General features: G+C 43.0%; 6 protein-coding genes across 16 annotated transcripts in view; 3 read left to right on the forward strand and 3 right to left on the reverse strand.

The window, feature by feature from the left end:
• LOC146976948 (uncharacterized) overlaps nt 1-2893 on the reverse strand; it is a 16189-nt gene extending 13296 nt beyond the window's left edge. The window contains exons 1-4 of the mRNA XM_085792718.1: nt 2739-2893; nt 2102-2245; nt 1346-1996; nt 1-87 (exon numbers count right to left, since the gene is read on the reverse strand). The exon at nt 1-87 is cut by the window's left edge and continues 451 nt beyond it. Of these exons, the coding sequence (XP_085648844.1) occupies nt 1-87; nt 1346-1996; nt 2102-2237 (874 nt within the window). The 5' untranslated portion in view covers nt 2238-2245; nt 2739-2893. The remainder of the gene's footprint in view (nt 88-1345; nt 1997-2101; nt 2246-2738) is intronic.
• An 8251-nt stretch (nt 2894-11144) lies between these two features.
• On the forward strand, nt 11145-19512 carry LOC146976949 (UDP-glucuronosyltransferase 2A1-like). Its single transcript, XM_085792719.1, has 6 exons — nt 11145-11488; nt 11580-12069; nt 13121-13401; nt 17919-18006; nt 18182-18401; nt 19162-19512. The coding sequence occupies exons 1-6, from the start codon at nt 11231-11233 to the stop codon at nt 19442-19444; spliced, it is 1620 nt and encodes a 539-aa protein (XP_085648845.1). The 5' UTR covers nt 11145-11230; the 3' UTR covers nt 19445-19512.
• A 1033-nt stretch (nt 19513-20545) lies between these two features.
• On the reverse strand, nt 20546-38245 carry ythdc1 (YTH N6-methyladenosine RNA binding protein C1). 3 transcript variants are annotated; one of them, XM_085792721.1, is made up of 16 exons: nt 38034-38245; nt 36084-36185; nt 34856-35175; nt 33631-34036; nt 33396-33458; nt 33190-33284; nt 32990-33098; nt 32773-32890; nt 30073-30157; nt 27800-27954; nt 25058-25137; nt 24777-24813; nt 24542-24581; nt 24378-24443; nt 23404-23595; nt 20546-21523 (listed from the first exon to the last, which is right to left on the reverse strand). In XM_085792721.1, the coding sequence occupies exons 1-16, from the start codon at nt 38059-38061 to the stop codon at nt 21335-21337; spliced, it is 2085 nt and encodes a 694-aa protein (XP_085648847.1). In that variant the 5' UTR covers nt 38062-38245; the 3' UTR covers nt 20546-21334. The 3 variants fall into 3 exon arrangements, with proteins under 3 accessions (XP_085648847.1, XP_085648848.1, XP_085648846.1); XM_085792722.1 differs by having other exon boundaries at nt 33670-34039; XM_085792720.1 differs by having other exon boundaries at nt 33631-34039.
• A 2692-nt stretch (nt 38246-40937) lies between these two features.
• Nucleotides 40938-43477, forward strand: ufc1 (ubiquitin-fold modifier conjugating enzyme 1). Its single transcript, XM_085792727.1, has 2 exons — nt 40938-41351; nt 42980-43477. Exons 1-2 carry the CDS (start codon nt 41064-41066, stop codon nt 43205-43207), a joined length of 516 nt encoding a protein of 171 aa, XP_085648853.1. The 5' UTR covers nt 40938-41063; the 3' UTR covers nt 43208-43477.
• Nucleotides 43478-44341: 864 nt separating this feature from the next.
• Nucleotides 44342-50410, reverse strand: fktn (fukutin). 2 transcript variants are annotated; one of them, XM_085792726.1, is made up of 10 exons: nt 50142-50410; nt 49319-49375; nt 48496-48693; nt 48215-48361; nt 46505-46635; nt 46242-46374; nt 45405-45534; nt 45178-45311; nt 44730-44854; nt 44342-44604 (listed from the first exon to the last, which is right to left on the reverse strand). In XM_085792726.1, exons 1-10 carry the CDS (start codon nt 50241-50243, stop codon nt 44391-44393), a joined length of 1371 nt encoding a protein of 456 aa, XP_085648852.1. In that variant the 5' UTR covers nt 50244-50410; the 3' UTR covers nt 44342-44390. The 2 variants fall into 2 exon arrangements, with proteins under 2 accessions (XP_085648852.1, XP_085648851.1); XM_085792725.1 differs by having other exon boundaries at nt 48496-48696.
• Nucleotides 50411-51962: 1552 nt separating this feature from the next.
• Nucleotides 51963-69608, forward strand: part of apc (APC regulator of WNT signaling pathway) — a 34035-nt gene continuing 16389 nt past the window's right edge. For 4 of the 8 annotated variants that reach the window (XR_015037239.1, XR_015037240.1, XR_015037241.1 and 1 more), the window contains exons 1-9: nt 51963-52204; nt 62083-62238; nt 64540-64627; nt 64852-64890; nt 65747-65969; nt 67579-67687; nt 67812-67925; nt 68608-68724; nt 69150-69236. Coding sequence is in view for 5 of the 8 variants with exons in the window: in XM_085792729.1 (XP_085648855.1) it covers nt 62104-62238; nt 64540-64627; nt 64852-64890; nt 65747-65969; nt 67579-67687; nt 67812-67925; nt 68608-68724; nt 69150-69236 (912 nt within the window). In the remaining 3 variants the exon portion in view is untranslated. Of the gene's footprint in view, nt 52205-56243; nt 56340-62082; nt 62239-64058; nt 64226-64539; nt 64628-64851; nt 64891-65746; nt 65970-67578; nt 67688-67811; nt 67926-68607; nt 68725-69149; nt 69237-69608 lie in introns of those variants that run through there. The other 4 variants (XM_085792730.1, XM_085792731.1, XM_085792732.1 and 1 more) reach the window with 4 other exon arrangements.

Consider the following 69608-nt stretch of genomic DNA (forward strand, 5'->3'; position numbering starts at 1 on the left):
CTGATGCTGCTGATGAAGAGGAGGTCGTGACAAGAGGGAGGGGGGCGGGGCTACAGGTGGAGGTGGAGGAGGTGAAGACGGACGAGGCTGAAAAGAGAAACCGTTGTGTATATTATTAAAGGTATAATGTGTAGGAATTCCCCCCATCTAGCGGTGCGGTTGCATACGTAACGTATTCTTGATGTTGCATTCACGTGAAATCGGGCAGACGTCAGACAGACAACAGACACTGCATGTAACAGGATAAACAAGCGTCTATGTAAACAAGTGGTCCGCCAGCACGAGGCAAAACAATACAGGTGTGACAATATGTTGTCATGGTGATGTGGTATTGTTTTACCGTCTTTCTCTGGTGGAGTAAAATGACATCCGGTTGGTTTGCCGACGGCCGTCTGCCTGACTGCACCTGAATGCAACATTAGTGCCTCCGTCCTTCCTCACACTACACAGTGGTGACAGTTTTAACAGGCCGAGCCCACAGCTCCGCTGAGTTTCTATGGTTACCTACGGTCACGCTGCCACTGAACATAAAAAATGGCGATGCAACATGGCCGCCTCGGTTCGATGCGTCGCCCACTTATGTATTTGTAACGACTTGTAACAACTCATTAAAGGGATAGTTCAACATTTTGGCAAATTGGCCCATTGCCATAATCGCTATAGTCATAGCAGTAGGTTCGTTACCTTTAATTGTAGGTGTAAGCTATTTTTAGTACGGCGGAGCGCAGCAGCTGGCTGCTCAGAGCTACGCTATGGAGGCTAACGGAATTTCTTGGTTTCCCTCATTAAACTCATCAAATACAAAATCCCAAAACTCCACAGCGCTTTTGTAGACAAGTTGTGAGCTGCACAACCACCACGCTATGAGATAATGACGGAACGATACGAAATGGAGCCGTTTTCGAGGTAAATTCATACAAAACCGCTGATGCGCGTTGCGTTCAGGGACAGTTTTTCAGCAAGCAGTCTCCGTATTTACCCTGTATTTACCTCGAAAACGGCTCCGTTTCGTATCGTTCCGTCATTATCTCATAGCGTGGTGGTTGTGCAGCTCACAACTTGTCTACAAAAGCGCTGTGGAGTTTTGAGATTTTGTATTTGATGAGTTTAATGAGGGAAACCAAGAAATTCCGTTAGCCTCCATAGCGTAGCTCTGAGCAGCCAGCTGCTGCGCTCTGCCGTACTAAAAATAGCTTACACCTACAATTAAAGGTAATGAACCTACTGCTATGACTATAGCGATTATGGCAATGGGCCAATTTGCCAAAATGTTGAACTATCCCTTTAAGGTACGAGAAGCTTTCATTTGTATGTGGCTGTGATTCCACTTCAGAGCGGGACTCACCGGGAGAGCAGGCTCCTCCTCCTCCTCCTCTCTGGCCGCGGCCCGTCTTCTTCCTCCTCTTCCTCCTGCTCCTCCTCTCCAGGGAGTCGAGGCGACGGCCGAGCGACGCCACGGCTCCTCGCAGGAGGCGCCGCACCTCCGACCGGTGGGCCGAGAGGAGGCGGTGCAGGAGGGAGGCGCAGGGGCAGCAGGGGGCAGGAAGAGGAAGAGGAAGAGGAGGAGGAGGAGGAGGAGCAGAGGAGGAGGGCGGGGCTGGACAAAGAGGAGGAGGAGGAGGTGGAGGAGGAATGAGCGATGGATGGAGGTGAGCAGAAGAAGAAGAAGGAGGAGGAGGAGGAGAGACAGAAGATGCAGGAGGTGGAAGAGAAGGTGAAGAATGATGGAGATATAAAGCAACAGAGACAGGAGGAGCAGGAGGAGGTGAAGGATGGATGGATGGAGGGGCAGCAGGAGTGGGAGGTAAAGAAGGAGCTAAAGGAGGAGCAGATGACATGAAAGAGACAGACGGGCGAGGAAAAGGAGGATGAGGGATAGAAGACGATGGGAAGGAGAGAAAGGAAGAGGAGGAGGAGGAGGAGGAGGAGGAGGAGGAGCCACAGGGAGGAGGAGGAGGTGATGAGGGGGAGGAGCTCCAAGGAGGAGAGAAAAATCCTGCAGGAGGACAAACAGCAGTAAGTCTTTCTCTCTCTCTCTATCTCCACATGTAAACATCAGCTCTCTCGCCCCAAACCAATATATATAAGTAGCAAAACTCACCTGTTCGTGGTCCACTGTCATCGTCATCGTCGTCATCACCCTCGTTGACCAATGGGAGGACAGGGGGCGGGGCCACGGCCACCAGGCCACGGCCCCGGTCATCACTGTCACTCAGTGTCAATGGTCGAGAGAGCATGGTGGAGACTGGGCACAAAGGAAGAGAGAGAGAGAGAGAGAGAATAATGGCTTTAATCCATCACTGTGAAACAAACACGTTACATATCTCGGCTACCTCCTGACGTGAAAACAACAACATTTTTTTTAATGACATCAGCAGATTACGAACTGAGGACCTTTAAAAACATCGCAGCTTTCGCCAAATCTCGTGAGATTTCAACAACAGCTCGAGAGAAGGGGAGAAAAAAAAAATCTCTAAAATTATTTGTGTAAATCCGAGGATTTCACCGTCAGCTGGTGGACGGGGGGTCACATTGATGGTTTTATGGCGTCACAGCGGGATTCATGTGACGTAACACGAAGCTACAGGGGCGCTCGCGGACGCTGGGCTGATCGATAAGGTGATTTTGGGGGAAATAAAAGAAAACTGTGTCAGAGCTAGCTGCGGCTAGCTGCCTAGCCAAGCTGAGTGAATCCGTCCTACGGGGACAAACTGGGGCGTTTTAACGCTTCGTTTTACCTTGTTGAAGCCCGGCGGGTCCGTTAGTCTCCGTTAAATCCTTTTATTACTCATTTTCGGTGGTTTACCGGCAGAAAGGCGCCGAGTCCGGCCGGTGTTTCCCGAGGAATCAGTGCCGTTATCGCATTAGACCGGCGGCGTCAAGCTAACGGAAGCCACTTTGTCTGAACTTCCGGTGTGATGTCATGGACAGAGTACCTTTCAAATTAAAACGCAAAAGGACATTATATATTGTGTAAAACAAAACACAAAATCAACATTGAGGGGTAGAACGTTATCACTTATTTTGATTTCAAAGAAAAGAAACTATGTACTATAGTAAACCTTTATATTTTATTGGGGAAGTTCCATATTCATAAATGTACATTTCAGAATTCTTCACCATTAGTGTGAATGCTGGAAGCATTCACACTATTGTTATTCGGTTCGGCCATTTTCTGCCTTTCTTCGTCATGTAACTAGTCCTTCATACTTTGTGCTATTTCAACAATTCAAATATCAAAATGTTCAGCCTTTTCGGGACAGGTGTGCTATGTCTTTTCTCTTTTCAACTATTCATACTTTTTGCAATATTCAACTATTTCTGATTTTTTTTTCCCCATAGAGAATGCATTGGAACAGTCTTGAAACTCTTCAAATCTTCTTACTTCTTTCAGCCTTTAAAGTGTCCACATACTTTCAGCTAGAGACTTCATTCAAATTCTGAGCTGTAGACAAACTTTTTAAGTATTCCTCTATGACTCAGCTTATTGATATCTTCAACAGTTTCTGATATTTGGCCGCTTTAAAATCATTAAGTTTTTTGACAAAATCCAGCTTTATAATGGGTGTGTGTTGCGTCTAACGAACAGGGCTTAGAGTGAGTGACATCATCGCTAGAGTGAGAGGGATCGAAAAAACATTCAGGATTTTTTCTGGATAAATTGCCAGCACGGCCACAAATTAAACTCTAGACACATGATTTCCTCACTGGTTTGTAGCCACACTTGTCGTGTCTCATTTGATGTATTCAAAACAGCAGACAGACTTACAGAATTGTCTCTATGAGCCTAATTGTGCAGCTAGACCCGCTCCAGTGGCTCATCCACTTCAATATAAAAGTAGGAGCTGATTTTTTTTCTACCTTGCGACCCTGAGAAAAGTTTTTGCCCTACAAACATTTAATGCACATCAATGTGCTCAGGAAGGTCTCCTTGCCCCAGTAGTCATGGCCACATTCTGATAAGAGGTACGGTTCTCTTTTTCTGGGCTGTTTTCGGAAGCTGCTCAGAGCACAAATCTCTCTGCTCTGCTCTGCTCTGTGTGCAGTGGCCAGCTGTTGGGGCCAGCTCGTTATCAAAGTCTATAAATAGAACAGTGCAGGTGCAGCCTGGCCGCTCGTTAAAATCGCCTGTTTGGTTTTTGGTCATTTTCTCCAAAACCACCGGCCCGATTTCAACCAAACCTTCTGCGTTGGACTCCCCTCGGACCCCCAGATGATATATCCGAGTTTGGAGAAATTTGAAGAAATTTTAATTTTTGGTCAACAAAAAAAAAACGTAAGCCGCGCGCCTGTCGTCTTTTTAAAATCGCCTGTTTGGTTTTTGGTCATTTTCTCCAAAACCACCGGCCCGATTTCAACCAAACCTTCTGCGTTGGACTCCCCTCGGACCCCCAGATGATATATCCGAGTTTGGAGAAATTTGAAGAAATTTTAATTTTTGGTCAAAAAAAAAAAAATGTAAGCCGCGCACCTGTCGTCATTTTAAAATCGCCTGTTTGGTTTTTGGTCATTTTCTCCAAAACCACCGGCCCGATTTCAACCAAACCTTCTGCGTTGGACTCCCCTCGGACCCCCAGATGATATATCCGAGTTTGGAGAAATTTTAAATTTTGGTCAAAAAAAAAAAACCGTAAGCCGCGCGCCTGTCGTCTTTTTAAAATCGCCTGTTTGGTTTTTGGTCATTTTCTCCAAAACCACCGGCCCGATTTCAACCAAACCTTCTGCGTTGGACTCCCCTCGGACCCCCAGATGATATATCCGAGTTTGGAGAAATTTGAAGAAATTTTAATTTTTGGTCAACAAAAAAAAAACGTAAGCCGCGCGCCTGTCGTCTTTTTAAAATCGCCTGTTTGGTTTTTGGTCATTTTCTCCAAAACCACCGGCCCGATTTCAACCAAACCTTCTGCGTTGGACTCCCCTCGGACCCCCAGATGATATATCCGAGTTTGGAGAAATTTTAAATTTTGGTCAAAAAAAAAAAAACGTAAGCCGCGCGCCTGTCGTCTTTTTAAAATCGCCTGTTTGGTTTTTGGTCATTTTCTCCAAAACCACCGGCCCGATTTCAACCAAACCTTCTGCGTTGGACTCCCCTCGGACCCCCAGATGATATATCCGAGTTTGGAGAAATTTTAAATTTTGGTCAAAAAAAAAAAAACGTACGCCGCGCGCCTGTCGTCTTTTTAAAATCGCCTGTTTGGTTTTTGGTCATTTTCTCCAAAACCACCGGCCCGATTTCAACCAAACCTTCTGCGTTGGACTCCCCTCAGACCCCCAGATGATATATCCGAGTTTGGAGAAATTTGAAGAAATTTTGGTCCAAAAAAAAAAAAAACGTAAGCCGCGCGCCTGTCGTCTTTTTAAAATCGCCTGTTTGGTTTTTGGTCATTTTCTCCAAAACCACCGGCCCGATTTCAACCAAACCTTCTGCGTTGGACTCCCCTCGGACCCCCAGATGATATATCCGAGTTTGGAGAAATTTGAAGAAATTTAATTTCTTTTTTAAATATCTTTCCCTCCCTATCCATCCATCCATCTACCTCTTTCTATCTATCATCCCCCTCTCTCTTTTTCTTCTTTCTTTCTTTCTTTCTTTCTTTCTTTCTTTCTTTCTTTCACCCCATTTCTTTTTACTTCTTTGTTTCTTTCTACTCCTTTTCTCTTTCTATGTTTCTACCCCATTTCTTTCTTTCTTTCTACTGCTCTCTGTATATCTCTCTCTTTCATTTATCCACCCCAATATCTTTCCTTCTTTCTTACTACTCCTCTGTCTCTTTCATTCATTCTCTATTCTCTTTATGTTCTATTATTCTGTTTTTCTTACCTTTTTCTTTCTCTATCTACCCTTCTCCTGTGTCTTCTTTCTTTCTGCCCTTTTGTTCTTTCTTTCTTTCTCCATCTACCCTTCCCATTTTCTTTCTTTCCTTTTGTCCTTTTCTTCTTTCTTTCTTTCTTTCTTCAGCTCATTCAGCATTGTTTCAACAATTTCTTCAGCTCATTCAGCATTGCTTTCAGCATTCACACCATTTCCATTCTTGGAAATGTTTTTTCTAGTTTTAAGTCTCTTAATTTAATTACAAACAGGAAATGTATACCAATAATGAGCATACATTCAGAGATGTTTGGTGAATGATCTTGTCACAATGGCCATGATTGTGGTTTGCATGGGATACGAGGTCTGTCACTAATTTTTTTTTTTTTTTTTTTCTTTTACTTAACCTTTGTTATACTGTCATAATTGTAACTTTATTGTTACTGTTGTAACGAATGTGAGCTGGAAAGACTGAAATGTTGTTGTTACTACAACTTTAAATAAAGCTTTGGAAAAAAAAGACTGGTAAAAAATGTATAATAAAATCTCATGATTCTAATAGGAAAATTCCACATTCACAAGAAAAGATTTTCCAAGTCCCTTCCTAACTTTAATGTCTTCATAGAAGAGTTCAATGTTTATATAAAAACCTTGTCTCTGATGCTAAACAATTATACTTGAACTCACTTTCACTTGCCCCAGAATAAGAAGTGCCTTATCTATATATTTATTTTTGCTATTATTTAGGCTACTTATATAATACATATATTTCAGTACATGCATTACATTTACAGTTACATATATAGTTTTTTTTTTAGTTTTTTTTATTCCTTAACCCTGTTCCATTTCTGTCTATTTCCAAGAACATTCCGATGTTTTGAACACTCTGATTGTCTGTCTTTTTCAACTGTGAAATAAAGATTTTCATTGAAAAAAAAAAAAAAAAAACGCAATAAAAGAAAATAGTTGCACAGCTTCCGGAAGAACTTTTATTTTGTTTTGGACAATGTATTTTTAGGGCCATGGGTCAAACGCACCGAGGCATTATTGTTATCCTTCTGTACCAAATTTCGATTCGGAACTCAGCCTACAACACAAAGAGTTGTACAACAAATTATATATCAAAATGTGCACTTCGATCGGGATCTGTGTGCTATTAGTTTTCTCTACAGAATACATATTTTTTTCACGATGTAATGCTGCGTTCCAGGCAGGCTAGTTTGAACCCATAAGTCACAACTTCAAGTCACGACTTTATAGCGTTCCATGCATAGACTGTAAAAAATATGGACGTAGCATCCGTGACGTCACCCATTGGTTTTGGGGAGTCGTTTTTGTGACTCAAATATGGCGGCCTGAACAGTGCCATATTGGATTTACCGGCCGAGAACCCGCCCACTGGCCTCGAAGCAGCTGTCCACTCAGCTGCTCGGACCTGTCACTCAACGTTTCCGCGCCCTAATTGGCCAGAATTTTAACCTAATAACAGTAAAACTGTAGAGTTTTTTAAAAAATTCACCCCCCTCAGAGTGTGTGCGGGGGTAGAAACTATCGGTTGAGACCAAAAAACTTGATGACACCAGGCTTTGATCATGTTTATTGAGGATGTAAAGTCGGCGATTTTAACATGGGGATCTATGGAGAAATGCTGCCTTCTGACACCAGCCCCCAGAGGAAGCCGAGGGGATTTTTTTGAACACGGAAGTGAGCTTCACTTCTCAGACCAACAACTGCCCCCTTGGTTCCACGCAAACCCGTAACTCGTGTTTTTCCAACCTGTTACCCGTGAAAATGCACTAGAACGGCAGTCAAACCTGTAACTTTCCGACCCGTGAACTCGTACCAGAGGTCAGAAAAGGAACAAATTATTGGACGTTTTCAAACGTTTACTGCTCCGGCATATTTTCACCTAGAGACTCCATTCAAACTGTAAAATGTAAACACAAGTCTTGTCTATTGGTGTAATATTCCACGTTTCGATAGGTATTATGGTTTTCGATCAATCACTGTTCAATGACCATGATCATTTTTAAAGAAATTTTGAGATTATAATGGGTGTGTATTGCAAGGAATGTTCGAGCCAGTGGGTGACATCATCAGCTAGAGTGGGAGAAGTTGTCTCTATAATAATAAATAATAAATAAATAATACTAATAATAGTAAACCCCCCTCAGAGTGTCTGCGGGGGTAGAAACTATCGATTGAGACCAAAAAAATGAAATGTACCAGGCTGTAAATATGTTTTTTTAAGCTGTAAAGTCGGCTATTTTAACATGGGGCTCAATTGGAGTTGCTCCCTCCTGGAGCCAGCCCCCAGCGACAGCCGAGGGGATTGCAGTTTTTTGAACGCGGAAGTGAGCTTCACTTCTCAGACCGACAACTGCCCCCTTGGTCCTGATATGCAGCATGACGATTTTGTCGCGAGTATATTCTATTGGTTCAGAATCCAAACCAATCAAATTATCGAGGGACGTACACAAACTTGCGGCACTATTTTGAGATTCCTGGCATTTCCTGGTTGCCGTTTCTCACATCTTTGAGTGTTTTTTCCTCTCATATTCTCCTCTCTCTGCCAACTAGCTTGTCAACAGAAAGCAGCGTGTACTTTTCAACCAATAAGAAGTGTTTAATGTAGTGTATTATCCACCTGAACTTTTTGCTTTAACATCATGCATTATGTTCTTCTGTTCTTCTTGGAACTGAAGGAAAGTGTTTAGTAACAGTAATAGATGAGACATGAGTGACCCTTGTGAGATGCATCCTAGGTGAATGTGTTTTTGTTGTTCAGAGCCTTAAGCTGATGTTTAGCCTCGTCCGAAGCATGAACTCAAAGTCGTAAAATTATATATAGGTTAGATCCTGTCTTGTGTTTATGAACACAATACATGAACTGTGTATGTTAGACAGATACAGCTATTGTTTGGATTTACAGAATGCTTCCATTAATGTCGAACAGTTAATGCCTGATACGGAAAGTTATATCCTTATGTTGGGAGAAGGTGGAGTTTTGGAGTTAGAAAGCATATAAAGATTGTGGTTTTGAGCCATAGGGAGAGATCTCACATTGGCACCATGAGATGAATACTTTTTTAAATACAAGTGAAGACGTGTCGGCGGTGATCCCTTCTTTTCATCAACACATCAATATACCACAGGAGGGACACCACCGCGAAATGTCGTCCAGATAGAGACAACGCGAGCGATAAATTCAGGGTTGAGCGACATCGCTGGACGGCACGACGGCGCTCGCGGCACGTCAGGACAGGCTGATTGAAAAGTACGCATTCTAATCACTTTTCCTTGCTCGCGTCGCTGTCGCATCGCTGTATGTCAGGACCGGGTGCGACGCTGCTGTCCATTGGAACGATGCGTCAATGCGGCCACCATCTTGGGCAGGGCAAAGCCGTGTCTACTTACTTAATGGTCTACTTGCCAGCCCATAGGGCCCCATTGTGAACCCGGAAATGTTGAGTACCCCAAAGTTTTATGTTAGAAATATATAGTATGGGTCCCCAGTATTCAGAAACAGCCGGATGCTAACGTATATATATTGGGCAATTAGCATAACTGTCATAATTAGCATAAATTAGCATAATTGCCTATATGGGCAATATTTCAACAAAATTGACTTGGCTGATCTGGGCAATATTGGAGTGGTTTTAGGGGTTATTGATGATGCTGAATCAATTTCTGACATTTTCAAAATTCAAAATGGCTGTCTAAACCGGATGATGGATTTCAAAATCTGGTCACTTCCGGTTTAGACAGCCATTTTGAATTTTGAAAATGTCAGAAATTGATTCAGCATCATCAATAACCCCTAAAACCACTCCAATATTGCCCAGATCAGCCAAGTCAATTTTGTTGAGATATTGCCCATATAGGCAATTATGCTAATTTATGCTAATTATGACAGTTATGCTAATTGCCCAATATATATAAGTTAGCATCCGGCAGTTTCTGAATACTGGGGACCCATACTATCTATTTCTAACATAAAACTTTGGGGTACTCAACATTTCCGGGTACTCATTGTTGGCAAGTAGACTATAAGGGCCATTTATGCTCAACGTTAAATACGCATACGGATACAGACGGAGCCTTTTGTCCGTACTCTGCGTTCATTTCGTCCATTTTTCGTCCGTTTCCACAAAGCTTACGGATACAGACCAAACGGAGCGGTACCACCGGAAACCGTGGGGGCGGTGTTGCTGTCACTACCCGATACGGAGCCTAGATCCAGTGTGAGACAGAAGAAGAAGAAGAAGACACGATGGGTGAACAAGAGAAAAAAAATTCTCTGTCCTCCAGCTGTGATGAATTTAACGGCCTTACCGACCACCGCATCACCTAACGAGTCTGTTTTTTTCTTTTATTTATGATGTACATTAAGATCTCCTCCGTAGTCGCCATGTTTGTTGTCATAAACTTTTGACTCTGAGCTGCCCCCTGGTGGATGTATTGGTTAACATCCATGCCAACGTTAAGGACGCATGAAAGTATGTGGGCAGTGACGGTAACAACGTTTGAAACGGACGCATACAATTACGTCCGTAAGTGGAGCATAAATGAGCCTTTAGTCAACGGAGGCAGAGGTCTATCAACGATTAAAATCACCACAACTCACTGAATCTTCAACCGATTTTCAAGCTGTTTGGTTTATTATAAATGTCAGACATATATTTATGATGCAACATACATTGATCATTTTTTAAATGTATTTTTTAATTTACTTATATCATACATACACTTAACACATACGCTATCGTCGTGCCTCAGGCCAGAGCCCCTGTGGCCCTCTCAAAATGTCTGCCAGGAAATTTTCTAGTTTGTTGTTATAGTTTTTTACAAACTATGACAAAAAATTAGACAACACATTTTTTCTTTCTAATCTCATCATATTGCTGGCTTGTTTACTATCCATAAATGGAAGTGTATATGTCTATATGTTTTGCACCATTCTCATTACATTAGTATTTTGTCTACAATAACCCTGGCATTGTATATTTGCACTATTTTTATTTTTATTTTTTTACTATTATTATTATTATGTAGTTTTGTTTTGTTTTTGTTTTTTTGTGTTATTTCCCTTTCTAATGTTATCCTAACACATAACTAATGTCATCTCAGCACTTATATTTGTGTATGATGTGCAACAAATAAAGCAAAATAATAATAATAATAATAATTTAAAGGGGTTTTTCTTTCAAAGTAATATCACACAACTGAAATGTGGAAAGACGTCATCAGCTGTTCACAATGTGGATGGTCGTCGTCCAATCAGAGAGCAGCTCTTATCGAGCTCTGACCTCTGATCAGTTTGAACTTTGAACTTGTTGGTTTTTCTTTTCTCTTCAGGTTCATGACAGAGAAAAACGGAGAGACTTGTGTCTGTTATTCATTTGTTTTTGTTTTGACACGATGTCGCAGCTTTTCCCGCTTTTTCTCCTTCTTCCCTCTGTTCTCGTGTCCCTCTTCCTCCCTCTCTTCACGCCAGTCGACGGCGGCCATGTCCTGGTGTTGCCGGGCGAGTACAGCCACTGGTTGAACATGCGGAGCATCATGGAGGAGCTGGTGAGGAGGAACCACTCCGTCACCGTCCTAGTTGCTGACGCGTCGCCATCCATCGACTACAACAACCGCCGAGACGCCGCCAAGTTCAACTTCCTGGTTTTCAAAGTGACGTCCACACTGGTTTTCAAAGACCTTCAAAGACTTTTCCGTGTGTGTTTCCATGTTGATTTAATGGTTAATGATGCGTTTCCTCCAGGTTCCGTTCAACAGATCGGAGGTTCACGGCCTCACGCAAGATTTCATCCACTTCTCCATGCACGAGTCTCACACCTCAACGCTGCTACGCCGCTTCCTCTCGGTGCTGGAATTGATGCGGCGCGCCATCGACTTTGGGAAGCAACAGTGTGACTCCATGTTGAAGAACGAGCAGCTGATGGCGGCTCTGCGCGACGCCTCGTTCGACGCCGTCCTGTGGGATCCGATGGTGATGGGCGGCGACCTGATGGCCGACGTGCTCGGCCTGCCGCTGGTCGTCTCGCTGCGATTCTCGTTTGGCGGCGTCATGGAGCGGCACTGTGGTCACGCTCCGGCGCCGCCGTCGTACGTGCCGGTCGCTCCGCTGGCGTACAGCGACCGCATGACGTTCGTAGAGCGGCTGATCAACGTGCTGACGTACGCCGCCACGTCAGCGGCGACTGAGTGGATGTGGAAGTCGACGGTGGATCGGTACTACAGCGAGCTCAAAGGTCAGTGAGGCGGGGATGAACTTTTATTTTGAAATGGTGAATGTAGCGACATGTCCCTTCAGAATAAAAGCAAAGACGGTTTATCCACAAGTTTCCGAACGTCATCTATGGGCAAACCCGGAAGCCGGTTTTGCCGGTTTGGTGGAATTGTACGGTTACGTTTCCATGGTTTTCAGTCGTTGTCATAGTTGCGGTAAACGCATGGATCTATTAACGCTGGCTTTTAACACGGATGTCAATTTGTGTGATATCCACTGTTAAAAGCTGGTGTGATGATCCATGCGTTTTACAGATTTTCATTGAAAAAAAAAAAAATCCATGCATTTACCGCTACTGAAACCATGGAAACGTAAACATAAAATTCCACCGGAAGAGCAAAACCGGCAAAACAGGCTACGTTTTTGACATTCGGAAAAAGGTGGAAAAACCAAGACCTTCCATGACGAGTCAGCTTCCTGTATGATGTCACTAGGCTTCTGCACGGCCACGCCCCTTTAGAGAGACCAGAGGCAGTAGAGTGTATTGACTCCAATGGGAAAATTTAATGTGAACACCGATTATGGTCGATTCTTTCTCCCCACAGTCACTGAAGTAAATTTTGGACTCATTTTTCACAAGCCACATCTCTTCTGAAAAGTTTGACACGAAAATGGCAATTTTCAGACGGAGAGATCAGGAGAAAATCCACTTTGTTCCAGACCTGTCTCTGTCTCTACGACACACTCTCGCCAGATTTGGCACAGATCTCCTAGGCAACGTCAAACAAACGGCCTCAAACTCCCGTGAAAATGATTTAAATTATTTTTGTCATGCTAAATATTACTGTTAGTAGTGTAAATATGTAACGTTATCATAAGAAAATATAAATATCTCACTATCATCTACCTACAAATTGTATAAATCCACACACACGTTCACAGACGAGGTGGGGTGACGGTTGGCCACGCCCACTTAGAGAGACAGGAAGTGTAGCCATTTCTTGGGGTATCTTTCCATTTATTGAATATCTTTGATAAAAGCGTCACGCTGCTGTCGTTTCCCGTGTGGACAGGAAGTCCCAGCAGCGTCTGCGACTCCATGGGCCGCGCCGACGTTTGGCTCATCAGGACTTTCTGGGACCTGGAGACGCCGCGACCGTTGGCGCCCAACTTCAAACACGTGGGCGGGCTGCACTGCAAACCGGCCAATCAGCTGCCGGACGACACGGAGGCCTTCGTGCAGAGCTCAGGCGACGCCGGCGTGGTGGTGGTTTCCTTCGGCTCCATGGTAACCAACCTGACGACGGAGCGCGCTGATGTCATCGCCACTGCTTTAGGACGAATCCCGCAGAAGGTCAGGAGCTCTGCCTACTCACTGAGTGACTTAAAGGGATAGTTCACCCAAAATTGAAATTGCACTCATTATCTACTCACCCTCATGTCGACTAAGGGCTGGGAGAAGTTTCAGAGTCCTCCGTGGCTTCTCTGAGTTACAGGGGGTCTCGACGCAGCAGTGCATGTCCATGTAACGGTTGCAAATGGATACCAACTGTCTTCGTAACAAAAAGACACACCAAAAAACATCCAAATACCTCCATGCTGCTCGTATGTAATGTCCGTCTTGTATTGAAGCCCCGAAATGCGAAATTGTCCCGAAAAAAATTAAATAAGTCTATATTTCAAGCTTGTTTGTAGCAGAAGCTTCTCGAAGCTCCTCTTCCCAGTTCGTCCAAGACTTATTTAATTTTTTTCGGGACAATTTCGCATTTCGGGGTGTTACGACTGCCGTCGTTATCTGTTAAATGTGTGCAGGTGTGTGTGGTGTGTCTGTCTCTCCTCCCAGGTGGTGCTTGTTAGCCTCCGATTCCTCCCACTCCGAGCGATTGGTGCCTGGTCCTCAGCCTGGTCGGGGATTGGTGCGTGGGTCTGGGGGCTTGGCATAAGAACCCCGAGTGGCAGTCGGCAGCTGGGCCAGAGCGAGGCAGACCACGCGTTCCTCCCCCTCACCCAACCAGCCACCTTTAGTTTTTGTTGTGTTCTCCCGTAGGGGTGGACTGCCATTTGAGTTATCCAGTTTTCTCCTGTTTTTGGTTAAGTCAGGGAGGTCAGCCTGTGTTCTGTTGTTTTTGGTTTCCTTTGCAGGTCAGTTTGTCCCTCTGAGTTAGATCCTCTTTTGTTTGTTATTTTGGCCTAGGTCCACCCCGAAGTTACTGAGCACTGTCATTATTTAATTATCGTTTAATCTGTACCAATAAATATTGGTTTATTTACTTCTGGCTCTGTGGCTGCTTGAGTTTTGGGGAGAGAATGTCACATTTTCATGTTGCTCCTCAGATACCCCTAGCTGGGGCGTAACATGAATTGGGGGCTCGTCCGCTTTCTCCTCACGCGTCTGGTTCGTCGGTAAGTAGTTTAGTGGTGAGTATTCTGGTTGGCAGTTTTCTTTGTACGGGGGGGAGTCATGGAGTTTGTGAAGAGTCCTTCCTGGGAGGGATTAGAACAGTGTGGGAAGGCAGATTTGTTAATTATGGCCAATTTCTATGGGGTTGTTGTATCTTACGCGTCAGGGGAGGCAGAGTTGCAACGTGTGTTGGGTGAGAGGTTGGTGGAGATGAGGGTGTTACCTGCTCAAGCTGTTTCTGGTGCGGAGGAGACAAAGGCTGCTTTGGCGGCTGAGGCGGGGCTTGCTTCTCCGGGGGCGGAGACGAGGGCAGCGGAGGTTGCTGGCGTCCTCGCCGCCGATGCGGAGCGTGAGCGTGCCTCTGAGTTTCCTGTGGGCGGTGTGTCCACAGAGGAGCTCCGCCTAGCCCTCCGAATAAAGGAGGTTGAAACCAGAAACAAAGAGCTTGAGGTGCAGGCCATGCAGCTCCGTGTGAGAGCTCTGGAGCTAGAGCAAAGCACACCTGTGGTCTCCACCCCTCGAGCTAGTCACATATTCTCTGCTTCCGCTGGTAACGCTTTTGATATTAGCAAGCACATTGCATTGGTCCCCCCGTTTCGGGAGTCAGAGGTCGACTCCTATTTCAGCGCTTTCGAGCGGATCGCTGTGGCATTAAGTTGGCCAAAGGAGTTTTGGTCACTCTTGCTGCAGTGCAAACTTGTTGGGAAAGCCCAGGAAGTTTGCGCGAGTTTGACCATTGACCAGAGTTTAAATTACGAGTTGTTAAAAAAAACTGTGTTACAAGCGTATGAACTTGTGCCAGAAGCCTACAGGCAAAAATTCAGGAATAGTGAAAAAACTGCCAACCAGACTCATGTGGAGTTTGCGCGTGAGAAGAGTGTTTTGTTTGATAAGTGGTGTAATGCGTGTAAAATCACAACGTTGGCCGACATGAGAGAATTAATGTTACTGGAGGAATTTAAGAAGTGTCTCCCGGAACGAATTGTTGTGTATTTGAACGAGCAAAAGGTGGTGTCACTGTCGAACGGGGCGGGTTCTGGCGGATGAGTTTATTTTGACTCACAAAAGTGTCTTCACTGGGCCAGTCCGCAGTTTCAATTCTCCGCCAGATCAGCGAATGAGGTCCCCGACGTTTGCGCGTAGAAGTCCTACACCAGTCCCCGCCGCTGGGGAGAACCGCGAGTGCTATTATTGTCATGAGCCAGGTCATCTAATTGCTGGGTGTCCTGTGCTCAAACGTAAAAATGTTAACCCTCATGAGGGTCCTGTCGGTGTGGGTTTTTTGAACGCAGTGCCCGCATTTGGAAAACAATCTCACGCGGCGCGGGAGGCTGGAGCGCTTGGTGAGGTAGATCCCCGCTTCAGACCGTTCATTTCCCATGGCTTCGTTTCATTGCCTGGCGAGGAAAAAGAGAAAGTGCCGGTGAAAATTCTCCGTGACACCGCTGCCTGTCATTCGTTTATGCTCGACAGTGTTTTGCCTCTCTCGTCTAGAACCTCGTGTAAGTCTAATCTGTTGGTACGAGGCATTAGAATGAGTGTTGTAAAAGCGCCGCTGCACCGGGTGCAGTTGTCCTCGCCCCTAGTGACAGGGTGCGTAAAAGTCGCCGTTCGTCCGTCGTTCCCTATTAAAGGGGTTTCGTTTATCCTTGGAAATGATTTAGCTGGTGAGAATGTGTTTTCTTTCCCTGAACTCGTTTGTGCGCCCGACTCGGTTTGCTCTGCCTCTTCTGTGTCCAATGTGTACCCTGTGTGCGCCCCGACGCGCGCACCGGTTCGTAATGTGGGTGACAACAGGTTTCTGTGTGAGAGTGTGTGTTCTGCTTCACCCCGTGTAAAAAAAAATGTGAAGGTGTCGGAAGGTGTGAATATTTCTGAACCATGTGTTGCGTTTGAGCCGTTGAGCCCGGTTGAAGTAAAAGGTCTGTGTTCCGAGTGTCCCGGTAAAATGTCGAGTGAATCTGATGAATCTGGTCGAAATAGAAAGTCGTGTGTGTGTCCGCTTTACCTTTCCAGGGCCCGTTTCTCCTCTCCATCGCCTGCTGCACCGGTGGTCTCTGTGCGTCCTGGTGCCACTGCTGCTCCGCTGTTCCGACTGGCTGATGATGGGTTGGTACAACATAATTGTTCACTGCCAGTTGCTCGTCCCCCGAACTCTGAGGTTGTAAGTGACCAGGAGTCCAAATTCTGCTTATTTCCTGCCGCTCGGGCAGATGTTATTCAGCGGCTGGAAATTGATCCGTCGCTTTGTGTTAATCGTTGTCACTCTACTGTGTTACATCCCGACTTTGTCGGGAGGGGGCGCTGGTCCAGTAAGCAGCAGGCACCCAGTTTGGACCCGACGGAGCGGTCTCTGACGCAGCAGGAGGTGAGTTGCCGTTTTCCCACTGGAGGGGGACCCCAGTGTGCCTGGCGCTGGGGCCGTCCTCCTGAGGAGGTATGAGCTTGGTGGTGTGCATTATTTCGGCTATTTGTTCTTATAGTTACTCTTTCTGTCATTGTGTTTTGTAGGAATTAGACATCGCAGGGGGGGATGTCTAATTTTGGGTTGGGGGGTGTTACGACTGCCGTCGTTATCTGTTAAATGTGTGCAGGTGTGTGTGGTGTGTCTGTCTCTCCTCCCAGGTGGTGCTTGTTAGCCTCCGATTCCTCCCACTCCGAGCGATTGGTGCCTGGTCCTCAGCCTGGTCGGGGATTGGTGCGTGGGTCTGGGGGCTTGGCATAAGAACCCCGAGTGGCAGTCGGCAGCTGGGCCAGAGCGAGGCAGACCACGCGTTCCTCCCCCTCACCCAACCAGCCACCTTTAGTTTTTGTTGTGTTCTCCCGTAGGGGTGGACTGCCATTTGAGTTATCCAGTTTTCTCCTGTTTTTGGTTAAGTCAGGGAGGTCAGCCTGTGTTCTGTTGTTTTTGGTTTCCTTTGCAGGTCAGTTTGTCCCTCTGAGTTAGATCCTCTTTTGTTTGTTATTTTGGCCTAGGTCCACCCCGAAGTTACTGAGCACTGTCATTATTTAATTATCGTTTAATCTGTACCAATAAATATTGGTTTATTTACTTCTGGCTCTGTGGCTGCTTGAGTTTTGGGGAGAGAATGTCACATTTTCATGTTGCTCCTCAGATACCCCTAGCTGGGGCGTAACAGGGGCTTCAATAAAAGACGGACATTACATACGAGCAGCATGGAGGTATTTGGATGTTTTTTGGTGTGTCTTTTTGTTACGAAGACAGTTGGTATCCATTTGCAACCGTTACATGGACATGCACTGCTACGCCGAGACCCCCTGTAACTCAGAGAAGCCACGGAGGACTCTGAAACTTCTCCCAGCCCTTAGTCGACATGAGGGTGAGAAGATAATGAGTGAAATTTCAATTCTGAGTGAACTATCCCTTTAATTGTTTCAACGTCGTCATGGTGACAGATGTAACAAACAGTCACAGGAATGACTTCATCCCAGGTTGCTCCCTTGTTCAGGTGATCTGGAAGTTCCGCGGAGCTCCGCCCACAACGCTGGGCGCCAACACGAAGCTTTTTGATTGGATCCCTCAGAACGACCTGCTCGGTACCAACTCTCAACGAATCATCTGCTGACGTGATTGATCAGTACCTATGAATATTGATTGATTGATTGATTGATTGATTGATTGATTGATTGATTGATTGATTGATTTTCACTTGTACAAACACAACCAACGTCCTTTCACAATAAAAGCCTGGAACTGTGTCCGTCCTGTCAGGTCACCCAAAGACCAGAGCGTTCGTGACGCACGGCGGCACCAACGGTTTGTACGAGGCCGTGTACCACGCCGTGCCGCTGGTCGGAATCCCGCTGTTTGGCGATCAGCCCGATAACCTCGCCCGCTTGAGTCGCCGTGGCGCCGGCGTCGTCCTCGACTTCAACCGCATGACGGCCGATGAGCTGACGGAGGCGCTGCACGCCGTCATCAACCAGCCAGGGTGAGGTGATGTCATCATCACATTAGTGTTGACATCACGGTGGCGGCGATGAGGTCACCGACAGAATTTTCCTGCATTTCACAATAAAAGCACGCTAACAATCAGTGGTGGACAGTAACGGAGTAAATGTACTTGAGTACTGTACTTAAGTACATATCCAGAGGATTTGTACTTTACTTGAGTATTAGATTTCTTTGGTACTTATTACTCTTACTTGAATACATTTCCATAACAAATATTTTTACTTTTACTCGAGTTAATTCCTAGGAAGGCTGAAAAGTACTCGTTACTTTCAGGTCTGCAGTTTTTTTTTGTTTTTTTTCTAAAATCCTATTGAACACAAGCTGTTTGTCAAAGAAGGAAACCCTAACCCCTAAAAGCAGCACATCAGTGCAGCTGGTTTCAAAGAGTTAATTCTCAGAAACAAGAATAAAAGGTCCTTAAATTCATTTAGAAAAAAATATAGTAATTAATTGATGTGAAAAATAAGAAATTTACTCTTACTCTTATTTTTACTTAAAGTAAATTTAAAAGCATGTACTTTTGGATACTTAAGTACCTTTAAAAGCAAGTACTTTTTTACTCTTACTCGAGTAACATGTCGACTGAGCTACTTTTACTTGTAACGGAGTACATTTTGACCAGTAGTATTTGTACTCTTACTCAAGTACTGGGGTTGAGTACTCTGTCCATCTCTGCTAACAATAAAAAATAAAACAGCAGCGTAACCTCTCGTTTTTTTTCTTCCCATGATGCTCAGCTACAGATCGCGTGTCCAGCAGCTGTCGGCGCTGCACCGCGACCGGCCGGTGGCGCCGCTGAGCACCGCCGTGTTCTGGGTGGAGTTCGTGATGCGACACGGCGGAGCGCAGCACCTGCGGTTGGCGTCGCGTGACCTGAACTGGTTCCAGTACCACAGCTTGGACGTTGCTGCCGCCCTGCTGGTTGTCGTGGCGACCGCCAGCGCCCTCTGCTGGGCGGGAGTTTGCTGTTTCGTGCGAAACCTCAGGGGAAGAAGAAGAGGAAGAGAAAAGAAAGAGTGAAGTTTTTATCATCTGATGTTTTATCCTGTTTTAACCTCCATTAAAGTACAGATATAAGAAACTGATTGGCTGATTGATTATTCTGTGGTGAGCCGACTTGGAGAGTTGCCAGGGCTGAAGTTTAGCATCGCGCTGGTTGCTAAGCTAACCTTAGGCTTTAACGGACTACTACACTGTCACATGACTTTTGACATCACCACCACTAAGCTTTCCACTGATATCGCTTTATTTTTGCAGGGATAGTTCAACATTTTGTCAAATTGGTCCATTGCCATAATCCCTATAGTCATAGCAGTAGGTTCGTTACCTTTAATTGTCGGTGCAAGCTATTTTTAGAACGGCGGAGCAGAGCGGCGAACTGCTCAGAGCTACGCTACGGAGGCTAATGGGATTTCTTGGTTTCCCTCATCAAACTCATCAAATACACAATCCAACAACTCCACAACGCTCTGGTGGACAAGTTGTGACCTGCACATTCACCATGCTATGAGATAATAACAGAACGTTACCAGACAGAGTTGTTTTAGAGGCAAATACAGAGACTGCTTGATGAAAAACTGTCCTCGACGGGAACGCGCATCAGCGGTTTTGCATGAATTTACCTCTAAAACAACTCTGTCTGGTAACGTTCTGTTATTATCTCATAGCGTGGTGAATGTGCAGGTCACAACTTGTCCACCAGAGCGTTGTGGAGTTGTTGGATTGTGTATTTGATGAGTTTGATGAGGGAAACCAAGAAATCCCATGAGCCTCTGTAGCGTAGCTCTGAGCAGCTCACGGCTCTGCTCCGCCGTTCTAAAAATAGCTTGCACCGACAATTAAAGGTAACGAACCAACTGCTATGAATAGGGATTATGACAATGGGCCAATTTGCCCATAAATAAGATAAAATAACATCCATAAGATCACTCTGGCCTGACGCAGGCAAATTATGACCCCGTTGGCTGGCCTCCCGGTTTTCATGAGCACCACAGTAATCTGATTACTGTAGGATTTAGATTACACATCCAAGGGGAACATCATAACCCCATTGTTCCTTCTATAACACACACACACACACACACACGCACACACACACTTAATATCTGAGAAAAACTCAAGTCAAGTTTCAAACTTTGGGCTTTTATTTTGTACAAAAACAAGCACAGGCTCTGCCTCCTCCGTTCCCGAGCAGGAAACAAAATACAGTTTACATCTTCAAATGTCGTGTTAGCACTGAGCGCGGACGCAGGAGGTTTGGTCATCACACTAACAACCAATCAGAGAGAGAGGAAAACACAAGAGACTTTTACATTATAAAACAAAAACAGGAAGCAGATTTTCAATGAGCTGCAGAGGGAAATAAAAACTATAGATACGGTTGTTTATGTACAGTCACTGTTAATAACCATGAAAACAAAAATAAATAAACTACCTGGACCAAGCTCAGATTTAAACTTCAAAATAAAAGTGGCTAAAAAAAAATAAAAAAAAGAAGACTTGAAACTAATATGAAAGATTTACAGGAAACTGTCCATCCTTTCACAATAAAACAAGCAATGATTGGAGGAAGATCTTAAAATGGTTGTTATGACAACGACTCAGGGTCACAACCCTCGAGCTGACCTCTGGACTAAAACACTGAAACATCAAACACGTGTTTTCTTCACGTGTGGAGCAGAAACGTGTGACAGGCGTGTGTGTCTGTGGCGATGATGTCACAGCGTCGTCAAAGTAAGAGTTTGCAAACTCACCAGGTTTTTATTTTATCCACATAAAAACTGATGACGTCATCAAGTAGCTCATTTTTGTTTTCTTAATTTTCAACACAAACAGGAAGTCGGCCAAAACGGCTGCCGACCGTCGTCATAGAAACCTCCCTGCAGGCCGACAGGAAGTGACATCATCAGATCACCTGCGGTAACGGCCCCTCTCCTTGTCCCTCTCTCTCTCTCTGTCTCTGTCCCTCGCCCGCTCTCTGTCTCTCTCGCGCCGCGGTCCGCCGCGCTCGCGCTCCCGCTGCCGTTCGCGCTCGCGGCGGCTGCTCACCACCGCCTGCGTCCGCCGCAGGAAGTCGTCCACGCGCATGTCGTAGTCGTGCTGCATGATGGGGAAAAAAAACACACCAGAGAAGAAATCAGATCAACTGCTCATCTGTGCAACACTTTCACGTTCACACTGTTTATAATATTATTCTGTTATTGGAAATAACCCTTTATATTCCTGAAACATTTTGGGTCAGTGTATCTTTTGGTCATTGGATTTTCTTTTGATGAATGGGAATTAAAAAACAAAAAATGACTGGTTTATTGGATTTTCATTTTGAAATACACAAAATAAAATTGAAACACAAAGCATTCTTCTTTTTGAGTATCAAAGAACAATTAACTAAAATTTAAAAACAGTTTGATTTTCATGTTCTGTTTCATGTAACAAAAACGTCTAGTGATTTTATCCTCACGTCCGTACGTTGGGGACTCAGGCTTCTGCCATTTTCATCTTAAAATCTCCTTTCTGCCCCCACTTTCATCTGATATGCGTACAGATTTCTGTAGATGTCAGGCCTTGTTTTGCTGTCTGAAATCCTATCTAGAGTAGATTTTGGCCTACAGAACCACAGACACAGGTACCATAGTGCTTATTGGCGCTCTTGCTTTGAAGATGACAACATCTGGTGTCAAAATATGAAAAAAAGAAAGTGTTTTTGGTCTTAATTTGTTTCTGTTGACTGCTGATTTTATTTTTTGTTGTGACAAAGAACACGAAAATCAAACTGTTTTTAAAATTTAGTTAATTGCTCTTTGACACTCAAAAACAAGAACACTTTGTGTTTCAATTTAATTTTTTGTATTTCAAAACGAAAATAGAATAAACCGCTGATTTTTGTTTTTTAATTCCCATTCATCTAAAGAAAATCCAATGACCAAAAGATACACTGACCATTTTGGTACATAACGATTCATGTATCATCCGTTCTTTTGATTTTCACTTGGCATCAAAAATCAAAAAAAGAAGAAAGTGACTTGTCATTTTGGTATTTGTTCTTTAATCTAACACAAAAAGACGAAAAATGCCTGGTTTTTCATGTTTTCAAATTTAGGTTCAGATCAAAAACACGAAATGGAAAAACGGGCCAAAGGACTGAATTTGATTTTGATATTCGCAAAGTCCCGCCCCCCTTGGTTACTAAATATGGAGTTTTCAGCACTGATTTCAAAGGGAATATCAGCAAATGTCTGGAAAATGAAAGCTTGACAGACATAGGAACAGTAACCAAGGGGGCGGGGCTTAGCGAATGATCGATTAAATATCAAAATAAAATTCAGGCCTGTGGCTCATGTTTCCATTTTGTATTTTTTGATCTGAGCCTAAAATTGAAACATGAAAAACCAGGTATTTTTCGTTTTATTGTGTTACGACAGGAGTATTTAGGGCCACATTGAGAAAATCATAGACTTCAAGAATAAAGTCGTAAATTTACTCCAAATCAAATCAAATATACTTTATTTGTCCCGGTGGGGAAATTTGTCTTGGGCAAGTGGCGTCGTATCAGCTGCTTTGTACTTGTAATACATACATACACAATACATACAAGTTTCAAACAACTTTACAAGAATAAAGTTATTAAAATATTTTGACTTTATTCTTGTAAATTTATGACTTTATTTTCGAGGTCTGTGAACATTTTTCTTCTCAATGTGGCCCTAATACTCGAATACCTAACGAATACCAAAATAACCACTATTTTTTTCACTTTTTGACATTTGATCGCCGATTGAAAATGGAAAGAACGAATGATACACGGATTCATTACATGTTTGTCTCAAATCGATTTTATATCTCTATATTTACATATTCTTCTACTGTTTTTTTTTACCTTGTATGTTACAAATGCTGCTGTAATTAATAAACAGTCTTATGTCTCATCGCAAAGATCTGATCAGACCGGACTGATCCATAACAGAAGCAGTGGAACTGACCGGGCTGGAGGTGAAGGCGCGGTGCTGCGGCGCTCTCTGCTTGTCCCTGAAGCGCGGCGGCGGAGCCTCATGCGGCGGCAGCGGCGGGTGGTGGTGGTGGTGGTAGGCCTGGTGGGGGGGCGGGGGCGGGTGGCTGTGGTGGTAGTAGGGGGGGTGGTGCGGGGGCGGCTGCTCCACGCCGGGGTACGCCGCCTGAAAATGCACATTTTAATGTCAGATGGTATAAATCTAACAGACAAAAAAAAATGCACCAATAGACATAATATGAGGATAAATTACAACTCCAGCAGCTAAATTCAACATTTTAAAACATAAGGTGGAACATCAAGCAGTAGATACTGTGTCATAAACAAAATAAAGGAAGTTTCATTTGAGATTAAACATTTAATTTACCCTGTTAATCGGGTTATCTCCAAATTTAAAGATGTTTATGTGAACTGTACTTTCTGTAAAAGCAGGAGGTAGAAAATATTTGTCACCTTTTCATACGAATGTTGTAATATTAACTTGTTTTGGGTAGAAGTTGGACATTTGTTTGAAACTTTATTAAGAGGTATAAAGCTTAAACTTAGAAAAAGAAGATATAATTCTCCTATATGATAAAAGATAATATTTTCTTTCTTTTATTGTTGTTTTATCTCTCTTCTTTTTTTGTCATGTTCTTTTAATGATCGTTTTTTAATTGTGAAGCACTGCAATAATTCTATCAAATGTGGTATACAAATAAAGTTATTATCATTATTATTAAATGTAAATGGTCCCAAAAAATAAAAAAAATAAATCTCTGTATGAGTATTTGAAACGATAACCCCTATCCCTTTCAATATACTTTTACATTCAATTGTATAAATAAATGTATATAGCCTCTATGTATATATTTTGTTTGTTTTTTTGTGGTTCCTTTGTTGTGGATATAAAATAAATAAATAAAAAACTTGACCGATCAGGACAGAGGATCAATAACGGAGACGTACCAGCGTCTGCCAGGGAGCCGGAGGCCCCACGCTGTGGTGATAATCCCTCATGTAGTCGTTGTAGGACTGAAACACAACAGGTCGACGCAGGTGAACAAACCCGATGCCACCGAGTTATTATTATTATTATAGAAAATAACATTGTTAACACGTTCAGGACTCACCCCGTTGAGAAAAACATCTCGTCTGACGCTGGAGAACCGTCTGAAAACAGAAACATTAAACGTCGTCTATAAAATTACTCTCATGATGTTATCAATAAAGTTTTCCAAACCTAAAACTGAAAGAACAGGAAGTGTCTGACTGTGAAACTTTTATTGTGAAGTTTCAGATGCTGAACTCGTTATTAATTATTTTCCGCCCACTTCAGGTGAGTCATGCAGCGGCGGCGTGTCTCACCTGTCCACCGGCTGGTTCCGCAGGTCCTGGATGAAACCTAAAAACAAAATCAGATTTGTCCGTTAATTAGACGAATCGCCGACAAAATGAGAAACGTCCAGAATCCGGTCGACACAAAAACAATCGATAAATCAACCAACCAACCAATCACTGTGTGGAAACAAAAACCAACACAATTGTCAAATAAACATCAGTAAAAAAAAAATTATATAACAACAAAAAACCCCTGTTAATAAAGTTACATTCAAACTTTGTCTTTGTAAATAAAGTTTTAGTCCTGCCTGCTCGCTGGCTGAAGTCCGGGGGGCCGTCGGCGCGCGGCCGCTTCCTGCCGTGGAGGTCGTACTCTTCAGGTCGACGCCTACGTGAACAAGTCAACAAGTAAGACACACACATGCGCACAAATACACACACACGCGCACACACATACATACATACAAATACACACACACACACACACACTGAAACACACTCGGGTCAAAGGTCAATATACTCAGGCTCCGCCTTCCTGCTCATCTACCAATCAGATGCTCCGCTGTCCTCCAGTCAGGGGGTCGAGGCCGTTGGGGGTCTGTGTGTGTGTTTGAATATGTGTACATGTGTTTGTATGCGTGTGTATGTGTTTCTATATGTGCATATGTGTTTGTATGCGTGTGTATGTGTTTCTATATGTGCATATGTGTTTGTATTTTGTATGTGTATATGTGTTTGTATTTTGTATATGTGTTTCTATATGTGCATATGTGTTTGTATTTTGTATGTGTATATGTGTTTGTATTTTGTATATGTGTTTCTATATGTGCATATGTGTTTGTATTTTGTATGTGTGTATATGTGTTTGTATGCGTGTGTATGTGTTTCTATATGTGCATATGTGTTTGTATTTTGTATGTGTTTGTATGCATGTATATGTGTTTCTATATGTGCATATGTGTTTGTATTTTGTATGTGTGTATATGTGTTTGTATGCGTGTGTATGTGTTTCTATATGTGCATATGTGTTTGTATTTGGTATGTGTTTGTATGCATGTACCGGTATATGTGTTTCTATATGTGCATATGTGTTTGTATTTTGTATGCGTGTATGTGTTTCTATATGTACATATGTGTTTGTATTTTGTATGTGTATATGTGTTTGTATGCGTGTATATGCGTTTCTATATGTGCATATGTGTTTGTATTTTGTGTGTTTGTATATGTGCACATGTGTTTGTGTGCGTATGTGTTTGTATGTGTGCACATGTGTTTGTATATGTGCATATGTGTTTGTATGTGTGTATGTTTGCGTGTGTATGTGTGCACATGTGTGTACATGTGTTTGTATGTGTGCACATGTGTTTGTGTGTACATGTTTGTATATGCGTTTCTATATGTGCATATGTGTTTGTATGTGCGCACATATGCATTTGTGTGTATATGCCTTTGTTTGTGTTTGTATATGTGTGCACATGTGTTTGTATATGTGTGCACATGTGTTTGGATATGTGTGCACATGTGTTTGTATATGTGTGCACATGTGTTTGTGTATGTGTGCACATGTGTTTGTATATGTGTGCACATGTGTTTGTGGGTCTGAGTCGACCTGATGACGTCACCGTTTGACAGAAATTTCTTTGACAAACTTCAGTCCAGACACACAACAGTTGTAAAAAAACAACAAAAAAAAACAAAAAACAAAGAACCTCAAAGAACAACATACCGCTTCGTTGTAAATGTGGGAGGGGCTGTTTGTTTGTTTGTTTGTTTGTCAACAACACTTTATAAAAACAGTTTTTTCTCCTCAGTCCATGTTAAAGGCCTTTCTTTCTTTCTTTCTTTTTCTTTTTTGTTTTTTTAAACCCACGTATTTTGAAAGAAGGGTGGAGGGGGGTGATGATGATGATGATGATGGTGGTGCAGTCCTGTCAATCAAAAAAACACAAAGCCCCGCCCCCAACTCTCATCCCAAGCCCCGCCCCCTCCAGACCAGCCACAGTCCTCGAGACAGAGCGTGTCGCTGAGTCGACTCCTCCTCCTCCTCTTCTCCTCCACTCACACACACATCAGTTCATAAGAGCGACATATACACACACACACCTTAACACCCGCCCCTCAGTCCTGATTCAGCGTGTGTGTGTGTGTGTTTACTGTGGGGAGGGGGGAGGAGGAGGTGGGAGTGGGGTGGGTAACAACTGTCCTTCATTGGAGGGGGGGGGTCCTCGATTTTCAGTTCAAAAGGATTTTTCTTTCTTTCTTTTTTTTTTTTTTTTAATTAGTCCATCTTTGTACGTTTGTTTACCTTATTTAAAACCCAGTGAGGAAGCCCCGCCCCCTCAGACACATCACACCCTCTCATTGGATACAGTCCAGAGGCCCCGCCCCCCCCTCTGATCATCGACCAACCTGCATCATCACCTCGTCAAAAGAAACCAAGAACATAGTCCAGCCGGGAGCTCAGTCCCTCACCTCCTCTTTCTCTTTCTCTTTCTCTCTCTCTCCTGTTAAGTTCTACCTCGCTCGCTCGCCCCTCCCCCCTTCCGTCAGTCCAGCCAGTGACGCTCGTCCTCTCTGCTTTTATTCTGAAAGGTCAGCCACAGTCCAGCTAAAAGCCAAAACATTTAGTTTTACTCCCCACGAAGTACGAAACTCCTGCAAAGAGAAAAAGCTTAAGGAGTAAATTCAGCAACAACAAACTTCTTCTCTCTGCCGCCGCCGCCGCCGACTTCGTTACTAAACCGTTAATGAATCAATGAGCTGAAACTCGACCACAGACAAGAATTTAAGACTTAAACTTGGTTAACGACGTCGCCGCCTCGGGGCGTTAACTTCCTGCCTGACGTTTAAGACTTCGAGAGCGAGGTAGGTGTCGCTCCGCTGGAAAACGATTTAACCACAGAACCGGCAAACCGCTAGCTACGGATAGCTAGCCACCGGCTAAAGGCGGCGGCCGTCCCCGTTGTCCGGCAGCAGGTGGCGCCGTCATGGCCGCAGGAGGAGAAGAAGAAGAACAGGAAGCGGGAGGAGGAGCTTGGTGATTGGCTAACCTTCCCGGCTCGCGTTGTGGCGGTCGGCCTCGGGGCCGCGGCTCTGACGGCGTCCGGCGCTTGTGACGAACGCGGCGAGCCACTTGGTGGACGTCCACGCTCTCGTCCAATGGGAAGAGGGCGCAGAGCTGAGCGCCGACGTCCGGTTGGATCTCCTGAAACAGAGACGACGGAGGTTTAAACAAACTGGTTTGAACCAGCTGTTGCCCTGCTGGGTGAAGGAAGGAAGGAAGGAAGGAAGGAAGGAAGGAAGGAAGGAAGGAAAGAAAGAAAGATAGATTGAGGGAACAGATTCATTCAAGGAAGGAAGAAGGGAAATAAGGAAGGAAGGAAGGAAGGAAGAAAGGACAAAGGGAAAGGTGGGAGGAAACAAGGAAGAGGAAATGGAAAGAAAGATAGATGGAGGGAGGGAACAGATTCATTCAAGGAAGGAAGAAGGGAAAGAAGGAAGGAAGGAAAGGAAAAAGGAAGGAAGGAAGGAAGGATAGATGAGGAGGGAACAGATTCATTCAAGGAAGGAAGAAGGGAAATAAGGAAGGAAGGAAGGAAGGAAGGAAGAAAGGACAAAGGGAAAGGTGGGAGGAAACAAGGAAGAGGAAATGGAAAGAAAGATAGATGGAGGGAGGGAACAGATTCATTCAAGGAAGGAAGAAGGGAAAGAAGGAAGGAAGGAAAGGAAAAAGGAAGGAAGGAAGGAAGGATAGATGAGGAGGGAACAGATTAATTCAAGGAAGGAAGAAGGGAAGGAAGGAAGGAAGGACAAAGGGAATGGTGGGAGGAAAGAAGGAAAAGGAAGGAAAGATAGATGGAGGGAGGGAGGAACAGATTAATTCAAGGAAGGAAGAAGGGAAAGAAGGAAGGAAGGAAAGGAAAAAGGAAGGAAGGAAGGATAGATGGGGAGGGAACAGATTCATTCAAGGAAGGAAGAAGGGAAGGAGGGAAGGAAGGAAGGAAGGAAGGAAGGAAGGAAGAAAGGACAAAGGGAAAGGTGGGAGGAAACAAGGAAGAGGAAATGGAAAGAAAGATAGATGGAGGGAGGGAACAGATTCATTCAAGGAAGGAAGAAGGGAAGGAAGGAAGGAAGGAAGGAAAGGAAAAAGGAAGGAAGGAAAGATAGATGAGGGAGGGAACAGATTCATTCAAGGAAGGAAGAAGGGAAAGGAAAAAGGAAGGAAGGAAAGATAGATGAAGGGAGGGAACAGATTCATTCAAGGAAGGAACAAGGGAAGGAAGGAAGGAAGGAAGGAAGGAAGGAAGGAAGGAAGAAGGAAGGAAGGAAGGAAAAATAGATGGAGGGACAGAACAGATTCATTCAAGGAAGGAAGAAGGAAGGATGGAGGAAGGGAAAGAAGGAAGAAAGGACAAAGGGAAAGGTGGGAGGAAAGAAGGAAGAGGAAAAGGAAGGAAAGATAGATGGAGGGAGGGAGGGAGGAACAGATTCATTCAAGGAAGGAAGAAGGGAAAGAAGGAAGGAAGGAAAGGAAAAAGGAAGGAAGGAAAGATAGATGGAGATAGGGAACAGATTCATTCAAGGAAGGAAGAAGGAAGGATGGAAGAAGGGAAAGAAGGAAGAAAGGACAAAGGGAAAGGTGGGGGGAAAGAAGGAAGGGGAAAAGGAAGGAAAGATAGATGGAGGGAGGGAACAGATTCATTCAAGGAAGGAAGAAGGGAAAGAAGGAAGGAAGGAAGGAAGGATAGATGGGGAGGGAACAGATTCATTCAAGGAAGGAAGAAGGGAAAGAAGGAAGGAAAGGAAAAAGGAAGGAAGGAAGGAAGGAAAGATAGATTGAGGAACAGATTCATTCAAGGAAGGAAGAAGGGAAAGAAGAAAGGAAGGAAAGGAAAAAGGAAGGATAGATGGAGGGAGGAACAGATTCATTCAAAGGAAGGAAGGACAAAGGGAAAGGTGAGAGGAGAAGGAAGAATAGATGGAGGGAGGGAACAGATTCATTCAAGGAAGGAAGAAGGGAAGGAAGGAAAGATAGAGGGAGGGAGGAACAGATTCATTCAAGGAAGGAAGAAGGGAAAGAAGAAAGGAAGGAAGGAAAGGAAAAAGGAAGGAAAAATAGATGGGAGGGAACAGATTCATTCAAAGAAGGAAGAAGGGAAGGAAGGAAGGAAGGAAGGAAGGACAAAGGGAAAGGTGGGAGGAAAAGGAAGGAAAGATAGATGGAGGGAGGGAACAGATTCATTCAAGGAAGGAAGGAAGGAAGGAAGGAAGGATGGAGGAAGGGAACAGGAGGGTTGAACAGAAGAAGAGAAGCTGAGCTCACCTGTCCGTCTCGTCCGATCTTCACCGGCTTGTGTTCGTTCCAGGGGTTCGACAGATGAGCCGTCTTCGTGAAAGGAAGTTCCCTCCTGCCAACGACAAACAGCTGAGAGTCAGAACAGAAACCAGAGGACACGACGCTCTCGCTACAGACGAACGATCCTCTGGCCTCAACGCAGCCGGCTTCCCCAGCATGTGGTGATGGCGGCGGCCATCTTGCCTCGTCTGTTCAGGCGAGGATATCTGTCTCGCTTGTCACTACCCGATTTGCGACGCTACCCGATCTGTGACAAAACTCCGCCATCTTGGACAGCTGCCTACGGCAACTCCACTTGGACAAACTTCATTTGGGCGCTGCCCGATTTGCGTACATGCTTAAAGTTCTGTGAATTTAAAATACGGTACTGTGAAAATGATTAAAAAATAAAATAAAATAAAAACCGCGGAGGTCCGTCATAAGACAGCCGCGGCAGACTCGTTTATTCAGTGAGTGTTGTGGTAGTTGTGATTGTTTGTGGTTGTCATGGTGATGAGGCCGGCGAGAAAAGAGGACAGTAAACATTAAAAGTCCGCCTGTGTTCCTGTTTTCTGAGCATCAAGATCCAGACCACCACAACCAACCCTCAATTTACATTATTAATAAAGTATTTAAAAAAATAAATAAAAAATAAACCGTCTCTGGCGACGCACATAGGGCAGTGATCCTAAGTCAATTCAACTAAGTTTGTCCAAGTGGAGTTGCCGTACGTGGCTGTCACAAATCGGGTAGCGTTGCAAATCGGGTAGTGACATCGCTCTCTTTTCTCGATCCTCTTGTCTCGGGAGTGAATGGGAGTGGACGGATCTTAGGCTGTTCACATCCTTCAAAATCGCTTTTTTTTTTTTCCACAGACAACGTCAGATGTCTTCAAACAGAACACCAAGGGGTTTGTTCACCTCAAGCAAGCCGACGTGTTTGTAAACGGAGAGCTAATAGACCGAATCGCCTTGTTGTTTACATTCTACTTCCGGGTAGAAAACCAGCACGTAATTTGAATGAGATCAATAGTAACAAACGAGAGTTTAGCTATATATATCATATTTTTCACGCCCTATCACCGTTTAGACAAATCTGAAATTATTGAAGAAACATTACTATTTCTGTGTGTGTTTTGTGTTGCTATGTGTTGGATTTATTCAGTTTGGGGGAATCACGGTGTCTAGAAAGCATCAGTGGCTCAGCTGACAGGGACAGCTAACGGTAGCTAAGCAAACGGCGGTAGCTAAGCTAACATCTGGACGTCAGCTGTTAAAACCCTCCCGTTGTCGGACACGACATGAAACTACTCCAGTTAGCTCAATCATGTTGTAACTCAGATATCCGCTGGAGAAAATATTTTTTCATGGACCGTTTGAGTCACTGAGTTATTAAAGTTAAACAGGTAGCTAACGGTTAGCCCAGCTAATCTCTGATAACTATGACTAATTACAAAAATGTGCACACGTAAATAGTAATGTTTGTCCAATCATTGGTTTTATAAACTTTACAAACATCAGATTAGTCTAAACGGCGATATAGTGACATGAAAAAGTAGATATATATAGCAAAACTCTCGTCCGTCACTATTGTTCGAATGCTGGTCTTCTACCCGGAAGTAGTTGTAAACAACAAGGCAGATTCGTCCTATACGAAGTCGCGCGTGAGAGTCAAGTTGACCGTCTCACTATGTTAACAGGTCGTCTGAAGCTCCCGTTTGTTTGATCAACAAAGGACTCAGAACCACAACGTCTTCGTAGCGGTAACAGTAGGTCTGGATATTGTTTATTCTGACTGTAAATATAGTGAGCCGTCAACTTGACCCCCGTGCGAGACTTTGTAGTACAGCTCCGTTTACAAACATGTCGGTTTGCTGGAAGTGAACAAACCCCTCGGTGTGTGTCTGAAGCCATCTGATGCTGTCTGTGGAAAAAGGCGTTTTTGAGGGATATAAACAGCCTAAAATCTTCAGATTCCTTCATTTAGACCTAAAATATTAGGAAACTAGAGCCCGGGTTGAATTTGACCGGAATTGTCCTTTAAGAAGGAATTATGAAGTGCTCAGCTGTGATGGAAACGGCCTAAACCGAGTTGAGTCAAACTGTAACTGTAAAGTAAAAAGGCAGAAGGTTCAGGATCCTCCTGGTCCTCGTGTTACGATCCTGTTCGAAGCTTTACGAGACAAACTGTTGTTGTAGAAACGGACGAAATACAAAAACAAACGTGCAGGACGACCAGGAGGACGGAGGGGCTCTAAACACACCGTTACATCCCAAAAGACCTGAGGTGATCTGAGCTGCAACTGGATCCTCAACTAAACTGGGTAACGTAATCCTAGACGAATAACCAAGTCCAGTTGCGTTGGATTTAAATTTCTTTGGGGATTAACGATGACCTGGACAAATAAGAATATTCACAGGCTAATAAACTGGACAAAGTGGCTCCATAATGTTCAAAAAATCTTCAAACAAACAAAGGAGCGCTTCGTGGGCTCGTTGTTTAAAAAGAGGTGTTCTTTGGAAAGGGATCAATGATGTGAGAAAACAAAAGAAAAATTCCAAGGCACTCTCTTACCTAGTTTTTAATTGTCACGTTGACCATGCCATAATTTAATAAAGGCATTTTATAGGTAAGAGAGTGCCTTGGAATTTTTCTTTTGTTTTCTCACTGGCTCCATAATGTGTTTACCTGCACAGCCAGTCGATTTTAAAGACTCCACCCAGCATCTTGGCGTTCATGCCGGCCGGAAGAACCCAGTGGATCGGTGACCCGCCGTGATGAGACTCTGAAGCCAGTCGAGCAAAACCTGCAGACGAAGCAGACGCGACCAAAGATTTAAAAAACAAAAGAAAACAAAACATTTGGATTAAACTTCAAAAGTGAACGCCTGTTGAAGTTTTCCGACCTTGGAATTTCCCGCTCTCCCTCACGGAGAAGACGAGGACGACGCTTCTGGCCGAGCGGAAAGCTGCGTTCAGCTTCTTCTCGTTCACCGGCAGCGTCGACCACACGCCCTGAGGATCGACACAGAGAGAGGCGTTAGTTACGGCGTCGTCAAGAGGAAAACGACGTCACTACACCGATGACACACGTGAGTTAACGAACCTTGGCTTTGGCCAGCGAGACGTTTTCATGATTGTTGCTCTTGATGAGGAAGAAGCGAGCGTCTCTCAGGATGTAGCGCAGCTTACTGGTCGGATCTGCAGGGACACGAGGGGGGGAGGTGTAATCTGATTACTTCCAACATTCATAAAAAGACATATAAAATGGATTCTCAGATTAACAATGGGATGTGAACACAGCGTCCTTACTCTCCATTCCTTTGCGAACGGCGCGGACCGACGACGACAGCTTCTCCTGTTTCTTCTCTGAACCTTTCAAAATAAAAGCACAGAAAAACTTTATTTTTTACAAGTTTTCAGTAAAATATTTTTTTTTAAAAATACGCTTATTTGTCATTTTACGGCTGCAAATCGTTAATTTAAATGTAATTAAAAACGACTTTAACGGTATCTTTTGGTTTTATCTTTTTGTCGTCATGGTTACCTGAAGCCTCTGAGGCGGAGCCAGAGCGGGCTGACTCACCGTCGTCTGAAAAACTGACGGAGGAGGCGGAGCGCGAGTCGCCGGCCTCGCTCCGGGTGTCGTAGTCGTTACCCTCGGCGCCGCCGCGTCGCTCGTACTCCTCCTCTTCCTCCTCCTCTTCGTCTTTCTCTCCCTCCTCTTCTTCCTCCTCCTCCTCTTCCTCTTCTTCCTCCTCCATTCCCTCCTCCTCTTCCTCTTCCTCCTCCTCCTGATCCTCCTCTTCCTCCTCCTCGTCCTCTACATGGGAGCCGGCGGGGGAGGAGCTGCCCGACCCCTGGTCCGAGCCGTACTCTGCTCCCGCCTCGTCCTCTGATTGGTTGTCTTCTTGGTGCAGGGGGGGGGTCGGTCGCCGGTCGTCACGCCGCAACTTCTGAAGACAAACAGGAAATTAATGAATGAATGAATTTAAGGAGAATTTAAACCTCAAGACTTATTGATACTAAACGAAGCGTCACAACTTCTTATTTATTTATCTATCTATCTATCCATATTTAAAGGGATAGTTTAACATTTTGGCAAATTTGCCCATTGCCATAATCCCTATAGTCATAGCAGTAGGTTCGTTACCTTTATTTGTCGGTGCAAGCTATTTTTAGAACGGCGGAGCAGAGCCGTGAGCTGCTCAGAGCTACGCTACGGAGGCTCATGGGATTTCTTGGTTTCCCTCATCAAACTCATCAAATACACAATCCAACAACTCCAAAACGCTCTGGTGGACAAGTTGTCTGGTAACGTTCTGTTATTATCTCATAGCGTGGTGAATGTGCAGGTCACAACTTGTCCACCAGAGCGTTTTGGAGTTTTTGGATTGTGTATTTGATGAGTTTGATGAGGGGAAACCAAGAAATCCCATGAGCCTCCGTAGCGTAGCTCTGAGCAGCTCGCGGCTCTGCTCCGCCGTTCTAAAAACAGCTTGCACCGACAATTAAAGGTAACGAACCTACTGCTATGACTATAGGGATTATGGCAATGGGCCAATATGCCAAATTGTTGAACTATCCCTTTTAATTCTGCGCATATCCATTTGCATAATATTGATTTATTTTTCTCTGAGATTATTGTGATTTTATTGGAGCAACTATCTGATATTCTCTGAACATTCCTGTTCATAAACTTCATTGAAAAAAACAAAACAAATTAATGTGATTGGCTGATAACACAGACTATTGTAGGTATTGATCAATACCTGACTCAGAGGCTCCGGGCCTCTCTGCGATTCCCGGCGCCGGGCTTCTTCTCCTCCTCCTCCGCGGCTCCTGGTCGGCTCCCTGGTGCTTCGCCGTCCCTTTCTGTCGTCGTAGTACTCGTGTCTGTAGCTGGTGGGGGCGTGGCGGCCGCGGGGACTCGACACCGTCTTCTTCGATGATGAGGAGGAGGAGGACGGCGGCGGCGGACCGGGGGCTCTCTTATTGGAGGAGGATGACGATCTGGAGGGGGCGTGGCTCGACGAGGGGCGGAGCCTCTTCAGATCGTGGCTGTCGGATCGCTCGCTCTTCCTCTTTGTTCCTGACGGACGAGAGGGTTTAAGATGTGACACGGGGAACAGAAAGTTGTTCACATCATCCACTGGTGTCAGAGGAGGCGTGGACAGAATAAACGGTAGAGAAAATACACCAGTTTGGATTTTTCTGGCTGGACAAGTGTCATCACCAGTGTTATAACAAGCATCATAATCAGTTCTGTGATTAAAGGGATAGTTCACCCAAAATTCAAATTTCACTCATCTACTCAACCTCATGTCGACTAAGGGCTGGGAGAAGTTTCAGAGTCCTCCGTTCCTTCTCTGAGTTACGGGGGGGTCCGCGCAGCAGTATTTGTCCATATAATGGTTGTGAATGGATACCACTTTTCTTTGTCCAAAAAGACACACCAAAAAACATCCAAATACCTCCATACTGCTCGTATGTAATGTCCCTCTTGTATTGAAGCCCCAACATGAGAAACTGTTCCGCCGGTCAGAGCAAATCACGCGAGATTTGCACTGACACAGGAAGAGCAGTGAACCGAGACACTGGGAGCTTCCGCTACAAACAAGCTTGAAACATAGACTTATTTCATTTTTTTCTCAACAATTTCTCATGTCGGGGCTTCAATACAAGAGGGACATTACAGACGAGCAGTGTGGAGGTATTTGGATGTTTTTTGTTGTGTCTTTTAGGACGAAGAAAAGTGGTATCCATTCACAACCGTTATATGGACAAATACTGCTGCACGGAGCCCCGCTGTAACTCAGAGAAGCCACGGAGGACTCCCTCCTCCTTCTCCCAGCCCTTAGTCGACATGAGGGTGAGTAGATAATGAGTGAAATTTTAATTTTAGGTGAACTATATTACTATATTATATTATTATTATTATTATTATTAATATGTATATTACTATAATATACTATATTACTTTAGTGGTCACCGCCGTACCTTTCTTGTCGCTGACGTCCCGCTCGCTCTCAGGGTTGTAGAGCTCATCGTCCTGGTCGGGGGCTTCGGTCAGAAGATCTTCCAGCACGTTCAGTTCTCCATCTGAAACAACACAGAGAGGCGTTTCATTTCTCCGTGTGCTGGGTCAGAGGTCAAACTCTGACCCTTAACTCTTTGGTTTTTGTGTGTGGGGGGGGGGGGGGTGTGCCGTCTCTGGCAGTCGAGCAAGTAAAGGTTAAAGGTGTTGTTGTTGTTGTTGTGTTACTACAGATTGTGTCACATGATCCTCACATGCCTGTAACTGGCTGAATTATGTCACTTCCTGCGTCCAACCAACTAATTAAACCTCAAAAAACACAGTTTAATTTGCTGCTACTGATGCTGTTCTTTACTAGTGACTCTCAGAGATGGCAAAAGTACCCAGATTCTGTACTTGAGTGGAAGTAAAAGTACCTGTGTAAAAAATGACTTTGGTAAAAGTGAAAGTACTGATCCAAATATCTACTCAAGTAAAAGTAAAAAGTACAGGCTCTGAAATTTACTCAAAAGTATTATTAAAAGTAAAAAGTATTTCTATTGCACGATTCACTGCAAAGCTAATAACCACATGATAACTGATCTGGAATCCATTTCATCAATGTTATTGTTTGAACAAACATTAAGTTTACCTGCCAGACACAAGATGTATCCTAAAGTACTTCACTATGGTCAATGGTAGGCGTTTGTATTGTACAAATGAGAAAAGAGAGCGAGCTGACGACCCGGCAGCGTGATATGACATCCCCGACCCCGCTGAGGAGGAACTAAGGACTCAGCTTGAGTCGAGCTGTAATTTTATTTGCCGTAAAATTATTTTGCCGCGGAAACCCTGATAAAAAAAAGTAATGAGCCTTTTGGGGAAATGTAAGGAGTAGAAAGTACTGATATTTGCGTTAAAAATGTACTGCATAAAAGTAAAAAGTTGTCAGAAAAATAAATACTTCTAAAAGTACAAAGTACCTGAAAATTCTACTTAAGTACAGTAACAAAGTATTTATATATAAGATAAGATAAGATAAACCACGCTATGAAATAATAATGTAACATCATGTAACATTACTACACATGAAGCAAATACTCAGAACTACTTGAGCTTCTGAAATCCCTCCGCCCAGCAGCCGTGTCTGGGAAGTAGTTCCGGCTGAATTTCCCTCTAAAACAACTCTGTCTGGTAACGTTCTGTTATTATCTCATAGTGTGGTGAATGTGCAGGTCACAACTTGTCCACCAGAGCGTTGTGGAGTTGTTGGATTGTGTATTTGATGAGTTTGATGAGGGACAGACGAGGGACCTGTACCGTTCACCTCCATTGTGTTCGCTGAGCAGCTCACGTCTCTGCCCCGCCGATCTCAAAACAACATGCACCGATGATTAAAGGTAAATGAACCTACTGCTATGATTATAGGGGTTATGGTGAAAGAAGAATCTGACTAAATGTTGGACTATCCCTTTAATATAACCTATGTGGAAAAATTCATGGACGAATTTTCATTTAAACTAAAGTGTTGAAATGTTCAAGGCTCCAAATCCACATTTATAAGATTTTGTAAGATGGAATAAAACTATATCACACAACAAACCACTCTGTTGATTGATTGATTAATTAATTAATTAACTAATTAATCAAAACCAATCACAGCGCGGATCGATGAGCACAGCAGGAGGCGTTAGCCGCGGCTAACTAGCGTAATCAACGGGAGCGCACGCGCTAGCCGTCCTCTGACCGATGACGTCAACTAGTCGCCGATCAATAACTAACGTGTTGGGCCATAACTGATCAATGAGCCCATCGATTACCGTCCACCGTGTGTGAACGGGCCCGGTATCAACAGAACAAAAGATGCTAACAGCTAACGGCTAACTGCTAACTGCGGCTACAAAAAGAAGAAGCACGCTCGCGCCGCCCCTCACCTTTGTCCTCGCGCCGGTCGGCCGCCATCACCGCCGCTGTGACGTAGCTACCGATGTACCTGCGGGTGAAGCCGCTTTTAGTTCAGATCGAAGAAGAAACAACGACACAAAAGAGAAAAAAAGGGGGGAAAAATGTGGAGTTGCAGCAGCTGAAAGAGCAAATGGCGGCGACGGTCTGTTGCAGGTCTGTTGTTAAAGCTGCTGCTGCTTCTTCTAGTGTCCGAGCTCAACTTCCGGTCTAGTTGCCGCCACCTGCTGACCTGGGGTTTGTTTACAATCTTTTTCTTCTTTTTTTTTCGGTTTATTGAACATGTCAAGAATAAAACAAAAACAAAACAAAAATAAATAAAAACATAAAAGCAATACTAGAATAATTTAAAAATAATGAACCAAAATCTTCTGTAGCTATCATCAACACATGTTAAAGCAGAAGTAAGCGGAATTTTTGTGTTAATATAAGTCTTAAATAGTTATATCTTCCGACAACAATCACTTCTATAGAGTGTTTGGTCCGAAACACGGGTCTGTCGGTCACTCTGCTCTGCTGTAAGCCGAGGAGAAAACTTTCCTTGTATCCTACAACCTTTATCCAATGAGGAGAGAGAACGACATAAAGGGGCGGTCCTCTCTGTGTGTGCAGCCAAGGGATGCGCGTGAATGTGGTGACGTAGGGACGAGGGCGGGGACTGCTAACTCCATCGGCTGACAAGAAGTTAGCCAAAACCACCGGATCGCTTACTTCTGTTTTAATAATTGTCATCTCAAAAGAAGATACCTGTCAAGTTCAAAAGGTGTAAGAAGTTGAGAGCTTTTCTAGTCCTACCCCCTTGTAAATAGATAGATAGATAGATAGATAGATAGATAGATAGATAGATAGATAGATAGATAGATAGATAGATGTACAACAAAGTACGAGTGCAGTTAACAATAGATATACAATATACAATCAAACAGGAGCCAGGGGGAGTTTTCAAATAAAGATATTGAATAATGACAAATAGGCGTATAAAGTTTTAGCAGCTTTATTTGTTGTTAGAGTCAGATATATAGTACATTTGATGCACTGTTCAGTAAAAGCTATAAATGACAAAATGTGTGGTATTTCCCTAAAATGATCATCAAATTTATTACATATAACTCTATCTGTTTTTTCTTTTCTTTTTGTTGTCACAGAAACCAAACAGTAGCTTACATCTTTTCGAACACAGAGACAAATCAGAGCCAATCTTGGCTTTAGGACATTTCTGGACGGTGCTGCCAGAACAGGCGCATCATTGTTTGTTTCAGGGTCAGGCTCACACAAAGAGCAGATGTCTTTCTTAAACTTAAGTAGATAATGCCAGGCAGGGTAGTGTCTGTGAATTAGTTTATAAGACACCTTCCTCACTTTGTTTGTGAGGAGGTTTCTGTCCTGGAGTCTGTCTTCTTACGACTGAGATTCAGTTTTGTAACTAACCAGTGTGTGTTCTGTGAGGATATCGAAACTTCTGATCGATTGTTTTTCCTTTGCAAGTTCTCTGATGCTTTGTGGACTTCATACATCGACCCACCTGAATCCCATCTCTCGTGAAGACGTCATATACAAACTTGCTACAGACAATTTTTAAGATGACTTTCTCCTCCATTACTATATTGTCATCCTGTCTGTTCTCATTAATTTTCGTTGTTTACTTTGTGAGTAGTATACTTGAAAAAATTGCACAAAGATGCAAAGAGATTGGAAAGATTGATTGTGCACATGAAGGCAATGAAAGATGCTTTGCAATTAAGTACTATTAAAAAAAATGCAAAGTGCAAATTTCTAAGACTGATTCCTAGGTTTTACATGTTTCATAACAAATTTTGTCATTTCATAAAAGCCTTCAATCTTATGAAAATGAAAAATGCAATTAAACTGTTTGGTATTATTGATAAAAATTATGATATATGATAATAATAACTTTAATTTTTCTTTCCCTGGGTTCTCATATGCACCTGTTACTTTATTGAGCTGTTAAATAAACTTATGCCATGAGTTTATGTTTATGTTTATTGAGATCCCCATTAGCATCTGCATAGCATCCGCTATTCTTCCTGGGGTCCAAAACATATACATGGAGACAATAAAAGAATACACATTCACACTAAACAATATAGACACAGACATAAAACAACACAAACAATAAATACAAACAATATAGACCACATAGACAAATACAAAACAATATACAGTATACCTTAACAACATGACATACATTCACTACATGACCAACACAACAACAAAATAACAAGACAAGACAGCTCCAACCAGGTTTCCATAATATAATAATATAATAATACCCTCCACAAATAATTAATTGGCTCCACTATAACTACTATCTATATAATACTACCGGTATAATAATAATAATATATAATACACTAACCCATATATTTATAATACCCATATATTTATATCAAGTAGCCTACCTATGTAGTATGAGTGTTTGTACATATCTATTTATTCAATAAACGGATCCAGGGCGGAGAGAGACAGACCTTTCCGTCAAAATAAAAGCACCGAGCTAATAAAATGCGATAAAACTCTTTAATTTAAGGAATATAATTTACAAGAAAGTCCCCGATGCATTAAGTTAACATTTTGCTTTTATTGTATTACAAGTTAATGTTTATTTTATAAGTTTTATGTTGGTGAATACTGAATTTGGTGATTTCGGTATCCGCTACAGACAGGAACCAGAATGCAGACTAATTGGGAGGTAACAGACACCAGGCTCTTCGCTTGTCTGAAGAGCCTGGTGATGCGAGGCTAGCATCTGATATGAAGCAGGTTAATTATGACCCTGCTGAGTTGCCATACAAGATCGCTCGGAAAGTTTTATTCTGAAAATCCTGCACAGGAAGTGCTCTATGACGCGAAACAGACCGGAAGTCCACGTCAGTCCTGAGACCAGAAGCTCCACAGCGACAGAACCTGGGACCTGGTTTCCCTTCAGTTAAGGAGAAGGAGATAGATTTTATTTTATTTTATTATCTCGGTCGCGGCTGCAGATGGCGGACGAGGCCACGCGCAGGGCCGTGTCCCAGATCCCGCTGCTCAAGACGCACGTGGGGCCGCGGGACCGCGCGCTGTGGCCGCAGCGGCTGAAGGAGGAGTACCAGGCTCTGATCCGGTCCGTGGAGCAGAACAAGGAGGCCGACAACGACTGGTTCCGCCTCGAGTCCAACGCCGACGGCACGCGCTGGACCGGCACCTGCTGGTTCATCCACGAGCTGCTGCGCTACGAGTTCCGCGTGGAGTTTGACGTCCCGGTGACGTATCCCGACACGGCGCCCGAGGTTTGTTTTTGTTTTTGTTTTTTCCATCAACTTTATTATTGCTTTACAAAATACACAAACAGCGCATAAAACCATATGATGAGCATCACATTAAAGGGACATTGTGTAACTTCTCCTGTTGTCTATTCAGGAAAATCGATTATTTGGTTCAAAAGTCTGTTTTTCATTAAAGCAGAAGTAAGCGGAATATTTGTGTTAATATATAAGTCTTAAATAGTTATATCCTCAGACAGCAATCGCTTACATAGAGTGTTTGGTCTGAAACACGGGTCTGTCAGTCACTCTGCTCTGCTGTAAGCCGAGGAGAAAACTTTCCTTGTATCCTACAACCTTTATCCAATGAGGAGAGAGAACGGCATAAAGGGGCGGTCCTCTCTGTGTGTGCAGCCAAGGGATGCGCGTGAATGTGGTGACGTAGGGACGAGGGCGGGGACTGCTAACGCCATCTGCTGACGGGAAGTTAGCCAAAACATCCGGATCACTTACTTCTGCTTAAACCAGTAACCCCCCATCAACAAACTGAAGTGTTCCTTTCAGCTCTGAATTAGCCGTTCATATCATTCATATCTACATGGAGCGGGTAAGCTCGGTGCTGCTGCCATGTGGTGTCGCCATGTTTTTACATTCAGTGGCAGCGTGACGGTAGGAAACCACGGAAACTCAGCGGAGACACCAGACGGAGCTGTCTGCTCAGGTCGAGGTGGCGTCTGTGAAAAGTCACCGCGGTAACGCAGTGAGGAGGAATGGAGCGTTACACTGATGCTGCATTCACGTGCAGTCGACAACAAACCAGATGTCATTTTAGTCACAGAAGTTGAGAGAAAGCCGGTAAAACGTGGGTCAGGTAAACAATACGACATCGCCATGACAACATATTGTCACGTGTATTGTTTTGCCTCGTGCTGACGGACCACTTGTTTACATAGAGGCTTGTCTACGCCGTTACCTGCAGCCGCTGTCGTCCGTCTGCCATCTAACCGATTTCACGTGAATGCAGCATGAAGAATACAACTGAGTTGCTTGCGATATACAACCGCAACGCTAGACGGGAGTAATTCTTACACAATATACCTTTAACATGAGTGTAATAACTCATCTATCAGACGATGTAGGCCAAACTTTGTGCAAAATTCTATGTTTGAGTAAATCCGGGATGAAAGTGTGGTATTTTTTTTCGCATTGGATAATGCAGGCGCATGGATTATACGTCACGTTGCTCACGATTCACCAGCCACTGATATTGGATCCGTCATCCGTCAATCAAACATCTGAGACAACACACACACACGGAGCTCGGTCTTGCCCCAAACATTGAATATCCCGCCCGCTCGATAACGACCAATCAAATTCGTTTTCCTCACTTGGGTAAACTTGTGCAGCAACTCGTGACAACTCGGTACGACAAACAGGACAAACGGCCATTTCTGCACCTTTAAAGTGGGAGCACAGATTTATAGTTTTGATAGCTTTCTTGTTATTAGCAGAGGAAATTGACTTGAAAAATACACCTCCAGTTCTTCCATGAAAACACAAAAAATGGGTTTTACTTTGGCAAATTTACACTTGTGGATGTAAAACTTTGCAATAATTAAAATTTGATTAATTAAAAAATATATATTCTTTTTCAGGTGGCGATACCGGAGCTGGACGGGAAGACGGCCAAGATGTACCGCGGGGGGAAGATCTGCCTCACCGAGCACTTTGCGCCGCTGTGGGCCCGCAACGCGCCGCGCTTCGGCCTGGCGCACCTGATGGCGCTGGGACTCGGACCGTGGCTCGCTGTGGAGATCCCGGACCTGATCAGCAAAGGACTGGTGGTCCACAAGGAGGGACAGGGCGAGGTGGCGGCGGAGTGACGTCACAGGACCAATGCTGTTGAAGACTTGAAACTTGACTCCGAGTTAAACTGATGAGGAAATGAACAGTGGAAACAATACGACGTTAAAATGAATAATAGTCATTAAAATGATGCTCATGCACATGTCTGTCTGTAACCCGACATTATTATTGTTGTTAGTGGGTGAGGTCATCATCATCATCAACACACACAAAATAAACCTTCAGCTCAACTTGTTTTACACATTTAAAATGAATAATAGTCATTAAAATGTCTGTCTTTAACCTGACATCATCATTGTTGTTGTTCAGTGTTGGGAAAGTTCACCACTTTCTACATGAACGAGCTCAAAGTTCACTTCACACATTTTAAAATGAACTACTGGTAGTTCAGTTCATAATTAAAAATTTTGAACTACGTAAACGGTTCCAAAAATAAACTAGTTAATAGTAATTTTTCAGTACGTTGCTGCAAGCTTTTATTTTTCAAACTTATTGCCACAGCAAGGTTTATTTTATACATATATTACATATATAATAGGCTACATATATTTAGAATTATTTTATCAGTTTTAACACTGAAATTATGTGTCAGATTTAATCTTGGAATCCAAATCTTCATTCCTTATCCACTCATGCAGCAGTGCCACACTGTGGTGGCTGGTGTTGCAAGCAAAGAGGACTGATTTATAAGCAAAATGATCACACGTCTATGTCTTTACTTACAAACATTAAGAAATATGCCCTCAAAACATTTTTTTTAAAAATATTTTGCAATTGCAACCTATTCTGTTTCGCTCTCAATATTTCTTTTTTTGATTGCCACTTATTCTCTTTTGCTCTCAAATCTCTTTTTTGTTTGCAAATCTATTCTATTTGATTGAATAATAAAGAGACAAATGTTTCTCCATAGGTTACGGTGTGTTTTAGCTGGGTTTTCACCTGGAAGTCTCTATGGAGATCTGACACACTCTTGAACAAAGTTACACCATGAGAGAGCAGCGTTCAGAAACGCCAGACATTAATCAAGCGAAAATACAGTCCGTTCAGTTCACGTTCATCCCAAAATATGAACGAGTTAATGAACAATTGGTGAATGAGGTCATCATGTTGTGACATAATCAACGCACAAAAACAACCTTCAGTTCCACTTGTTTTACACATTTCAGTCTTTATTGTCGTCATTTCATTTCTCTCCTCATATCAGTAAACTTGAATAACCTCCGCCCACTCGGACAGAGGCCATACCCCGTTCTCCTGCACGTTGCTAGGCGACGACTTCCAGTCCCAGCTCCTCACCGGCACGCTCCAGGAGGCGCCGTAATTCGCCATAACATAGTCCAGTGTTTCACACGGCACGCGAACCTTCAGCTCCAGAAGCTCCGCCCAGCAGAGCGAGAACTGCGGGAAGATGTACCTGCACGACAAAAACAAAGGAAAAACACAAAACTTCATTATTACAAGAACGGAGGAGATTCATCCAGGTGTGTCATCACCTGTTGTCAAGGTTTTATCTCACGGATGTTTAACGTTTAAATTTACTTGAACTTCCTGCCGCTCTTTGCCTGCGTCCCTCCGTTCCAGACGATGTCTCTGTCTTTATAGAAAAAGAAAACGTCCAGTTTGACGTCCTCGTTCAGAAACGACAGCTCCAGACTGTCCTCCACCTGCACTTTCAAAATAAAAGACAACTCTTCAAAATGCATGTAGTGTAGTATATGGCATAATACTACATTACTACACTACATTAATATTTGTGAAAGCCATTTACGATACACTAGAAGGAAAGGACATGAATTATGAACCATTTGGTTTCCCATACCTACATGTTAATTATCTTTAGATTAAAATAAATACTGGATAAATATAAATGTACATTCATTTTAAGTCCTTCCAAGATAAAAACACTGCTGCTTCATGAAACATTGTTGGAATTTAAACTACAAAGACAGAAATACAATTTTTTTTAAAAGTACAATAAAGTTTTGACCTTTCCGAATTTGTGTTTGAGCGATAGACCAGCGTCTCTGAACGCCGCCTCGATGTCCGTCCTGAAGTCCACGATGAAAATCCCGATGTCAACGTCGCGACTGTACGAGATGACGCTGCACTGCCTGAACCAGCCTGCAGGGGGCGACAGAGCAGACGTCCTTTAATTAATTAACTACACGGCCACGTCAACATGTCAACATGTTAGTACGTTAGTTATGATCTTACCTAGACAGGTGCCGCTGCTGAGCCAGAAGGGAATGCCGAGGCGAGCGAGCGTCCGAGCGGCTAAATGAAGCAACGATTTCACTTTCCTGCGGAAATCCACGGCGCTCTGAGACGAGTCGTCAGGGTAGAGCTGCATTCACATTCAGGGGAGAGAGAGAGAGAGAGAACATATTTTTATTGATTATTGACTTGGAGCTGATTATAATTCATTAATTTAAGATGAGATTTATGAATTTAAATAAACAAGTTTGAGAAAAACTTCATCATGTGACTTAAAGGGTGAGTCAACAACCAACTTATTTCATTTTAAACCACATTTTGTCTGCACATTTTGTCATAAAAAAACCAAAAGCTTTTTCTTCACTTTTGTAAAATACATTCAACAATCGTTCTGGTAAAAACATTTTCTCACTTTGTTTTAGGATCAGGATTTTTGGATCTTTTCTTATCTTTGTTGACAGCAGCAGTGTAGATAGACAGAGGGGCAGTAAATGATCCACAGTGCTGTGAAAAAGTATTTGCAACTTATCACAGTTAGTCCATGATTTAACAAGGGGGGCAATTACTTTTTCCACACATGGCCAGGCTGGTTTGGATAGTTTTTTTTCCCCATAATAAATTAAATCATCATTTAATAACAGCATTTTATATTTACTTGGGGTTATCTTTGTCTAATACTACAATTATCTGACAAATATGCATAACAATGGAGTTGAACTGGCGATCTCCTGCTTTGGGGCTTGTTATGTGACTTGCTCTTCTTATCTTTTTCATGATTACACCCAGTTTCCTGTCCCCACCCCTCTTTCACAATAAAAGCGCTGCCCTCTATCAGACCTGCAGGAAGTTGCGGGCATCACGGTATCGGCATTCCAGAAAGCGGGCGTGTCGCTGCTCGGACAGGAAGCGGGAGATGTTGCGCGGCACTTGGATGTCGAGGCCGTCCAGGACGGTCAGGACCAGCTCCGGCCTGCAGGGGGCGACCACACAAAGCCACCACCACCATATTCACACATAATTGATAGTTAAAGGAGTGATGACAACTGATAAGTGATAGAGTTATTGATCCTCTCTCTCTCTCTTTCTGCATGTTGTTGTACCTGTCGTACGCCCCAGCATGGTGCCCGTAGTCGAGCAGTTTGAACGGAGCGAAGCTTCGGTCAACGTTAGCTTTGAGGCGCAGCGTACCGTGCCACAGGTAGTTCCCGCTGCGCTCGTACAGGAACACCACCTGGGACAAAACACAAACACATTCTGTTGCTATGTTGTCGTGTCACCGAGTCGCCCCACTCAAGCCGGCGGATCGGATTACGCGCAGATGGCGGCCATATTGCATCAGTCCACTTGCTCTGGCTCTAGCTGCAGTAGATGTGTGATCCAGTCATCTGCACCAAAAAAATACTCATAAGTCAGTGAAATTTAGTCTGTATAATCATATCCGCGTAATGTTATGTTACTATAGTGTTACCTCCATACAAAAGTACATGATTAAAATAATTAGTATCATAACTGCATTTCTGACGTTCATAACAAAACAAACCGTTTAAAAATCGGTCAAAAACTGAGCAAGTTTTGGTTATTTTAGTAGAACATGAACCAGAGGATTAAAGCTCCGAGGGAGCGGGTGGACTGACGCAAGGTGGCGACGCCGTGTCATTGGGCAGCAGCGCTGGGTGAGTCATCTAGTCTTCTTAGATATATACATTTATTAGGGCCGGGACTTTAACGCGTTAATTACGATTAATTAATTACACAAAAATTAACGCATTAAAAAATTAACGCATTTTAATCGCACTTATTTAAAAAATTTTTTTTTTTTTTTTCTCACGTGTGTCTACATGCGGTGCGCCCGCACGCGAGAGAGGCGACAGTTTGAGAGGCTGACTGGCAGAGATGAGAGATGGTGAAACGCTAGCATGGTTATTTAAAACACCATCTCTGATCTCTGCCTGCACATAGATACACAGACACGGGCGCACGCTAAATGCGCTATATAGCGCTAATTGCTCAGCTGCAGCGCTATATCTATGACCTGTCACTGTCACAGGTGCAGCTCATCTCATTATGATAGGACTTCACCCTCAGAGCTCTGTCTTCAGACTGTCCTGACCTGTCCCTGAACATCACACAGGGACAACATGGAGCTGCCTGTGTGATTGGTTACTGAGTTTTATTAATGTTTACATCAGGCTGAGTTCAACACATCAGTTTATGCTACTGTGATTTAAGTAGCCTAGTTAAATACTACAGTAATCATCATAGTGTATTGGAAGGAAAGACCATTTAATCTGTATGTATCAAATATCGTTTAATGAATTAATCGATAATTTGCATCCCTAGTCTGTTGGTCTTGGTTAAGTACCACCTTGAATGCTTAAGCTTATGTATTCAGTCATTCAATGGTATACTAAAATCCATGTGAAAAAAAAAATGCTTCTCACTGTTCTCAGGTCAAATATTTATATGCGATTAAAATGCGATTAATTGCGATTAATTAATTACAAAGCCTCTAATTAATTCGATTAATTTTTTTAATAGAGTCCCAGCCCTAATATTTATGAATTAATTTATTTTTATTTTATGTACACACCAAAGAAAGAACATTATAAACAAAAATCGAACTAAATATATCTATTTACACAATTAAAATGAAAAAAAAGGGATTATCGTTACAAATAATGATCATACAGATGTTTTTAATGATTTATAAATGTCTAATGATTTTATAGCTTTTCTGTTTTTCATTACATGTAATGTTTGAATATAGTAGTGGATTTCTATTTTGAATTCCTGAATTCTGCCCCACTCACCTGGATGGTGTAACCATGGAGGCGGAACAGGAAGTGGAGGGGGATGTCCTCTCCTGATAGGGTGTCCAGACTGGCCAATCGCGGGTCTTCTCCTCGCAGCTCCAGCAGCTCGAAGCCTTTCTGCTCGGCAGCCAATAGGAAGCCAGGCTGACACAGGGAGAAACAAACATTTAACCTGGTGATGAGTTACGTTTCATAGAGTTTCATGATTTAAAACTAATAATAATAATAAGAAGGGTGTTATTGTCTCTCTGGTTCTGTCGTTTCCCGGCGCTACTCACGTCGTACTTCCACAGGTTGGCCTGCAGTGCGAACGATGTGATTGGACGGCCGGTACACAGGAAGCTGCAGTGCGGCTCACGCACCTGCCGGTCGCGCTGCCGCAGTGCATCCTGGGAGAGCAACGTGAGCGCTGCTACGTCAGCAAGGAAGACCGGCAGGCGGAAACGCTGCGCTAACGCCAGGAACTTCTTCACCGTCTGCTGCGGAGGAAAAGAAACAGGGTGGTTAGTTACCATGGAGACTGTTATGGCAAGACATTTTATATCTACTATGTGAATTACGGATATCTGCAACTGAGTTACGACTAGCAGTAATTCCATTGTGAGATATCTATAATTTGATTCTGACTAGTCATAATTCAAGTTCAAGATATCTTTAATTCACCTCAATTAAAGATATCTACATGTCCCTTTTCAGATATCTTAAATTAAGTTTTGACTATAGTTGAAATGACGTTGTGGACATCTCAAACTGGAATTGGGAATAGTCATAATTCAGTTACAGATATCCGTAATTCACATAGTGAATATCTGCAACTGAAATGTTGATATCTGTAATGACAAAGCCCATACACATGAATGGCAAAAGTGACGTCATGTCCTAGGAAGAATGTAGTTGTGGATATCTGAAATGTTTTTTTTTTGACTAGCCAAAACTGAATTACAGATATCTTGAATGAAAAATCCAACTATTCAAAAATGCAATTACGACTAGTCAGAAAGGCGTTGTAGATAGGCTATCTACAATCGTTATTCCGGATAGTCAAACTTAGCTTTGTTAAATGTTAAATCCGCTCGCCATACATGAGTGCTGCTGACTTACCCATTGGATGTCGCTGGCGGACAGGTGACCCGTTTGGCTCAGGATGTGAGGTCCAGACTGTACAAAGAGCATCATCGATATATCAGAGTCTTACGAATACGATTTACTCTATTATTCATTATTTATATGTCAACATTTATATAATTTTGCAATATATAGACCTATATATATATATAGCTTTATTTTACAGACTCCAAGTCCAATAATTGACAGGCAGACAGACAAATAGACAGATAAACAAAGAAACATAGACAAACAAGACAGCACACAGTCTGTCCACACACAAGCTACAAACGGTACAGTTGTTCAGACCAGTATTTCCAAAACATGGAAGTGTTATTTAAATCTTTATTTATGTTAATATTTTGTTTGTTTGTTTGTTTATTTATTTTCACATATCAAAGTTAAAAAAGATATAACATATAAAATCCAAAACAATGTGAAGGGGAATGCCAAAAAACCCTCCAGGGGCTTGTAGGGTGGCATTCTCCGACTACAGTAATGAGCATAGACACATTTGTGAGGTACAAAAGTCGTTCATACATAATAAATACAAACATGGTTTAACATGATTTAACATTGTACAATGCAATACAAAAAGCTTGATAAACATATGATAAGAAATATAAAATAATCCCAGTTTAGATAGGCAGACCATGTGGAAAGTATTGGCTGGTTAGGAGGAGAGACTTTAGTGCTCTCCTAAATTGTTATAAAGATAAATCAGAAAAATGTACAGGTAATAAATTCCATATTCTTGGTCCATTTTGTTGATTAGAGATTTCATATTATTGTTTATCGACGTCACGTGTGTTCTTCTTACCTTGCTGACGTACTTCCGGTAGTAATATAGCTGGAACAACAGGAACACGGAGCTGCAGACGATCAGCAGCGATAAAACCGCCGTCCGGTTCACGCGAGGCATCCGGTCACGCTGCACGGTGGCCTGACGTCATGACATCAGCACCGGAGCTCTGCGCTCGCGACTCGCTGCGACTTAAACCTCAGAATAACGTGGAAAACACCACAGAATAACGGTCTGCGGCATCTAGAGGCGCCGCCATCTTTAAAAGACAACCGGAGGAAGAGGACGGCCGCTTCCGGTTGGGACCTTCAGAGTAAAAGCCTGAAAACATCTGGCTGTTGTGATTTATCTGTTTTTACCATAGACTGTAAAAAAAAAACAAGAGATGAAGAGCCAATCATTACAACAGCAAAACAAGCAGATTGAATGAATGAATTAATGAATGAAATGACTAAATAAAATGAATGAATGAAAGTTTATTTGAACACAGAATAAAAGAAGAACAAAAATAAAAACAGACAAAAACAGTAAATACAGGACAACAACGCAAAATAAAACAGCAACGAAATATTAAAATTATTTATTAAATTCCACCCATTTCCATATTAGTTATAATAGGTTATAAAATAGTGACAATAGTATGATAATAAATAAACATAACACACACACATACTCATACATGTAGTCACAATGAGACATAAAAGAACAAAAAGTGAGAAGCCACAATGAATTAAGACGTCAATAACAAGCAGTACCATGTGAAGATAAAGATACGCTGCTGATAAAGACAGAAATGTCAAATAAGAAGTCAAATAGAAACAATAAAACGGCTCTGATTGACGTATTCTGAATTATTTTGCATTTTTTTAGTGTCACCTTCCTTTCACTAATGGTTGTATTATAGTAGAAAGTAAAATATTACCATACTAAGCATTGAATTAATAAAGAAACATGCTTTACTTGCTATTGGCAGTTGACATATTGTTAATAAATATTACCACAAACTGACATGTTTCTATTTTAATTTAACATCTTACTCACTTCATCTTGTTGAGAAAAAAAAACTAATTTAATATCCTTAAATGAAATGAAATGTTCAGAACTACTAATGCCAGCTCTGATTTTCTTTTTCAAGAGCTGCAGGTTTAGAAAAAAATCTCATTGGTTTGGATATTCAAGCTTTTGAATATTTAATTGTTAATCGTGTTTAACTAGTTTCACCTTGATGGAATAAAACTGAATTCAAAGAGAGGCAGCAGAGAATAACTGGGAGGCCAGTGGTGCTTTAACACACACAGACTTTAAAATATAAACTCAGCCATTTGACCAGATCACATAAGGACGTGGTATTTAAGACTCTGCTCCATCACCCAGGAAAAAAATCCTTTTTTTTTTTTTTAATTGAGAAATTGACAAACACTCACAGAGGATAATTATAATAATATCCAATAGGGGAAAATTAAGTGCAATATAAAAGTGCAGAAAACAAAACCTTTTTTTTTTCTGTCTTTGGGCCGGATTTTTTTTTTTTGCCTGCCTCTTTTATTTTTTTATTTTGGGTGGCCCTAATACTCCTCCGGTGCGAAAAAAAAAACATTATATCAGGCATTTTAATTCAACATAAAACGGAGCAGTGAAATAATAAATAAAAAATGGAGTTATTAATCAGAAGACAAAAGACGGGACTATGTGTTTACAAAAAAAAAAAAATGTACCCAGGGAAAATCAGAGTACTTGAATACTTTAACTACTGTGTCCTCCAAGTAACGGTACTTTACGTTACACACACACACACACACACACACACACACACACACACACGCACACGCACACGCACACACACACACACACACACACACACAAACAAGATGGCGGAGGGCAGCAGCAGTTTGTTCACAACAAAAAGACCGTGCTAAAACTTTGTTCAACTTTATTTTTCCCCACTCTGATCGGGACTAATGGGAGGCCCCGGACACCTGTAACGGCTCCTTTACCCGGCGGTGTGTGTTTTCCCCCGGGGATGTTTCCGTGAAGCTGCCGCCGTCTGAAGCGGAGTTTGGTCGTTTCCTCCAGCGGGGAAGGTGAGTTAGCCGTTAGCCGTTAGCTTAGCTCCGTGCTAACCCGTTTGTTTTGGTTGGATGTCGGTGGTTGGTTGGTTGGTTGGTTGGAGGACGGGTTATTTGGACCGAACCGGGGAAGTTACCACCGGTTCTGTGACACCGAGGGGAAGAAGCAGAAAAGCGGGTGTGTTAGTGTGAAGCACCGCGGCTGCTCTGTTGGATCTAATCGGAAAAAAACGAGACAAGGCGCCGGATAGTGAAGCTAACGGTTAGCCTAGCCTAGCTAACAGCTGCCCACGGTTACTGTGGAGTACTGCAGTGATAGTATAGTACTACTGTAATCAGTCATAGTACTGCTACATTCAGTGATGGTACTACTGTAATCAGTCATAGTACTGCTACATTCAGTGATGGTACTACTGTAGTTTAACTGCAGTCAGTGATAGTACTGCAGTTAGTGAAAGTACTACTGCAATCACTGATATGTAATCAGTGAAAGTACTGTAGTCAGTGGTAGCACTACTGTAGTCAGTGATTTTACTACTGTAATCAGTGATTGTACTACTGCAGTGATAGCATTACTGTAGGCAGTGGTAGCACTACTGCAATCAGTGATTTTACTATTGTAATCAGTGAAAGTATTGTAGTCAGTGATTTTACTATTGTAATCAGTGATTTTACTACTGTAATCAGTGATTGTGCTACTGCAGTAAGTGATAGCATTACTGTAGGCAGTGGTAGCACTACTGCAATCAGTGATTTTACTATTGTAATCAGTGAAAGTATTGTAGTCAGTTATTGTAAAATCACTGATTGCAGTAGTAAAGTCACTGATTACAATATTGTAATCAGTGACTTTACTACTGCAATCAGTGATTTTGCTATTGTAATCAATGAAAGTATTGTAGTCAGTGGTAGCACTACTATAGTCAGTGATTTTACTACTGCAGTCAGTGATTTTACTACTGTAGTCAGTGATTTTACCACTATATCAGTGATTTTACTTCTGTAATCGGTGAAAGTACTGTAGTCAGTGGTAGCACTACTATAGTCAGTGATTTTACCACTATAGTCAGTGATTTTACTACTGTAGTCAGTGATTTTACTACTTCTGCTGTCAGTGATTTTACTACTGTTGTCAGTGATTTTACTACTGTTGTCAGTGATTTTACTACTGCAGTCAGTGATTTTACTACTGCAGTCAGTGATTTTACTTCTGTAATCGGTGAAAGTACTGTAGTCAGTGGTAGCACTACTATAGTCAGTGATTTTACCACTATAGTCAGTGATTTTACTACTTCTGCTGTCAGTGATTTTACTACTGTTGTCAGTGATTTTACTACTGTTGTCAGTGATTTTACTAATCCAGTGGTGGTAGTACTGTAGTCTGTGATAGTATTACTGCAGTTAGTGATAGTTCTACAGCAATCAGTGATAGTACTGCAGATAGTGATAGTAGTACTACTGTAATCAGTGATAGAACTACTGTATCTAGTGATACTACTAATCCATTGATTACTGTAGTGCTATAGTATTACTGTATCCGTCAGGTGATGGTACTACTATCTAGTTTTAGTACTACTACATCCAGTGATGGTATTAATCCAGTAGTTTAAAGTACTACTACATTTACTGATGGTACTACTGCAGTCAGTGATAGTACTACTGTGTCTAGTGATAGTACTAATCCAGTGATAGTACTACTGTATCTACTGATAGTATTACTGTATCTAGTGATAGTACTACTGTATCCAGTGTTAGTACTACTGTATCTAGTGATAGTACTAATCCAGTGATAGTACTACTCACCTCAGATAGTACTACTGTATCCAGTGATAGTACTACTTCACTCGGTGCTAGTACTACTGTCAACAGTGATAGTACTACTGTATCTAGTGATAGTACTAATCCAGTGATAGTACTACTTACCTCAGATAGTACTACTGTATCCAGTGATTGTACTACTGTGAACAGTGATAGTACTACTGTAAACAGTGATAGTACTACTGTAATCAGTGATAGTTCTACTGTATCTAGTGATATACTTCACTCGGTGATAGTATTACTGTATCTAGTGATAGTATTACTGTATCTAGTGATAGTACTACTTCACTCAGTGATAGTACTACTGTATCTAGTGGTGATAGTACTACTTATGAGGTATAATTGGGAAGGCAGGTACATTTTACAAATGAAAACTGAATCAAATCAATGATAAACACGTTGGTGGTCAGATTATAATTATTGATCAGTCTTAATAGTAACGGATACCTGTTGTCCAGGTGACGACCTCAGCTGATCAGTGATGACATCATCTCAGATCCCGCTGAGCTGAAAACAAACTGTGTGTGTAGGCTGAGTACACAGACTACTGTAATATTGGCTGTTTGTACTTTACTAACTACAACTCCTGTGAGATCAATAAATAACATTAAAGCAGAAGTAAGCGATCCGGTCGTTTTGGCTAATGCTGCGTTCCAGGCCGGCTTTTGAAACCGTAAGTTACAGCTTCAAGTCACAACTTACGACTTTGTAGCGTTCCAGGCAACCCACAACTCGTGTTTTTCCGACCTGTTTTACCGGTGAAAGTCACTATAACGGCCACTCATAACTTCCGACCCGTGAACTCGTACCAGATCGAACTGGTCCTACGACTTCACAGGTCGGAAAAACACGAGTTACGGGCTGCCTTGAACGCACCATAGAGAGCCTAAGCGGAAGCAGGAAGTAACGGCGCCATGGGACCTCAACTCTGAAAAACTCGCCATTCAAATGAACGGGACGGAAAATTTTATTTCGTGATCCGATTGAATTGCGCCATGAGAAAAAGATATGACCTCTACCTGTTTAAAACATCACGTTTCATGAAGAGAAATCAGCCGTTCATCGTAAAACGGCAACAGAAGAATGTATTTTGTGTAAAGACCGCTCTACGGACTACAGATCTGTGTCCCACAAAATATACGTCACCAACTGACACGGGAAAGGGCAGCATTTGGTGTGTGACGTCACCTACGCGACTTGTAGTCTTTCTGGTTACAGATTCTTCGGAATTTTATTCTACAATAGCTTTACAACAAACTGCTGGTTTCTCGGGATGAAACGTGATGTTTTAAACAGGTAGAGGACATATTTTTTTCTCATGGCACAATTCAATCGGATCACGAAATAAAATTTTCAGTCCCGTTCATTTGAATGGCGAGTTTTTCAGAGTTGAGGTCCCATGGTGACCGTTACTTCCTGCTTCCGCTTAGGCTCTCCATAACAGTCCTCGTCCCTACGTCACCACATTCACAGCGTCCCTTGGCTGCACACACAGCCCTGCATGCCGTTCTCTCTCCTCATTGGATAAAAACTGTAGGATACGATAAATGTTTTCTCCTCGGCTCAGAGCAGAGCAGAGTGACTGACAGACCCGTGTTTCAGTCCAAACACTCTATGTAAGTGATTGCTGTCGGAAGATATCACTATTTAAGACTTATATTAACACAAATATATCGCTTACTTCTGCTTTAAATTATCCTGCTGTGTATCAGTCCTGTCATCATCGTGGGCTCTGATTGGCCGACAGGCTCGGAGACAGGTGACACAGTTTTTTTGTGTGTCATGTTTTTAGAGGATTGATCGGTTATTGATCGTGTGGATGATGATTAACTTTCCGCGGTCACTCACTTTCACCGCCGCGTTACACAAGCGTGTCTTTGTACACACACACATTTAGTATTCATCAGCATCTCGCTGGTAGAAAGACCCACAATGCAACAGTCTCTGCACCGTTGCTAAGTGAGGTCGGTCGCTCACTCCTTCACTCTCTCACTCCTCTCACTCCTTCACTCGCCCCCCGATCATCATCACTGTCAGCTGAGGAGACGCTGCTCTTCTCCCCCGTGTGTGTGTGTGTGTGTGTGTGTGTGTGTGTGTGTGTGTGTGTGTCAGTAACCCGGTCAGTCTGCCTGCCTGCAGTAGCTTTTTTTTTTTTGCAAAGCATTCTGGGAATAAGAGGTGGGGGCTGCCCCTCCCTCCTTGCCCCCCCCCCCCCCCCCATCTGCCCGTCTCTGGCTCCCGATTGGCTGCTTGCTCGCCCAGCTGACTGCTCTCTGTCAGACAGAGAGAGAGAGAGAGAGAGAGGGAGGGAGATGGAGGCGACAGCGATGGGGTGAGCTGCCATTTTCTCTTTCTTTATCCAGCATCTTTCCATCCTTCCTTCATTCATTCATTCATTCATTCATTTAGTTTCATCTGCTTTTTATTTAGTGATGAGTGGATTATGGTGATAGAGGATGAGGAGGAAGGGAGGGGAGGAGAGGAGAGGGGGAAGGGAGGGGAGGGGGGGTCTTCATTGTCTGTTCTCTGCTCGTTTTTCTTTGCTTTTAATTTATTCTGTTTTCTGTGATGGTGGGATTAAAAAAAAGGGAGCGAGAGGGGGAGGATGGCGAGAGAGAGGGATGAAGAAGGAGGGATGAGAGAAAATGGAGAGAAAATGGCCGATCAGTGATGGAGGATGGAGGACACGGAGGGGGGAGGGGGGCGGCGGGGCGGCGGATGAGTGAAGGGTCTTTATTGTTGTTGGTGTCACGGTCTGAACTGAACTGAACTGAACTGATCAGGTTCATTGATCGAACTGGAGAAGTACTGGAGTAGTACTGCAGTAGAGTAGTACTGCAGTGGTGTAGGGGAGTACTGCAGTAGCATGGAGGAGTAATGCAGTAGTAAATAGTAGTAATGCACTGACTAGTGTATAGTAATCTTTCAGCAGACATGCAGTAGTGCAGTACAATAGTGTACAATATTACTGCAGTAATGTACAGTAGTACTGCAGTACAGTATAGTAGTACTGCAGTAGCATGGAGGAGTAATGCAGTAGTAAATAGTAGTAGTATTGCACTAGTGTCTAGTAATCTTACAGCAGTATGTAGTAGACATGCAGTAGTGCATTACAGTAGTGTACAATATTACTGCAGTAATGTACAGTAGTACTGCAGTACAGTATAGTAGTAGTGCAGTACGCATGGAGGAGTAATGCAGTAGTAAATAGTAGTAATGTTTGCACTAGTATATAGTAATCTTACAGCAGTATGTAGTAGACATGCAGTAGTGCAGTACAGTAGTGTACAATATTACTGCAGTAATGTACAGTAGTACTGCAGTACAGTATAGTAGTAGTGCAGTACGCATGTAGGAGTAATGCAGTAGTAAATAGTAGTAATGTTTGCACTAGTGTATCCACAAGTTTCCGAACGTCATCTATGGTCAAAACTGGCTTCCGGTTGCCAGTTTGGTGGAATTTTACGTTTACGTTTCCATGGTTTTCAGGCGTTGTCATAGTTGCGGTAAACGCATGGATCTATTAACGCTGGCTTTCAACACGGATGTCAATTTGTGTGATATCCACTGTTAAAAGCTGCTGTGATGATCCATGCGTTTTACAGAGTTTCATTGGGGGAAAAAAAAAAAAAAAATCCATGCATTTACCGCGGCTACTGAAACCATGGAAACGTAAACATAACATTCCAAAACCGGCAAAACAGGCTACGTTTTTGACGTTCGGAAAAAGGTGGATAGTAATCTTACAGCAGTATGTAGTAGACATGCAGTAGTGTATGGTAGTGCAATCCAGTAGTGTACAGTAGTACTGCAGTAATGTACAGTTAGTAGTACTGCAGTAGAGTATAGTAGAAGTACAGTAGCATGTAGGAGTAATGCAGTAGTAAATAGTAGTAATGCACTAGTGTATAGTAATCTTTCAGCAGACATGCAGTAGTGCAGTACAATAGTGTACAATATTACTGCAGTAATGTACAGTAGTACTGCAGTAGAGTATAGTAGTAGTGCAGTACGCATGTAGGAGTACTGCAGTAGTAAGTAGTAGTAATGCACTAATGTATTAGTAATCTTACAGCAGTATGTAGTAGTAGACATGCAGTAGTGCAGTACAGTAGTGTACAGCAGTACTGCAGTAATGTACAGTAGTACTGTAGTAGAGTATAGTAGTAGCGTATAATAGTATTGTAGTAGTGTAAAGCAGTACTGCAATAGTGTATAACAACATTAGAGTAGTGTACAGTAGTACTGCAGTAGTGTATAATATTGTAGCAGTGTATAGCAGTACTGCAGTAGTGTACTGTAGTAGTGCACAGTAATACTGTAGTAGTAGTGTACAGTTTTCATGTAGTAACAACATTATAGTAGTGTATAGTAGTACTGTAGTAGTGTATAACAGTACTGTAGTAGTATACAGTAGTACTGCAGTAGTGTGTGCTGATTCTACTGTAGAAGTTTGTTTTCCCTTTCTGATCGATCGATTGATTGATTGATTGGTTGATTGGTTGGTTGATTGGTTGATTGGTTGGTTGATTGGTTGATTGATTGGTTGATTGGTTGGTTGATTGGTTGATTGATCGGTTGATGGATGGATCGGTCGGTGTTTCAGTTGTTTGATCGGTGAATGTAACTGTAACTGGCATCGGTTTGATTATAGATCATTGATTATAAACCACCTCTGATGTCACAGTGATGTCATCGTGGTTCAGGTGTTCAGGGTTTTTAACCTGGTCCTGTCTTGTTGCATCATGGGAAATGTAGTCTTCATTGGTCCTGCAGCTGCTGACTGGGTGTCAACAGTGTTAACGGTGAGTTGCACTGTTAAAGACACAGCTAATGGCAGTTTCATATTGATTCATCAGCTGATTGTCAACCCAACGATCACATGTTCAACACCAAGACGTCGTCTTCACGTCAGAGTTTCTCCGTCCTGTGAGAAAAACACGTTTAGGAAAACATCTGAAATGATGAATACAGGTTCATTTTTGCAATCAACTAATTGATTAATTGGGTAATGGCATCATCCGTCTGCTGAAGAGCTCAGCCGGAGCTCAGCCGGAGCTCAGCCGGTGATGAACCTTAAAGACCCACTCCCGTGAAAATCTTGTTTTTTGAGCTTTTCACATGTTCCTGTGGCATTTTTCTTGTGTTAGAGCACTTATCAGCAGAAAAGGAAGTGCAAAATTGCATTTCTGAGTTTTTCTGCCTTCAAACTGCTGTGAACCAATGGCAGACGCAAACTGGCAGTTTCAGAGAGACTGGGGTTGACGTGTCACAGCTCCAGGGGAGGGCACTAGTGCTACAAGCTCCTGCCCCACTCTGCATCTGGCTCAGAGGTGAAAGGCTTCACAGCTCGGTGTAGCTGTCCAGGTATAAACAGGTATAGTTCACCTGGTAGAGCAGCTTGCACTGTGAGCAAGGACTATGCTCCAGTCTGGGATCGAATCCCAGTGTGGAGTTTTACGCTAAACGCTCTGAATCAGTAATTGTACAATGTCCAGCTGTCAGCAAGCGGGGGGTGGGGTGCGAGGAGGTGGCTGGGCAGCGCAGTCTCCGCCCACCCTCCAGAGGTGCATTGCTAATGAGCTGGTTTTAAAATGACCAAAAAGGGTCGCGGGAGTGGGACTTTAAAGGCCTCATGCTGTGCACTTTTCTCTGGGTTTATTTACCTGCTGATATCCCTAACAAGATGTATCACTGCAGTGTTTCCCCCAGAAAATTTGTTAGTTAAGGTGGTGTCTGACCTGTCGACGGGGGGGGGTAGCGCGGAGATCTGTTGACGGGGGGGGGGGCGGATCGATCGACGGGGAGGGACGCGCCGTGCCGTATTAAAGTTTCGCTTTCAACACGCGCTGCTGTTATGCGTGCGCGCTTCTCTGTGGTGTGTATGTGTGTGAGAGGATGCGGCCAACGTCCGACGGGGGGCGGCGGCGGCGAATATCGCTACATTTTTTTTTTTTTTAAGATGTTAGTTTAGGCGGCAGCTCTTTGTTGTTAAGGCGGCCGCCTTAACAGGAAAGCGCTGCGGGAAACCCTGCACTGGTTTTGAGTACCTGTGATCTGCTTAATATCGTTTTTACGGCCCCTTTCTGTTGCCTCTTTCTGGAGCTCTAGCAGGCACAGGTCATTTGGCCAATCAGAAGAGAGAATGAGAACCTCTCCTCTGATTGGCTGAGTGGCGTGTGGTCGGGCCAATCACAGGCAAGTAACCGAAGCCTAAGCTGCATTCATAAAAATTGAAAAAAAAAAAAAAAAAACTGGTCGCAGTGGGCGGAGTTACCTTGTGTGTGACATCACAGAAAGGAGGAAGTGCTATCCGCTCGTCTTAAAGAGACAGTTCCTACAAATGGGCGGTGTGTGTTTCTCCGTTTATGACCAGTTGGATGCATGGGGCAGTGGTCTATATACGTGGCCCAGAGACCCCAAGCACCAAAACATAACCACAATCACGTTTTTCATGCCATGGGGCCTTTAAGTGTCGGTGGTGTTGTTGCTTCTGGAGGAGGAGTCACATGATCGGTGAAATCAACGTCACTGTGGTCGTCTGCTACAGTACATGAAGTACTGCAGTACTGATGAAGTAGTAATACTGTAGTACTGATGAAGTAGTAATACTGTAGTACTGGTGAAGCATCTATACTGTAGCCAAGCACTGATGAAGTATTTATACTGTAGTACTGGTGAAGTATTTATACTGTGGCACTGATGAAGTAGTTATACTGTAGCCTAGTACTTATGAAATATTTATACTGTAGCCTAGTACTGGTGAAGTATTTATACTGTGGTACTGGTGAAGTATTTAAACTGTGGTACTGGTGAAGTAGTTATACTGTGGTACTGGTGAAGACTTTATACTGTAGTACTGATGAAGTAGTTATGATGAAGTAGTTATACTCTAGTACTGGTGAAGTATTTATACTGTAGCACCGGTGAAGTATTTAGTAGTACTACGCGTCGTCCTGTCGTCAGTCTGAGGTCAAAAGTCCAAACATCTGATCACGATCTCCTGCTGCCGCTCAGTCTGGCAGCTGGACAGCGTGTGTTGTTGTTGTTGTTGTTTACAGCAGTACAGCGTGTGTTGTTGTTGTTTACAGCAGTACAGCGTGTGTTGTTGTTGTTTACAGCAGTACAGCGTGTGTTGTTGTTGTTTACAGCAGTACAGCGTGTGTTGTTGTTGTTTACAGCAGTACAGCGTAGTGTTGGGCGATTTTGACATTCTCAGATCGTCCCAATCGCCCTCCCTGGAGATCGCCGATAGAACTATCTATCGCCGGGGTCCGGGGGGGGGGGGGGGGGTTGGCGGCGGCGGCGGCGTATGAGTATCGCTTTTACCGTGCCCTGCTGTCATGCATGCGCGCTTCTCTCTGTGTGTGTGTGTGTGTGTGTGAGGGCTAATAACGGAGAAAGAGCGCTATGATCAATGAACGGAACGATATTGCGTTGCCGAAAGCCGAAAAATCTATTCATGGCGGACGTAATTTATTTGTGGCATATCAGTGAACACGTCGTCGGGCTGTGACATACAGGGCTGGCGTCGGCAGCCTAGCATAGACTGTAAAAAGAAGCCTAGTCACAGCCACAACACCAGCTAAACGTGTTTCCTCAAATTTGAGGCGGAGTGGCCACCCTGTTTACCACAGAGATGTTGTGTGCGGTCATATGACTACCTGGCTCCGTCTGATTGGACGTCGCCAGTGGCTGCATTTGATTGGTGAAACACTGTCATTTGACAGAGTATAGTTGGAAGCAGCAAGCCAAGCGGCTTCATTAAAACAAAACAAACAGATTGCGCATTAGATCAATAAAAAAGTAGCGAGTATGTGTGTGTGTAAAATCGGCAAGAAAACAAAACATCGCCGATCGTCCTTCCAATCGCCGATAGACGATTGGATCGCCAATCGGCACAACCCTAGTACAGCGTGTGTTGTTGTTGTTTACAGCAGTACAGCGTGTGTTGTTGTTTACAGGTCAGCAGTACAGCGTGTGTTGTTGTTGTTTACAGCAGTACAGGGTATGATGTTGTTGTGTTGTTTACAGGTCGGCAGTACAGCGTGTGTTGTTGTTGTTTACGTTCCCAGGTCAGCTGTGGGTGCTTCAACATGGCGGCAGCGTCCTACGACCAGCTGCTGAGGCAGGTGGAGGTGCTGAAGATGGAGAACTCCAACCTGAGGCAGGAGCTGCAGGACAACTCCAACCACCTGACCAAGCTGGAGACGGAGGCGTCCAACATGAAGGTGAGGCCGGCACGCTACTACACACTACTGCAGTACTACACTGCTGCAGAACTGTACACAACACACTGCTGCAATACTACACTACTGTCCACCTTTTTCCGAACGTCAAAAACGTAAGCTGCTCTTCCGGTGGAATTTTATGTTTACGTTTCCATGGTTTCGGTAGTCGCGGTAAATGCATGGATTTTTTTTTTTTTTTCAATGAAAATCTGTAAAACGCATGGATCATCACAGCAGCTTTTAACAATGGATATCACACAAACGGACATCCGTGTTAAAAAGCCAGCGTTAATAGATCCACGCGTTTACCGCAACTATGACAACAACGACTGAAAACCATGGAAACGTACGTGTAAAATTCCACCGGAAATGCAAAACCGGCTTCCGGTTTTGACCATAGATGACGTTCGGAAAAAGGTGGATAGTACTGTACACAACACACTACTGCAATACTACACTACTGTAGTACTGTACACACCACAGTACTGCAGTCAAGGGCGTAATTTTGGGTTAGACATTGAGGGGGGAGTTGCGATCTCTGCCCATATAAGGATTTTTTAAGCTAAAAAAAAAGTCGGTGTATATTCCTAGTGCAAATTCATTAACTTTGATAAAAGGATGAGGCTGATTTACCTCTTTATTTTTGCATTCCCATATTCGTTACAGTAGTAAAAAGGTGTTTCAGTCATTTACCACCACTGGGCCTCGTTCACCAATATCTTCATATCTAGTTTTCTTAAGAAAACTCTACGTCAGATTCATGAACGTGTTCTTAGACTGCCAAAATGTGCAGCTCTTTCTTACCAGGCAGATGAACTCATGACACAGTTGGTGATTTAGGCAGCTGGGATACGACCATGCTGACAGTTAGTCCGCCTGCAACCAGCTTCACATGGTCCGATTATTAAAGGTCCAGTGTGTAATAATTGTCAAGGTTTATTGGCTAAATCTGAATATACTACCCATGAATATATTTGTATAAGTGTATAATCACTATAAAATAAAATTTGTTTGGTTTTCGTAGCCTTATAATTATTCTATCTAGATTTTCACCTCATCGCTCTGTGCTCCTTAAATACTCCCAATCGTCCCAGTCGTGGTAAACATGTTTTTTGGTCCTCGGAGGCCACCGTCACTTTGCCGACGGGAGGGGTGAGTGCGAACGAGCGCTGCAATCTAGAATCTGAATGCTGGATGTCACGGTTTTCCCCTCCATTTTACAGACTGGACCTTTAATAATTTACATTTTGTTGCTTTCAAATGAAATTAAATCAGTAAAAACAACAACTACCTCGTACCGGCTTGGAGATATTTTCATCCACTGCAATTATGTGATTAATTAGGGGGTTATAACCTCCCTAACCCCCCCATAAATTACGCCCATGACCACAGTACTGTATTATGTATATAGTGGTACTACTGCAACATCTCTGCAGTAGTACCACTGAGTGTTAACAGCACTGATATCTTCTCTCTCTCTCTCTCTGTCTCTCTGTCTACCATGTAAACTCGGTGTCTCTCTCTCTTCAGCCCAGAATAGACTTGTGGTATTTTCCACCAATCACGCGCTGCGCTGCGCCTCAGAATGAGCTCCTTGTTGTTGTTCGCAGTGAGATATCTGTGTGTGTGTGAGGATCTTGGTCTTAATTTCCACAGAACAGGAGCTTAGGAAACATGTCGGAGTGAGCGGTCTGTGCTGTGCGATCATCTTTGTCTTTGTCGCTGTCGCTGTTGTTGTTTTTATCTGTTTCTTTGATTATTATTGATCTGCGTTGTTCTTCTCCTCATGTCTCGGGCCTGTTGTGTAGTTTTATTCTTCTTCTTCTTGTCGTGGTCGGCCATTCTTTATTGTCCACCTCTTCCTCTCCAAACTCGCTCACTTCCTGTTTCCTGTTTCCCGTTTCCTGTTTTGTGTGGATGAGCAGCAAACAGTCAGAGAGTTGTTAGTTTCATCATGTCGCTGTATGAGCGATGTCGTTTCATCGTGGTGAGTGAACAAAGCCTCGAGCTTTTATTCTGAAAAACAGGGCGAGAGACTCAGAGAGAGAGAAAGAGCGTTTTTTAAATCAGTTTGTTGTCGTTTTAATTGTGTTCTAATCTTTGTTGGTTTATTGATGATCGATCCTGTTAATGTGCTGCTGAGGTGTGTGTGTGTGTGTGTGTGTGTGTGTGTGTGTGTGTGTGTGTGACGCCCCCGGTGGCCACATGAGAAGAAAAAAAAAAGAAAAACACCCTGATTTCAGACAGTGATGCACTGTGATGTCACACTCCCACTTTTTATTGTCTCATCATGTGGAACAGGAAGTGCTGAAGCAGCTGCAGGGCACCATAGAAGAAGACTCTGGAGAGACGTCTGGATCTCAGCTGGAACTCATCGAACGGCTGAAAGGTAGCGGCCGGCGACGCATCTTCACTGACCTCAGTTCAGTTACGATTCACCGACTCTACAGTTCGGTTTGATGTGATTATACGATGCATTTAGATGCGTCACATCCTTGATTTTCTATGTTGCCACACATGGCTTTTTCATTAATTAACATAAGTAGTCAGATAAATATGATAAATGTTTTGTTTTTTTTAAACTTTATTTTCATGAAGTCATTTATTTTACAGTATACGAAGAAAGAAGAAACATGCAAAGAAAAGGCACAGGTGGGCGACAGAAAATGAGCTGGGGGAAGATGAATCGTAATGAAAACATGTGTACATTTTGTAGAGATGGAGCCTAGATCCAGGGTTTAGAAACATTTCAGCCAATAAGCATTGAGAGAGAGCATCGATTAGGACGTTAGGCGGCATTTTACCAAAACAAAACACAATTAGTTACATATAATATGATATTTTTTTATTTACAGAAGATAAAATAGAGAATATCATTTAAATGCATTTCCACAATACAGCAGCCTCCTTGGAGTCTGAACACGCACAACAAAAGAAAAGGGCCTATAGTCTACTTAAAGGTGCATTTGTTAATTTCTCAAAAAGAAAACGTAAATCTTGGCATTGTGCTTTAAGATGAACAAAAAGGCTCACGCACATCCAGAGTGCAAGCAGGTGCTGAGTCCAGGGAGACGAACATAAAAAAGAAGAAAAGGAAGAAAAGGAAAAATTTATTGGAGTCCTCCAATAAATTTTTGTACACCTGGGAGCATATACAGTGTGGCGAGTCCTTTTCTTCTTTTTGATTGTGCTTTAAGATAAATAAATAACCGTCTCTGTTTGAATTTAAAATCGATGATGTGACATAACGGCATCGATTCAGAATCGCCCTGTTAAGAATCTCGATGCTCGATCTTTGAAACAATTATTTATTTAAGGAGGGCAGTGCACATTAGTGAACATTAATAAATGTAAAGGTGCCAGTGTTAGCTAAAGGCTAATTTCCGACTGAAAGGTGAACAAAACAAACACACCCACTGTTACAGCTTATTGATCTACCATCCTCTGCTTACACACACGCACACACTCTGTCTAATTGCTTCTCTCTCTGTCTCTCTCTCTCCTGCAGAGATGAGTCTGGAATCTGCAGGTTTTAAGTCCAGGTCCAGACCTCCTCTTCCCACCTCCTCCTCCTCCTCCAGCTCCACCTCCTCTGGTTCGGCTCCTGGAGGAGCAGCAGGAGGCTCCGCGGCTCCAGGCCCCTCGGCGTCCGCGGCCTTCCCCAGGAGAGGGCTGCCGTCTGCGGGCAGAGACAGCCACGACCGCTGCCTGGAGGAGCTGGAGAAGGAGAGGTACTGAGTGATGTCACTACCATCTGCTGTGCAAGTACAACTACACACCGGCAGGGCTGTGTGCTAAATCTGGTATTGATCCAATACTAAGTAAATACAGGGCCAGTATTGCCGATATTGATACCAATACTGATACTTTTATACTTGCAACACAGTTTAACTCACTAGCAGTGCATCTAGTTTTGTGTAGGGGAGAGAAATGCATCATCATTTATAAAGTGAAAGCTTCAATATTTATGCGAATTTGAATGAAAATTTGTGTTTTCCTGATCATTGAATTATTTTGTAATTTTTCCTTTAATTAATCATGATTATGTTCATAATAGAAACACTCTGCTAGTTGAGCATGAGCCAAGTGAGAGAGGAGCAGAGTTCACCAACGTTGGTATCAATACTATCGACATTTTAGATTCATCCAACCACCTCTACTCTGAGCTGGTTCTGGTTACCGAACACAACTTTTAACCAGCCGGTTGCCATCTGCTAACGAATTATTACCTAGTTAACCTAGGATTTAAAAAATGTCATGGTAGAGCTCAGTCTAGTGTCGGATCAAACTACATCATCATGCCGTGGTTTGGGTTTTTCGCAGTGTTAAACAGTTGCAGATCAAACAGTATGGTTTGTTGCTGTGTAAAAGCATTTTTGGATCGAGTCTCGAACTTTCAAACCTTTTACAAGAATCTGCGGTGGCTCCCTCAGGGTTAAGCCGTAGGGAGGGAGGCGACAGGTCTCATCTAGTCTGTTAGAAAACACAAACACTCTGAAACCTTCCCAGTTGTTTCCTGAGACGATGCGAGGCAGAGAGGAGCGGAGCCGCCAAAATGTAGCGTGGACTAATAAATAAGCACCGATAATGACTGGAAACAAAACAACAACAACAAAAAGTTTTCCCCTCTGAGGCGGCTGGGGCGTAAATCTATTCTATTCCATTTTATTTTTATTAAAGTAATCGGTTACTCCAGTAATCAAAATGCCCATGCTTGCCTACCGAAAAAAAAAACTGGTTCAGATCCTGAAAAGTCGGTTTCCAAGAAATAGTTGGTTCTTTCCTGGGAACAGTGACATTATCAGTGGGTGTGTCTTATTCTAGCAGGAGGGAGGAGGAGGAGGAGGCAGCGACTGACGACCTGGAGTAAAATAATTAGCAGTGGTTTGATGAAGAAGCAAAATGTTTGGTGGAGATTTGGGCGTCGACAGAATTTTTTTTTTTAAAAAGCTTGAAAGCAGCAAAAGAATTCAATTTCAATTCAATTTTATTTATAAAGCGCATTTCATGCACATGGCAAACTCAATGTGCTTTACAATAGTTAAACAATTATAATACAATGCAATAATAGTGCAAACAATTAATGAAGTGCAAATTTAAAACATTAAAAGAAAGAACAAGATGTATGAATTTCTCTTTGGGGATTAATAAAGTGAAGTCATTCTTATCTTTGAGTTTGGGGGAAGAGATGGTCGAGGCTGAGTTCACTCCAACACCAGACCAGATAATGAATGAATAGGTGTAAAACACTGAAGAAGGAACAGAGACAGAGGCAGAAAAGCAAAAATATCGCCACTGTTGTGTTTGAAAGCGACCTGATTGGCTGCTGCTCCCCTGCAGGTCTCTCCTATTGGCCGAGCTGGACAAGGAGGAGAAGGAGAAGGACTGGTACTACGCTCAGCTGCAGAACCTCACCAAGAGGATCGACAGTCTGCCGCTCACCGAGAACGTAAGACAAGACCACCCTCGCACTGTAAACATTACCCATGATCCTTTGCTGCTGCTGCTGCTGCTGTTGTTGTTGTTGCTATGGAGAAGCCGCCAGCGCCGTCAGTTGTCCGTTGTGTTTCCAGTTCACTCTGCAGACGGACATGAGTCGTCGCCAGCTGGAGTTTGAGGCTCGTCAGATCCGCTCAGCGATGGAGGAGCAGCTGGGCTCCTGTCAGGAGATGGAGAGGAGAGCGCAGGTAGGAGGCCACGCCCCCTCGCCATCCCATCTTAACTCCTAATGATTTATTTATTTATTTAAAGGTTTAATAATCAGAGAGAATGCACATTAATAAAACATTTTAACAAATGTAAACGTGGCAGAATCTGCTGTCCCTGGACTGATGTTAAGTATAGTCGCCCTAAAAGAGAATTAAAGGATTTAGTTTTAAACATACAGATAATACATTAAAGGATTAGATGGCTAAATCTGAATTAAGCTTAAAAGGCAGAAAACTAGACAAAGGTCCACACACACAAGCAACATTAACTCGGCTCAGACAACAGACAAAACAGAAGCAACGTTAAGCAGCAACACCAACATCGACAAACATTGATTACACAAGACACAATAACAAACAAGCAGAACATGGACACTAAACACATTACAAGCCACGCACAAAAAGCAACAGTGAAACTAGACACTTAATAAACTGACAGGCGACATGACGGAGGCGTCAGAAAGTCACCGACAGCAGCAGATGTGGAGAAAAATTAAGCGCTAACATTTAATGTTGACAGATTTGACCACTAATTAGACACTTTTTAAAAAGAAAATAATTTAAAAGAAGCAGTTTGAAAGATTTCTAATGTGAGTAAGATGATGATGTCATGGAGACTTATACCATTTGTGTGTGTGTGTGTGTGTGTGTGTGTGCGCAGGCTCGTGTGTCTCGTATTCAGCAGATTGAGAAGGACATCCTGAGACTGGGAGCACGGCTGCAGGTGGAGACAGTTCAGGTGCCGAGCGACAGCAGCAGCGTGTTGGCCGCAGCTCAGGTGAGCATCATCCTTGTTTTATTGTTGTACAGTCATGGGGGGAAAAAACGGCGTTATAAAATAACAGCGTTACTAACGGCGCTACTTTTTCCAGTAATGAGTGATCAAAAAAGTTTCCCCCGTTATAACGCCGTTACTGACAATAAAATGCACCGATACTTGACTCAAGAAGTCTCGTTGCAACGTTTATCTCAAACTAACCGTGCGTCGTGGAGCCTTGCCTGTGCATTTTATAAAAAAATAACACAATAGTTACTTTTCCTTGGAATTAGTTACTTTTATAATGTAATAACCAACTCAGTTACTTTTGGGGGAAAGTAACGAGTAACTATGACTATTTATTACTTTAAAGCATTGTTTGTTGTACATGTTGTTTTTTTTTTACAACTAATCTTGATCTTCACTCTCGTCTGTTCGTCCTCCAGAGCTCCAGCAGCCGATTGGAGCACGAACCGGCCAATGAGACCAGCTACTCTGTGCCTCGACGAATCACCAGCCACCTGGGCACCAAGGTGAGACTCTATCTATCTATCTATCTATCTATCTATCTATCTATCTATCTATCTATCTATCTATCTATCTATCTATCTATCTATCTATCTATCTATCTATCTATCTATCTATCTATCGTTCTATCTATCTATCGTTCTATCTATCGTTCTATCTATCTATCGTTCTATCTATCTATCGTTCTATCGTTCTATCGTTCTATCTATCTATCGTTCTATCGTTCTATCTATCTATCGTTCTATCTATCGTTCTATCTATCTATCGTTCTATCTATCTATCGTTCTATCTATCGTTCTATCTATCGTTCTATCTATCGTTCTATCTATCTATCATTCTATCGTTCTATCTATCTATCTATCGTTCTATCGTTCTAT

This window comes from Trachurus japonicus, chromosome 12 (assembly GCF_045865225.1).
Source record: "Trachurus japonicus isolate A0001 chromosome 12, Traja_1.0".
In the NCBI taxonomy this organism is placed as follows: domain Eukaryota; kingdom Metazoa; phylum Chordata; class Actinopteri; order Carangiformes; family Carangidae; genus Trachurus; species Trachurus japonicus.

Bases quoted from the DNA above. Each gene is read 5' to 3' on its own strand.
- LOC146976949 (XM_085792719.1), top strand. From the start codon at position 11,231: ATGTCGCAGCTTTTCCCGCTTTTTCTCCTTCTTCCCTCTGTTCTCGTG. The intron at 13,402-17,918 runs GTCAGGAGCTCT...TCCCTTGTTCAG, and splicing joins TAGGACGAATCCCGCAGAAG to GTGATCTGGAAGTTCCGCGG. The intron at 18,007-18,181 runs GTACCAACTCTC...CCGTCCTGTCAG, and splicing joins CCCTCAGAACGACCTGCTCG to GTCACCCAAAGACCAGAGCG.
- ythdc1 (XM_085792720.1), bottom strand. From the start codon at position 38,061: ATGGCGGCCGACCGGCGCGAGGACAAAG. The intron at 24,444-24,541 runs GTGAGTCCTGAA...GTTGTGTTTCAG, and splicing joins GAGATGTTTTTCTCAACGGG to TCCTACAACGACTACATGAG. The intron at 23,596-24,377 runs GTACGTCTCCGT...GTGCATTTTCAG, and splicing joins CGGCTCCCTGGCAGACGCTG to GCGGCGTACCCCGGCGTGGA.
- ufc1 (XM_085792727.1), top strand. From the start codon at position 41,064: ATGGCGGACGAGGCCACGCGCAGGGCCGTGTCCCAGATCCCGCTGCTC. The intron at 41,352-42,979 runs GTTTGTTTTTGT...ATTCTTTTTCAG, and splicing joins ATCCCGACACGGCGCCCGAG to GTGGCGATACCGGAGCTGGA.
- fktn (XM_085792725.1), bottom strand. From the start codon at position 50,243: ATGCCTCGCGTGAACCGGACGGCGGTTTTATCGCTGCTGATCGTCTGC. The intron at 49,376-50,141 runs GTAAGAAGAACA...CTCTTTGTACAG, and splicing joins ACCGGAAGTACGTCAGCAAG to TCTGGACCTCACATCCTGAG. The intron at 45,535-46,241 runs GTCTGATAGAGG...ATGTGAATGCAG, and splicing joins ATGCCCGCAACTTCCTGCAG to CTCTACCCTGACGACTCGTC.